The 51,535-nt window shown below is 23.1% G+C and overlaps 18 protein-coding genes across 18 annotated transcripts, besides 87 other annotated features; 9 read left to right on the top strand and 9 right to left on the bottom strand.

The window, feature by feature from the left end:
- Nucleotides 1-136: 136 nt before the first annotated feature.
- EDI_011640 (uncharacterized protein) lies at nucleotides 137-1,249 on the top strand (the record flags this gene model as incomplete). The annotated part of the gene is made up of 1 exon (XM_001735760.1): nucleotides 137-1,249. The coding sequence occupies one exon, from the start codon at nucleotides 137-139 to the stop codon at nucleotides 1,247-1,249; it is 1,113 nt and encodes a 370-aa protein (XP_001735812.1).
- Nucleotides 1,250-1,357: 108 nt separating this feature from the next.
- EDI_011650 (protein ASC1, putative) lies at nucleotides 1,358-2,350 on the bottom strand (the record flags this gene model as incomplete). The annotated part of the gene is made up of 1 exon (XM_001735761.1): nucleotides 1,358-2,350. One exon carries the CDS (start codon nucleotides 2,348-2,350, stop codon nucleotides 1,358-1,360), a length of 993 nt encoding a protein of 330 aa, XP_001735813.1.
- A 480-nt stretch (nucleotides 2,351-2,830) lies between these two features.
- Nucleotides 2,831-2,860: a sequence feature (AT_rich).
- EDI_011660 (uncharacterized protein) lies at nucleotides 2,856-4,466 on the bottom strand (the record flags this gene model as incomplete). Its single annotated transcript, XM_001735762.1, has 1 exon — nucleotides 2,856-4,466. The coding sequence occupies one exon, from the start codon at nucleotides 4,464-4,466 to the stop codon at nucleotides 2,856-2,858; it is 1,611 nt and encodes a 536-aa protein (XP_001735814.1).
- A 1-nt stretch (nucleotide 4,467) lies between these two features.
- Nucleotides 4,468-4,524: a sequence feature (AT_rich).
- A 39-nt stretch (nucleotides 4,525-4,563) lies between these two features.
- On the bottom strand, nucleotides 4,564-5,487 carry EDI_011670 (WD repeat-containing protein pop3, putative; the record flags this gene model as incomplete). Its single annotated transcript, XM_001735763.1, has 1 exon — nucleotides 4,564-5,487. The coding sequence occupies one exon, from the start codon at nucleotides 5,485-5,487 to the stop codon at nucleotides 4,564-4,566; it is 924 nt and encodes a 307-aa protein (XP_001735815.1).
- A 19-nt stretch (nucleotides 5,488-5,506) lies between these two features.
- Nucleotides 5,507-5,552: a sequence feature (AT_rich).
- A 50-nt stretch (nucleotides 5,553-5,602) lies between these two features.
- On the top strand, nucleotides 5,603-6,379 carry EDI_011680 (uncharacterized protein; the record flags this gene model as incomplete). The annotated part of the gene is made up of 1 exon (XM_001735764.1): nucleotides 5,603-6,379. One exon carries the CDS (start codon nucleotides 5,603-5,605, stop codon nucleotides 6,377-6,379), a length of 777 nt encoding a protein of 258 aa, XP_001735816.1.
- A 148-nt stretch (nucleotides 6,380-6,527) lies between these two features.
- Nucleotides 6,528-6,595: a sequence feature (AT_rich).
- A 277-nt stretch (nucleotides 6,596-6,872) lies between these two features.
- Nucleotides 6,873-6,932: a microsatellite.
- Nucleotides 6,933-6,934: 2 nt separating this feature from the next.
- EDI_011690 (uncharacterized protein) lies at nucleotides 6,935-7,669 on the top strand (the record flags this gene model as incomplete). Its single annotated transcript, XM_001735765.1, has 1 exon — nucleotides 6,935-7,669. The coding sequence occupies one exon, from the start codon at nucleotides 6,935-6,937 to the stop codon at nucleotides 7,667-7,669; it is 735 nt and encodes a 244-aa protein (XP_001735817.1).
- Nucleotides 7,664-7,742: a microsatellite.
- Nucleotides 7,743-7,789: a sequence feature (AT_rich).
- Nucleotides 7,790-7,794: 5 nt separating this feature from the next.
- Nucleotides 7,795-8,484, top strand: EDI_011700 (phosphatidylcholine transfer protein, putative; the record flags this gene model as incomplete). Its single annotated transcript, XM_001735766.1, has 1 exon — nucleotides 7,795-8,484. One exon carries the CDS (start codon nucleotides 7,795-7,797, stop codon nucleotides 8,482-8,484), a length of 690 nt encoding a protein of 229 aa, XP_001735818.1.
- Nucleotides 7,820-7,864: a sequence feature (AT_rich).
- Nucleotides 8,165-8,185: a sequence feature (AT_rich).
- Nucleotides 8,449-8,516: a sequence feature (AT_rich).
- A 198-nt stretch (nucleotides 8,517-8,714) lies between these two features.
- Nucleotides 8,715-8,770: a sequence feature (AT_rich).
- A 284-nt stretch (nucleotides 8,771-9,054) lies between these two features.
- On the bottom strand, nucleotides 9,055-9,657 carry EDI_011710 (uncharacterized protein; the record flags this gene model as incomplete). The annotated part of the gene is made up of 1 exon (XM_001735767.1): nucleotides 9,055-9,657. The coding sequence occupies one exon, from the start codon at nucleotides 9,655-9,657 to the stop codon at nucleotides 9,055-9,057; it is 603 nt and encodes a 200-aa protein (XP_001735819.1).
- Nucleotides 9,656-9,693: a sequence feature (AT_rich).
- Nucleotides 9,694-9,739: a microsatellite.
- Nucleotides 9,740-9,831: 92 nt separating this feature from the next.
- Nucleotides 9,832-9,911: a sequence feature (AT_rich).
- Nucleotides 9,842-11,848, bottom strand: EDI_011720 (uncharacterized protein; the record flags this gene model as incomplete). The annotated part of the gene is made up of 1 exon (XM_001735768.1): nucleotides 9,842-11,848. One exon carries the CDS (start codon nucleotides 11,846-11,848, stop codon nucleotides 9,842-9,844), a length of 2,007 nt encoding a protein of 668 aa, XP_001735820.1.
- Nucleotides 10,691-10,718: a sequence feature (AT_rich).
- Nucleotides 10,895-10,952: a sequence feature (AT_rich).
- Nucleotides 11,528-11,571: a sequence feature (AT_rich).
- A 98-nt stretch (nucleotides 11,849-11,946) lies between the features above and the next one.
- Nucleotides 11,947-11,975: a sequence feature (AT_rich).
- A 101-nt stretch (nucleotides 11,976-12,076) lies between these two features.
- Nucleotides 12,077-12,125: a microsatellite.
- A 72-nt stretch (nucleotides 12,126-12,197) lies between these two features.
- EDI_011730 (enolase) lies at nucleotides 12,198-13,508 on the top strand (the record flags this gene model as incomplete). The annotated part of the gene is made up of 1 exon (XM_001735769.1): nucleotides 12,198-13,508. One exon carries the CDS (start codon nucleotides 12,198-12,200, stop codon nucleotides 13,506-13,508), a length of 1,311 nt encoding a protein of 436 aa, XP_001735821.1.
- Nucleotide 13,509: 1 nt separating this feature from the next.
- Nucleotides 13,510-13,557: a sequence feature (AT_rich).
- Nucleotides 13,558-13,721: a microsatellite.
- On the bottom strand, nucleotides 13,709-16,139 carry EDI_011740 (oligo-1,6-glucosidase, putative; the record flags this gene model as incomplete). Its single annotated transcript, XM_001735770.1, has 2 exons — nucleotides 13,709-15,383; nucleotides 15,511-16,139. 2 exons carry the CDS (start codon nucleotides 16,137-16,139, stop codon nucleotides 13,709-13,711), a joined length of 2,304 nt encoding a protein of 767 aa, XP_001735822.1.
- Nucleotides 13,985-14,012: a sequence feature (AT_rich).
- Nucleotides 15,391-15,487: a sequence feature (AT_rich).
- Nucleotides 15,981-16,011: a sequence feature (AT_rich).
- Nucleotides 16,140-16,169: 30 nt separating the features above from the next.
- Nucleotides 16,170-16,327: a microsatellite.
- Nucleotides 16,328-16,342: 15 nt separating this feature from the next.
- Nucleotides 16,343-16,940: a repeat region.
- Nucleotides 16,941-17,414: 474 nt separating this feature from the next.
- On the bottom strand, nucleotides 17,415-18,378 carry EDI_011750 (GTPase activating protein, putative; the record flags this gene model as incomplete). The annotated part of the gene is made up of 2 exons (XM_001735771.1): nucleotides 17,415-18,292; nucleotides 18,351-18,378. The coding sequence occupies 2 exons, from the start codon at nucleotides 18,376-18,378 to the stop codon at nucleotides 17,415-17,417; spliced, it is 906 nt and encodes a 301-aa protein (XP_001735823.1).
- A 343-nt stretch (nucleotides 18,379-18,721) lies between these two features.
- Nucleotides 18,722-18,761: a sequence feature (AT_rich).
- Nucleotides 18,762-18,765: 4 nt separating this feature from the next.
- Nucleotides 18,766-18,801: a microsatellite.
- Nucleotides 18,802-18,852: 51 nt separating this feature from the next.
- Nucleotides 18,853-19,257, top strand: EDI_011760 (uncharacterized protein; the record flags this gene model as incomplete). Its single annotated transcript, XM_001735772.1, has 1 exon — nucleotides 18,853-19,257. The coding sequence occupies one exon, from the start codon at nucleotides 18,853-18,855 to the stop codon at nucleotides 19,255-19,257; it is 405 nt and encodes a 134-aa protein (XP_001735824.1).
- Nucleotides 19,258-19,298: 41 nt separating this feature from the next.
- Nucleotides 19,299-19,357: a sequence feature (AT_rich).
- Nucleotides 19,358-19,664: 307 nt separating this feature from the next.
- Nucleotides 19,665-19,794: a sequence feature (AT_rich).
- Nucleotides 19,795-19,906: 112 nt separating this feature from the next.
- Nucleotides 19,907-19,956: a sequence feature (AT_rich).
- A 329-nt stretch (nucleotides 19,957-20,285) lies between these two features.
- Nucleotides 20,286-20,328: a sequence feature (AT_rich).
- Nucleotides 20,329-20,508: 180 nt separating this feature from the next.
- Nucleotides 20,509-20,597: a sequence feature (AT_rich).
- Nucleotides 20,598-20,644: 47 nt separating this feature from the next.
- Nucleotides 20,645-20,707: a sequence feature (AT_rich).
- Nucleotides 20,708-20,819: 112 nt separating this feature from the next.
- Nucleotides 20,820-20,870: a sequence feature (AT_rich).
- A 603-nt stretch (nucleotides 20,871-21,473) lies between these two features.
- Nucleotides 21,474-21,528: a sequence feature (AT_rich).
- A 17-nt stretch (nucleotides 21,529-21,545) lies between these two features.
- Nucleotides 21,546-23,948, top strand: EDI_011770 (uncharacterized protein; the record flags this gene model as incomplete). Its single annotated transcript, XM_001735773.1, has 1 exon — nucleotides 21,546-23,948. One exon carries the CDS (start codon nucleotides 21,546-21,548, stop codon nucleotides 23,946-23,948), a length of 2,403 nt encoding a protein of 800 aa, XP_001735825.1.
- Nucleotides 21,583-21,614: a sequence feature (AT_rich).
- Nucleotides 21,982-22,016: a sequence feature (AT_rich).
- Nucleotides 22,049-22,082: a sequence feature (AT_rich).
- A 29-nt stretch (nucleotides 23,949-23,977) lies between the features above and the next one.
- Nucleotides 23,978-24,171: a sequence feature (AT_rich).
- Nucleotides 24,172-24,195: 24 nt separating this feature from the next.
- Nucleotides 24,196-24,231: a sequence feature (AT_rich).
- Nucleotides 24,232-24,352: 121 nt separating this feature from the next.
- Nucleotides 24,353-24,460: a sequence feature (AT_rich).
- A 552-nt stretch (nucleotides 24,461-25,012) lies between these two features.
- Nucleotides 25,013-25,317: a repeat region.
- Nucleotides 25,318-25,323: 6 nt separating this feature from the next.
- Nucleotides 25,324-25,374: a sequence feature (AT_rich).
- A 32-nt stretch (nucleotides 25,375-25,406) lies between these two features.
- Nucleotides 25,407-26,255, bottom strand: EDI_011780 (uncharacterized protein; the record flags this gene model as incomplete). The annotated part of the gene is made up of 1 exon (XM_001735774.1): nucleotides 25,407-26,255. The coding sequence occupies one exon, from the start codon at nucleotides 26,253-26,255 to the stop codon at nucleotides 25,407-25,409; it is 849 nt and encodes a 282-aa protein (XP_001735826.1).
- Nucleotides 26,256-26,336: 81 nt separating this feature from the next.
- Nucleotides 26,337-26,364: a sequence feature (AT_rich).
- A 7-nt stretch (nucleotides 26,365-26,371) lies between these two features.
- Nucleotides 26,372-26,768: a repeat region.
- Nucleotides 26,372-26,948: a repeat region.
- A 30-nt stretch (nucleotides 26,949-26,978) lies between these two features.
- Nucleotides 26,979-27,138: a sequence feature (AT_rich).
- A 185-nt stretch (nucleotides 27,139-27,323) lies between these two features.
- Nucleotides 27,324-27,494: a sequence feature (AT_rich).
- Nucleotides 27,495-27,546: 52 nt separating this feature from the next.
- Nucleotides 27,547-27,584: a sequence feature (AT_rich).
- Nucleotides 27,585-27,892: 308 nt separating this feature from the next.
- Nucleotides 27,893-28,069: a microsatellite.
- Nucleotides 28,070-28,079: 10 nt separating this feature from the next.
- Nucleotides 28,080-28,195: a sequence feature (AT_rich).
- A 51-nt stretch (nucleotides 28,196-28,246) lies between these two features.
- Nucleotides 28,247-28,425: a microsatellite.
- Nucleotides 28,316-28,404: a microsatellite.
- Nucleotides 28,426-29,163: 738 nt separating the features above from the next.
- Nucleotides 29,164-29,192: a sequence feature (AT_rich).
- Nucleotides 29,193-29,204: 12 nt separating this feature from the next.
- Nucleotides 29,205-31,660: a repeat region.
- Nucleotides 31,661-31,706: 46 nt separating this feature from the next.
- Nucleotides 31,707-31,760: a sequence feature (AT_rich).
- Nucleotides 31,761-31,785: 25 nt separating this feature from the next.
- Nucleotides 31,786-31,837: a sequence feature (AT_rich).
- A 104-nt stretch (nucleotides 31,838-31,941) lies between these two features.
- Nucleotides 31,942-31,984: a sequence feature (AT_rich).
- A 167-nt stretch (nucleotides 31,985-32,151) lies between these two features.
- Nucleotides 32,152-32,298: a sequence feature (AT_rich).
- Nucleotides 32,299-32,481: 183 nt separating this feature from the next.
- Nucleotides 32,482-32,530: a sequence feature (AT_rich).
- Nucleotides 32,531-32,540: 10 nt separating this feature from the next.
- Nucleotides 32,541-33,686, top strand: EDI_011790 (uncharacterized protein; the record flags this gene model as incomplete). Its single annotated transcript, XM_001735775.1, has 1 exon — nucleotides 32,541-33,686. One exon carries the CDS (start codon nucleotides 32,541-32,543, stop codon nucleotides 33,684-33,686), a length of 1,146 nt encoding a protein of 381 aa, XP_001735827.1.
- Nucleotides 33,687-34,119: 433 nt separating this feature from the next.
- Nucleotides 34,120-34,186: a sequence feature (AT_rich).
- A 132-nt stretch (nucleotides 34,187-34,318) lies between these two features.
- Nucleotides 34,319-34,378: a microsatellite.
- A 17-nt stretch (nucleotides 34,379-34,395) lies between these two features.
- Nucleotides 34,396-34,451: a sequence feature (AT_rich).
- Nucleotides 34,452-34,589: 138 nt separating this feature from the next.
- Nucleotides 34,590-34,699: a microsatellite.
- A 17-nt stretch (nucleotides 34,700-34,716) lies between these two features.
- Nucleotides 34,717-34,776: a sequence feature (AT_rich).
- A 298-nt stretch (nucleotides 34,777-35,074) lies between these two features.
- Nucleotides 35,075-35,758, bottom strand: EDI_011800 (uncharacterized protein; the record flags this gene model as incomplete). The annotated part of the gene is made up of 1 exon (XM_001735776.1): nucleotides 35,075-35,758. One exon carries the CDS (start codon nucleotides 35,756-35,758, stop codon nucleotides 35,075-35,077), a length of 684 nt encoding a protein of 227 aa, XP_001735828.1.
- Nucleotides 35,759-35,804: 46 nt separating this feature from the next.
- Nucleotides 35,805-35,848: a sequence feature (AT_rich).
- A 709-nt stretch (nucleotides 35,849-36,557) lies between these two features.
- Nucleotides 36,558-37,145: a repeat region.
- Nucleotides 37,146-38,467: a repeat region.
- Nucleotides 38,452-39,137: a repeat region.
- A 4-nt stretch (nucleotides 39,138-39,141) lies between these two features.
- Nucleotides 39,142-39,179: a sequence feature (AT_rich).
- A 9-nt stretch (nucleotides 39,180-39,188) lies between these two features.
- Nucleotides 39,189-39,773: a repeat region.
- Nucleotides 39,774-39,776: 3 nt separating this feature from the next.
- Nucleotides 39,777-44,476: a repeat region.
- A 2-nt stretch (nucleotides 44,477-44,478) lies between these two features.
- Nucleotides 44,479-44,638: a microsatellite.
- Nucleotides 44,639-44,999: 361 nt separating this feature from the next.
- Nucleotides 45,000-45,029: a sequence feature (AT_rich).
- A 23-nt stretch (nucleotides 45,030-45,052) lies between these two features.
- Nucleotides 45,053-45,208: a microsatellite.
- Nucleotides 45,209-45,342: 134 nt separating this feature from the next.
- Nucleotides 45,343-45,517: a microsatellite.
- A 1,170-nt stretch (nucleotides 45,518-46,687) lies between these two features.
- Nucleotides 46,688-46,859: a microsatellite.
- Nucleotides 46,859-48,082, top strand: EDI_011810 (sphingomyelin phosphodiesterase, putative; the record flags this gene model as incomplete). The annotated part of the gene is made up of 1 exon (XM_001735777.1): nucleotides 46,859-48,082. One exon carries the CDS (start codon nucleotides 46,859-46,861, stop codon nucleotides 48,080-48,082), a length of 1,224 nt encoding a protein of 407 aa, XP_001735829.1.
- A 4-nt stretch (nucleotides 48,083-48,086) lies between these two features.
- Nucleotides 48,087-48,135: a sequence feature (AT_rich).
- Nucleotides 48,136-48,168: 33 nt separating this feature from the next.
- Nucleotides 48,169-48,258: a microsatellite.
- A 256-nt stretch (nucleotides 48,259-48,514) lies between these two features.
- Nucleotides 48,515-48,576: a sequence feature (AT_rich).
- Nucleotides 48,577-48,953: 377 nt separating this feature from the next.
- Nucleotides 48,954-49,215: a sequence feature (AT_rich).
- A 172-nt stretch (nucleotides 49,216-49,387) lies between these two features.
- Nucleotides 49,388-49,470: a sequence feature (AT_rich).
- Nucleotides 49,471-49,820: 350 nt separating this feature from the next.
- Nucleotides 49,821-49,996: a microsatellite.
- Nucleotides 49,997-50,043: 47 nt separating this feature from the next.
- Nucleotides 50,044-50,961: a repeat region.
- A 26-nt stretch (nucleotides 50,962-50,987) lies between these two features.
- Nucleotides 50,988-51,038: a sequence feature (AT_rich).
- A 364-nt stretch (nucleotides 51,039-51,402) lies between these two features.
- Nucleotides 51,403-51,498: a microsatellite.
- The last annotated feature ends 37 nt before the right edge of the window (nucleotides 51,499-51,535 follow it).

Below are 51,535 nucleotides of genomic sequence, written 5' to 3' on the forward strand. Positions count from 1 at the left end.
TTCCTTATTCTTTTATACAGATGGTATTCAAATAACTGATAATATCCCTAATAAAGGATCAGAACAAGTTGTAACAATTACATATTATCCACAAGCAGTTTTTAGATGTAGACCAATTTCAAGAAGTACTCATACTATGACTGGACATAGTAATTCAATTTTATCATGTAAATTTTCACAAGATTCAAGTAAATTAGGTTCATGTAGTGGAGATCATACAGTTAGAGTATGGGATTTAAATACATGTACTCCAATTTGTACATTAAAAGGACATGGAGATTGGGTATTAAATTTAGATTGGCATTATGGAAATAAATTAATTGCAAGTGGTGATAAACTTGGAAAAGTAATTGTTTGGGAATTAAATGAAAATGGAACAAATGGAAAACAACTATGGTCATATTGTCATAAAAATTTTATCAGTGATATTCAATGGAAACCTGAAGTATTTGGTGATTCTGCTATTTTTGCATCTTCATCACGTGATATGTCAAGTAAAATTTATGATGCTAGAAGAGGTGAAGTTATTCGAACACTTGGAGGACATACTCAAGGAGTAACTAGTATACGATGGAGTGGAAATGAAAATATATTATATACATCATCAAGAGATAGATTGATTAATATCTATGATATGAGACAAGCAAATCCAATTCATGTATTAAAAGGTCATTCTCATTGGATTAATAGTATTAGTACTTCTACTGAATATGTACTTAGACAAGGAGGTTATGATCCATTAGAAAAAGATAAAGGAATTGATGGTGCAAAAAAAAGATTAAATAAAATAATAGGATGTGGTGGTGGTGAACGATTAGTTTCTGCAAGTGATGATGGAACATTATATATGTGGATGCCATTACAATCACAAAAACCAATCCATAGACTTGTTGGACATTCAAGTCAAGTTATGTCTTGCAAATTCTCCCCTGATAGTAGAATTATAGCAAGTACTGGATGTGATAAAAATATGAGAATTTGGGATGGATTTACTGGATCTTGTTTACATACATATAGAGGACATGTCCAAACAATTTATGGCTGTGCATGGTCTCCAGATAGTAGAATGCTTGTAAGTGCAAGTAAAGATAGTACAGTCAAATTATGGAATGTTGTTCCAGGATGTCGTAAATTAATGACAAATCTACCAGGTCATTTGGATGAAGTCTTTTCTATTGATTGGTCACTTGATGGTAGTTCTGTAGCAACAGCATCTTATGATCATACTATTAAAATCTGGAGATATTAATAATTGATTGATTTTTGATTAGATTTTCATTTAAAAAACAAAAATTATCCTTTTTTAAAACCAAAACATAAATTATAAAATTGTACAAACAATTTAATTATACAGTCCTTAATTCTCTTGTCCAACAGCTTTTTTTGTAGCATGTGGATCAACAATACCTTGATTAGTTACTAGTTTCTTAATCATATCAATGATTAAAGCAAACCAATAAATATGAAGACCATACAATGATACTAATAAAACTAAAAACATACACCAAACCAAATAACCACAAGTAGCAGTTTCTGGAATGAAATTTTTAGCATTATAAGCAGCACTAATAACATATCTTGGGAAAACCCAAAGTCTAAAACGAGCATAAGCAATAACTAACATAGAAAAAGCAGGAATTACAACATAATCATTGGAAATATCATTTAAAGATTTTGCAGTATACATTATAGCATCAACAATATCATGAAGAACCATAACAAGAACACCAATTCTAGCACAATTATTTATATAACTTAAAACAACTAAAAAGACTGTAACAAGATGATGTAATAATGTTTCATAAAAATCATTTCTTGGTGGTAAATAAAGATGATACATTAAAGAATGAAGATGATAACCTAATTCAAAACAATAATATAATGCCATGTATTTTACTGGTTGTGAAAGAGGGAAGTCTTCCCATAAAGTGTTTAAATCAGATTTTCCAACACCAAATAAAGCAGAAGGCATCCAGTCTTCATGTCTAAATAAATAAATTCCAAGTGGAGTAATAATGAAATAATACATTGTTTTAAAGAGTGTTAATCCAAATCTTTCAACTCTAAATTTTCTAAATTCATCAGTCCATTCTGGTTTTCTTGGAATATATTTGTCACCTAATTTAATAAAAATATTACAAGCTAATACCTCTCTTAATAACGAAATAATGACTAAGAATGCAAGAGAAGGAATAAGATCAACAATACTTGGAACAGTATCACCAAAATCACTTCTTCGTGAAATAGAAGATGGAAGACAAATTAAAACAAATGGTATAATTAAAGCTATTTGAAGAATAAAAGATTTATCACAAGCTCCATTTAATTTAGGGATTTTAGAACTGAGCATTTAATTTAGTTATTTTGAATTATTATAAACCTTCTCAGATCTTACTTTTATAGTTATCAAAGGAGTTCTTAGAATGTCTGTTTGCCTCCTCGAGGATAAAAAAAAAATCCAATTCTATTCCACTATCAAGCATCTTTTTCACTTTTTTTCAAAAATAACATTTCATAATCGAACTTTTATGAAGAAAAAAATTCTCTAAATTTTTTTAATTTTCGGTTTAGTTAGAAGAGTTAATAATAAACAGAATTTTCATCTTGTAAAAAATAGAATAGTTCCTTTTGATTCAAGTTGTTAGATTTTTGTATTACTTATTTTTAGAAAAAATGTCTGTCAACGCTTTATTTTCTTGTTGACGTCATTGTCTGTGTTTCTCATGACAGACAAGTTTATTTCCGATTAAAACCTCTTCTCTTCTTCTTTCTTTAAAATTGATAAAAATAGCCTTTTAGTATATCAAGTATAAAACAAACAAAACTTTTGTTATTTTAATAGAATTATTTTAAATTTATTCTTGCTTTTCATGGAAATCTGAGGAAGAGTTATCAGCCTTCAAGGTCATTGGTTCATCGTCTTCCCATTGTAAGGAATCCATTCTGTTTTTGTCAACTGGATAAATCCAGCGTTGGTACAAATAAATCAAGAAAATAACATCATCTCTGAAACAAGCGATTCTGTGAAGAGTTGGCATTTTGATGACAAAAGCAAATAAATCGTCAACGATTGTATTCAAAAACTTATAAACAAATACTCTCCAAGGTAAATTTGCAACTGATTTAAGTTTGTAATTGATAAACAGTTGAGGAGTCATTTGTAAAAAGCCAAAAGTGTAAACCAGTCCTACTAATAATGAGAGAATATAAGAATACCAAGATTTAAATTCATTGTTATAAAGTGAATAAATGGCATAACCAATACAAAGAGGGATACAAGCAATTCCAAGATATTTTAATGCGATGTCATCATAAAGTTTTGTTTTAGAATTTTGATAAGAGAGGTCTTTGTATTGAATGAACGAACCTTTTTCTTTAAAGTTAAAAGTAAAAACTCTTGTTAATTTCCATAAAGTAATAAGAAGTCCAACACCATTTGATAATAAAATGAGGAGACTAGTGTCATTATCAATGAGATAAAGCAATACAATAATTTCAATAGCAAGACTAACAAAGATTGATTTAATTGATAATCCTACAAAATGATCTCGTTTTGACCAAAATTGAATATCATTTTTATAAGCAAGAAAATCAAAAATAGTATGAAGTGTTGATACTGTTGTTGTTATAATTAAAAGTATAATATTAGTTTCCATAAAGATTCTTTTAAATTCATCAATTTGGTCTTGTGCCATTGTTCCCATATGTTCATGCATAGAAAAAGAATGACCAAGTGAATGCATCATAATCATTTTAAAGTATGATATAGAAGTAATTTTTAATGATATATTTAAATTTTGAATGGTATCATTAATTGGTGTATAATAATCTTTAATTAACCAAAAAGTATTGTGAAAAATAATAGGAGCAATCCGTTTTTTTATTCCATTATAATGAATAATACCACATTCTGGTGGAATATTATGAGGATCAACAACTTGGTTCATAAATGAAATTTCAAAATAAGGAATACAACCAAGAGTAAAATTTAAATCATTAGTACTTGTTGTTATATTATTTTCATTCATTAAATTATGAGTTTGTGGTATTGGTTTAAATGTTCTAAGAATTGGACTTTTAAATATTAAAGGTTGATTATTATATTTTGTAAGTGGTTTAACTATAACTTTCATAATAATGCTTTGATTTGATTTGATATACGAAAGATAATTTGATGGTATTGAAATAGGTTCTGAAATAGAATCAATATTTTTATATTCAATATCTTTTGAAAGAAGATGATGTTCTTGTGATTGATGTATTAATGAAACATTAAAATAAATATGTTCGTTATCCAAATATGCAGATTGATATCCATTTGTTGGTGGATAAATAATTGAATATATTCCATAACATGAATATGCAATAAAAACAACAATTAAACAAGCTGCTAATGGATGTTTTTGAATAAAACTTAATTGATTTTGATTATTTATTTCATTTGAAGGAGAAGGTTGTTCAACCATCAAAATTTATTTTATAAAAAAGAAGAAAAAGTTCTTTTTAAGTAAAAAAAAAAAAATTCATCAGAAATGATGATAAAAACAAAAAAAAATTATGAAATTAAGCAACAACTTTATCATGTAATGCAAGACAAACAACTCCTTTTTCATGAACTGCATATGTCTGAATTGGTTCTCCACTTTTTAAATCCCAAAGTTTTGCGGTTGTATCAGTTGAAGCTGAAATGAGATATTCACTATTATTACTAAAAGTAATATCCCATACCCATCCATTATGACCATTTAAAGTTTGAACTAATGAATAATTTTGTTTTACTTTCCATATTTTAATTGTTCTATCAGCTGATGCTGTTGCTAAATTTAATGTATTTGGAGAATATTTACAACAAGTTCCAAAAGTAGAATGAGCTTCAAAAGAAGTAATTAAAGATAAAGTACCAATTGTACTTTCTTGAGTTAAATTAGTTGAATAAATGAAACATTTACCATGAGTTAATAATACTGCAATATTTAATCCATCAGCAGTAATATCAACAGATTGAATTGACTGATTTAATTCAGGGATTATTTCTTGACTAATAACATTATTTCTTGTATCCCAAACACATAATCTACCATCTTGTAAACCAACAATTATTTCAGATTGATTAGGATGTAATGCAATACAATTACAAGGAGAACCAAATGATATATCTCTAAATGTTGAACAAGTTCTTGGTTCCCATGTTTTTGCTGTTCCATCTTCAGAACAAGTATAAATATATTGACCTTCTCTTGAAATTCCAATTCCACATACATTTGCTTTATGTCCTTCATAAGATTTTACAGGAGCAACCATTTTAGAATTTAAATCCCAAATTTTAACTTGAGGATTACTTGCAACAGCAAGATATGATCTATCAGGACTAATAACCATTTTATTCATTGTTTGTTCAAATGTAATTCTTTTAGATGGTACACCAGTTGATATATCCCAACAATTAATAGTATCATCATATCCTCCAGTGAATAACAAAGAAGCCATAATTTGTTTTATAAAGTTCTTTTTTATTCTTTATAATCTTTTAATTTTTATGATTAATAATAAATCTGAAACAATCTTTTTGTTTAAGAGAAAAGAAGAGAACTTAAAATGATTAATGAAGAAATTCTTGGCTTATTTAGCCCGATATGGAACTCCAATATGTTTAACAATTTCTGGTATTCTTTCAATACTTGTTATTATTCCATTTGGATTTGGATTACCAAGTCATACATTTGATAAAAAAACAAATACAAATTTAGCAGGAAAGAATACAGGAAAATTATCATGTTCTGATTATTTCATAGATAATTCTCATGCTATTTATTATAAATTACCAAATATTGATTATCATTTTCAATGTGGATATTCTGTATTTAATATCATTCTTACATTTTTATTTGAAATTATTAGTGTAGTTGAAATTGTATTATTCTGGGTATTTGTTTTAATTTGGAGAAAAAAAAAATTAATAACATTTATTGTGTATTGTTGTTTACTTATACCAATAATTATGCAATGTTATTTATTAGTTCATCATTGTTCAGAAATTCATGAAGGAAGTAAATCATGTAAAAAAGTAAAAGTAGATGCTCAAGCTCAATGTTCTATTCTTCCATTTGTTTTTACACCAGTTGTTGATAGTTTTAATGTTGTTTTCTTATTTATAGGAACTGGATTAGGAACAGTTTTATATTTCTGTAGACCACGAGTAAATAAAGCACTTGATGTTGAAAATACTAATGGAGAATATAAAAAAGGTCTTGTTGAAGGAAAAAAAGGTAAATCTAAAAAAGTTGAAGAAGAAGAAGATCCAATTAAAGATATTAAGAATGCAGCAACTGGTATTGCTGTAAGTGGAATGATTGATTTCACTAAATTTGCTTCAAAATAATCCAAATTTTCTTAAATGAAAAGGGTTTTTATTTTTGATTTAAAAAAAACTATCAAGAGAAAAACTGTGATTGATTTAAAGTTAAAAGATAAAAGAATGAGTATAGAGTTTAATTCTAAACTAAAATCAATTTTAATAGGAGGTAGTGTTATTATATTTTTCTTTTATTTCATTATATCATTATTTATTAGAGTTTGTATTTTATAATAAATAAAAGAAGAAAAAAGAAATAATAAAGATAATAGCCATTTGCTATTCCAACACTTCGTTTATTCTTACTTCCACCTCAAGTAGGATTATCAATACCAATTATTATTTTTATGTTCTTGGTTTCAATAACATTATTTTTTGCAGGAAATATATATAACAAATTACTTATTGAAAAACTTAAAGAAGAAGAAAAAAAGAAAGATGAATAAACAAATAATAAAAATGTTAGTTGATTTATCTTTTTAAAGTTTTAAATTTGGTTAAGTTTTTTGGAAGTTTAAGGAAAAATAAGAAATAAAAATCAAAAACATAAAATAAAACTGGAAAAAAAATTAAAATTAAAGAATGCCTTCTAAAACAAAAAAAGAAGATTTAATACAATTAATTACACACTTAACAGATCGAGTAACTGCACTTGAAACAAATCTTTCATTAATTTCTTCTCGTCTTATTAGATTAGAAACAAATCAAAAAGATATACAAAAGACAATTGATAATATTAATAAAAAATTGAACAAAGAAGTTGTATCAGTTGTAGAAACACAACCAGTTATAACAAAATATTTTTATGAACCATATCTTGATGAATTAAAGAAATGGACAAAGAAAGAAATATGTCAAGTTATTTATGATTCAATAAATGATGGATTAACAGCACATACTATTAATCATTCAATTGAAATGAAATCAAATATTATGATTTTAGTTAAAACTGATAAAGGGGAAATTTTTGGTAGTTATAATAGTATTCAAATTCCAAAATCAGAAGATAGTGGATATGGATTTTATATAAACAAAGACATAGATTTTTTTATGTTTGTTTTAAAAGGGAATATTAAAATACCAACTAAAATTACTAAAAAAGATAAAGTTTATTCATTAAAAATTTATTCTAATGATAATGATGAATGGGTTATTGGAACTCATTGTGGGTTTTATGTTGGAGCATCACGTAATTCATTTATTTCTAATAAATTAAAAATGTTTTATGATGGTGATATTACTTCTGATTCATTAACAGGTTCACATTTTCCAGCTACATTTGATGTATCACAAGTTATTGCTATTCAATGGAAATAAAATAAATTTAAAATGAGAAGTAATAATAAAAAAAAAAAATACTAATTGAATATAAAACAAAAAAATATAATATTTAATTTATTAATATTTTTTTTAAATTAAAATCTTAAAAATAAAAAAGAAGAATGTTAAAACCAATATCAGAAGAAGAATTTATTAATTTTAGAAATATTTGTATTAAAAATGATAATTTTACTGAATATAGTAAAGAAGGAAATACAATATGTTATCAAGGAATAAATATTAAACCAGGATATTTTTGTACAAAAGCAATAACAACTGATTTATTTGTAAAATATTCAGTTCAACAAATTTTTGATTTTTTAAATGATGAAAATTTTAGAAATCAATGGGATTCGTTATTAATGAGTAGAGAAATTATTAAACAAATTGATGATTGTAATCAAATTATTCATTATTGTACAAGTCTTCCAATGATTTCTAAACGAGATTATGTATATTATAAAAGTATATGGATGAGTGATGATAAAGAAGAATTTATTATTTTAAATAAATCAGTTAATATTCCTGAATGTCCTGAAATAAATGGTTTTGTTAGAGCATTATGTGAAATGAGTGGATATATGGTTAAAAAAAATGAAAAAGGAGAAAATGTTTTTTATTATTATGCTTATAATGCTTTTGGTGGATGGGTTCCAACTTGGGTTGTTAATTCTTTAATTTCTTCTCAAGGTTATTCATTATTAAAAAAATTATCTGAATGTTGTGAAAGATATCCAGAATGGAAAAAAACACATAATCCTGAAGAAAAACCATGGAATTTATTAAAAGATAAAGTTATAATTCCTAAATAATTAATATTCATAATTAAAATATTCTTTTTTTACTTTTTCTAAGTTCATTCTTTTTAAGATAATATTCTTTTTTTAATTCTTCTTTTTCTTTAAGTTTATTGAACAATAAATTATTTATTCGTTCTTTTTCTGAAAAATATATAGGATCAATTTCTTTATCTAATAATTTCTTTTTTTGTTTAAGATGTTTTACTTCACTTTTAGTAATAAGATAATTTCTTTTTGAATCCTTTATTTTAGTTTTATTATTATTTCAAATTAAAATAATAACAAACAATATAAAAAAGTTCAGCAAGTGTTCTTTTATTTTTTTCATTCATTTCTTCTGGTTTAATGAAACATGTTTGACTAAATGGATGTTGTTTATTTAAAGAAGATGATAAAGAAGATGGTTGATTTTGTTTTATAATTGGTTCACTTTTTGTTTGTAAATGTAATGAAGCTTCATTACTTTTAGGTTGTTCTTTATGAGTCATATCTTTTTTGTTATTTTTGTTGATTAATATTCTTTAATATTTGTGTCTATTCATTTGTTTTGATTTAAAAATAAAAGGAAAAGAAAAGAAACAATTAGTTTATATTTTCACATCGAGTAGGTTGAGTGAAATTAGGGGAACAAAGATCATATCTTACCTTAGCTCCTTTGAAAGTATCGAATTCTTTCATAGAAACTTCATCATTTGTTTTACCAACTAATAAAATTAATTGGTCAACATTCTTTAAGAAAGTAGAAGATTCATCACCATTTTTTTTCCAATTAGGAACATCAATTTCATCATCCAGAATTTCTCGTTTCTTTCTAGTATCAATAACTTCTGGAATAAAATGAATACCAACCATATGTATATTAAATTGTTCTGCAATTGGTCTAACAACATCAAGAATTCCACGTTTTGAAGGAGTTTTTACAATAACATTTGTTTGAAGAACATTTCCACCAATCCTAACAAAAGTATTTAAAGCTTTTTCAATGACAACTTTTGCATTATTTTCATATCCAATTATATCTCCTATAATTCCAATTTTAAATTTTGTATTTCCAATTTGTATTTTATTAGCTAATTTTCGTGCAAGATTTTTGTTAAATCCATTAATAAAGTACATAACAACACAAACAATAATAACTCCTATTATTTTTAATAAGTCATTATATGATATGAAATCTTCTATCATAATTTGTTATTTATTAATTAAAGATATTAATTTTTTAAATAAAAAAAAATGAAATAAAATGAAATAAATATAAATGAAATAATAAATTAATGTGATCAATTATATTTTATTGATTTTTAATAGTTGGTAATGTAAAGTTGAGATTATTTAAGATTATTTGATTGATGATTGATGATTTAATAAATTATTTTTGAATATTTTTTGAGATTTTTGATGAATATAAATTTAATCTTAATTGAGATTTTAATTTTTTTGTTATTTCAGGATATCCAATCGGAGGAAGATCATTTTCAATCTGTTTTTTTGATCTTCTTCTTTTAATTCCATCACCACGGAGTTGAGAGGCAGCTTCAAGCATTAAAGATTTAGATGGTTTTGTAGTAACTTTTAAAAACCTAAGAATAGCATCATAACGACCACGACATTGACAATCAACTCTTCCAGGAATTTGAGAAGCAATTTTTGACCATTTTGGTTTTCCACTTCGTTCAACTTTAATTTTAGAAGGTTTACCTTTTTCCATAGCTTCAGGAGTATTAGGTAGGATAATAGAATAGATATAATTTGGATCATATAATTTTTCAATTAAGATTAAATCTTCTTCTTCAGTCCAAGATTTTCTTTTTTTAATTCCAGAAGCAGCAGAATTACTTACAAAATCTCTAATTTGAGCATCAGTTCTATTAGGAATAAAAGTAGATATTTTTTTCCATTGATTAGGATATAACTTTTGACAAATGATAACTTTAACTTTTTCAATTGGACTCCATTTTCCACATGTTTTCCTAACAAGTACTTTATCATATCTATTCATAACTTGTTGACATGTTCTTCCTTCAATTTCAGTTTCAACAGATTTCCAATCTCCTTTACCATATTTTTTTACAGCTTCTAATATTTTTTTATCTTCTTCTTTACTAAATGGTCCATATTTCATATTTTCTTTCATTCTAATTTCTTGAATTTTTTTAAGAAGAAATATATAACTAATATTATTATCTTCTGCAAATTCCATCATTTCATTTTTCAATGCAATAAATAAATTTTTATTATTAATAATTGTAGGATTATTTAATTTTTTAGCAAATAACTTTATTTGAGAAATAATATCAGGAATTATTTCAAGTGATGAATAAAGTTGTGATTTAATAATATAATCATATTGTAATTTACAATCTAAAGGATTATGATTACCTATTTCTTCACAAATAATTTTCCAGAAATTATCTGAAATATGAATATTATTATTATTAATCCTAAATTCATTTTTAAACATTTCATAATAAATAATAATTGAATCACAAATAGCTCTTAAGTATTTTAGGAATTCTTCTTGAGTAAATAATCTTTTATATTGAAGAGCTAAAAAAATATTTCTTCTACCTTCTAATTCTACTTGTGTTTTCTTTTGTTGTAAATAAAGTTCAGTTTTTTCATTATATTGAACAGGATATATTCTATTAAATTTATCAATTATTTTTTGTAATTCTTCTGATGGTTTTGATCTCATTTCTTCTAAAATTGAAGTAAGATTATTATCAATCATTTCAGGATGATTAGTTTCATTTCTTTTTAATGAAATAGTAAGTATTAAATTTGATTGTTTTGGTATTTCATCAATTAATTCTTTTTTTATTTCTTTTGAAAATGAATCTGTAGTTAATTTAATTGGAGGTGGAATGTTTTGATAATTATGAAATTCTTTAGATGTTTCTATTTGTTCTAAATTTTGTTTTGCTTTTTCTGCTTCTTTAAGTATTTTTATTTTTTGAAGTTGAGCTATTCTTTGTTTTTCTTCAAGAATACGTAGTTCAAATTCTTTTATTAATCCATTGCTTTCTCTTTCTTGAATCATTTGATTCCATTTTTGATTTAAAATCATTACTTTAATTTTATTTACAATATTTAATAATACTAATCGATCTTCTTTTTTCCATTGAAAGGAGAATATTTTATTTGGAGTTGAAGGTGCTTTTTCAAAAAATATTGGACTATTTCCATCAATGTCTGTAAAATATTGTTCTCTAATTTTGTATAATTGTCTTGGTGCATTCATAGCTTCAATAACTCTATCAATTCGTGTTTGACATTCTTTTAATGCAGAATTTACACTACAATTACATTCTTCAAGAATAGTATAATATCCATTGAGAATATTAGTAAATGTAATAAAATCAGCATCAAGTTCCATAATAACTCTATTACTTACAAAAAGTAATTTTAGAGATTATGGAATATATTATCTATTTTTATGTTACTCAAAAAATTAAATTTTTGTTTTTCTAACCCTTTTTTTTTTTATTTTTTATTTTTAATAAGAAGTAAAGCCACGTTGTGTTGAAAGAGTAAGAAATGAGAGTAAACGTGGAGACTAAAAAATAAGAAAATACAGAAAAAAGAAAGAAATAAAGGGATTTGTAAAGAAGATAAAAAACAAAAGAAAGAAAAAGAGAAAAAAAAACAAGAAATAGTGAGTCAGAGAAACGTGGAAAATGATATAAGAAAGAAAAAAGAAAAAAGTTCAAACATTAAATTAAGGAATGTCAATTCAAAAGGTTCATGCTAGAGAAATTCTTGATTCACGTGGTAATCCAACTATTGAAGTAGAAATTACTACAGCAAAAGGTATGTTTAGATCATGTGTTCCATCAGGAGCATCTACTGGAGTTCATGAAGCTGTTGAACTTCGTGATGGAGATAAGAAAAGATATGGAGGAAAAGGAGTTCTTAAAGCTGTTGAAAATGTTAATACTATTATTGGACCAGCTCTTATTGGTAAGAACGTTTTGAATCAAGCTGAACTTGATGAAATGATGATTAAACTTGATGGAACTAATAACAAAGGAAAACTTGGAGCTAATGCTATTCTTGGATGTTCAATGTCAATTTGTAGAGCTGCAGCAGCAGAAAAAGGAATTCCATTATATAAATATCTTGCAGAACTTACTGGACATAAAGAAATGACTATGCCAGTTCCATGTTTCAATGTTATTAATGGAGGAGCACATGCAGGAAATGCACTTGCTATGCAAGAATTTATGATTTGTCCAACTGGAGCTACTAATTTCCATGAAGCACTTAGAATGGCAGCAGAAACATATCAATGCCTTAAAGTTGTTATTAAAGCTAAATATGGACAAGATGCTACTAATGTTGGAGATGAAGGAGGATTTGCACCAAATGTATCAGGAGCACGTGAAGCACTTGATCTTCTTGTTGAAGCTATTGCTAAAGCTGGATATACAGGAAAAATTGAAATTGCTATGGATTGTGCAGCATCAGAATTTTATAATGAAGAAACTAAGAAATATGATCTTGGAAAGAAGATTCCAGCTGATAAGAAAGATCCATCTCTTGTTAAAGATGTTGATGGATTAATTGCTGAATATGTTGATTATGGTAAACATTATCCAATTGCATCAATTGAAGATCCATTTGCTGAAGATGATTGGGATGCATGGAATAAATTTACTGTTGAACATGGTAATTTCCAAATTGTTGGTGATGATCTTTTAGTCACAAACCCAGCTCGTGTCCAAATGGCTATGGATAAGAATGCTTGTAATTCTGTTCTTATTAAAGTTAATCAAATTGGTACTCTTACTGAAACATTCAAGACCATTAAAATGGCACAAGAAAAAGGATGGGGAGTTATGGCATCTCATAGATCTGGTGAAACTGAAGATACTTTCATTGCTGATCTTGTTGTTGGACTTAATTGTAAACAAATTAAGACTGGTGCACCATGCAGATCTGAAAGACTTTGCAAATATAACCAACTTATGAGAATTGAAGAAGAACTTGGAAACATTCCATATGCTGGAAAGAATTGGAGAAATTCAACTGCTTAAGATAAATTTAAAATTTATCTTTTCATTTTTTTATTTTAATTTTTTTTATAATTAAATTTTAATTAAAATATTAAAATAAAAATATATTAAATTAAATAAAATTAATTTATTTATTTTTTAATTGATAATAAACACTAATTAATCAATATTTTAAAATGAATAATTTTAAGATGAAATTAATTTAAAATAATATTAAGAAATCAATTAAATTGATAAACTCTTGCTTCATAAGGTCGTAATAAAAATTGATTAATTGATTCATATTCATTAACTTGATAATTAGAAATTATTAAATGGTTATTTTGAATTTGAATATCACTAGGAAGTATAAATTTTATAGGAGTTTCAAAAAAATTAAGAATAATAATCCATTTTATTTGATCCAATGTTTTAATATATGCAAAAATATGTTCATTATCTTTTAAAATCATTTGAACCTCACCATAAGGCATAATAGGATTTTCTTTTCTGAGTTGTAATAATTTTTTATAATAATTAAAAATACTATTAGGATTTTGTATTGCTTCTTTAGCATTAATTGTTTTATAATTTGGATTTATTTTAATCCAAGGATTTCCTGAAGTAAATCCAGCATTTTCAGAATTATCCCATTGCATTGGAGTTCTAGCATTATCTCTTCCAACTTCAGAAACTCTTTTTAAGAATTGATCTAAAGTCATTTCATGTGTTTGAGTTATTTCTTTCCATTTTCCAAAGATTTCACAATCTTTGTAATCATCTAATTTATCAAAATAAACATTTGTCATTCCTAATTCTTCTCCTTGATAAATATATGGTGTTCCTTCTAATGTATGAAGTAAAGTAGCAAGCATTTTAGCACTTTCAATTCTATATTTTGTATCATTTCCCCATCTACTTACTTGTCTTGGTTGATCATGATTATTAAAATATAATGAATTCCATCCACAATTATGAAGTGTAATTTGCCATTTTTCAATATTTTGTTTTAATTCAGTTAATTTCCATGGAACACTAATCCATTTATCACCGTTTTTATATCCTATATTAACATGTTCAAATTGAAATAACATTTCAAGTTCATGACGTTCTTTTCCTACATATTTTTGAGCTTGTTCTGGTGTAACACCAGGTGTTTCACCAACTGTTAAACAATCATAATGACTTAATACTTCTCTATTCATTTCATTTAAAAATTCATGAACTCTTGGTCCATTAGCAAAATAACGAAATCCACTTGCTAATCCATCTAATCCAATAGGTGAGTCATTAGGAAATCCTTTTACTTTAGATATTAAATTAATTACATCCATTCTAAATCCATCAATTCCTTTATCAAACCACCATCTCATCATTTTATAAATACATTGTCTTACTTCAATATTTTCCCAATTTAAATCTGGTTGTTCTTCAAGAAATAAATGAAGATAATACTCTTTACGTTCTTCATCGTATTTCCATGCACTTCCACTAAAAAAACTTCTCCAATTATTTGGATTTTTTGACCATATATACCATTCTTTTTTTTCATTATTTCCTTTTTTTGATTCAATAAACCATTGATGTTGATTACTTGAATGATTAACAACAAGGTCCATAACAACTTTAATTCCTGCTTCATGCATTTTAAAAAGTAATTCTTCAAAATCTTTCATTGTTCCAAATCTTGAATTAATTTCTTGATAATCTTTAATGTCATATCCATTATCTGCATCACTTGTACTATAAATTGGATTTAACCAAACAATACTTATTCCTAATTCTTTAAGATATGGTATTTTTTCTATAATTCCTTTAATATCACCATATCCATCACCAGTTGTATCTTTAAAACTTTTACAATAAATTTGATAAACAACACCTTCTTTCCACCATCTTTTATCAATACTCATTATTCTAAATGATTTATTTAAGATAATTTAAATAAATTTAAATCTTATTAACAAATTAAAAACTTCTTATTATTAAAACAAATATGATTTTACAATAAATAAATTATACATCTATTTCATTTTGTTATAACTTTTCTTTTTCAACACTAAAATCAATTTGAATTGAATTTGACATATCTACTGAAGTTGAATTTATTTCTGGTAATTCACTTGAACTTCTTTTGTTTAAATGATTTGTTAATAAACTGATTTTAGGTCGTTTAATACAATCAAATAATATATTATGAGTAAATGATAAATATGAAAGACAATATAATGTAAAACATAACGCTTGTAAAAGAATAGATAAAATTAATATTAATAAACTATTTGTGATATGAAATATACTTAACCATATCCCTACAATCCCTATAATACAAAATGCTAATGTACTAAATCTTACTGGTCTACAAATTAATATTAGTTGTTTCCACGGTGATGCAATAAAAACTAATGAAATATATAATAATATTTTAGAAACAATATATACAATCCCTAATATTATTGGTTGTTCAACATATAATCCAGTTAATGGAAGTGTTAATAACAATATCGTTAGTCCTATTAAAAATGTTATAATAAATAAAATAAATCGTACCATTGGATGTAATTTTATACAAAATAATAAATACTTGTTTTCTGATATAAACAATTCATTCATTGTATCTCGATGAAATATAATCGTTCCTTCCTGTTTATTATTCTTTTCTTTTATTTCCATTATATTTATTAGTTCATTCTTAAAAAACTATTCTTTTATTTTCTTCTTTTTTATCTTCCTTTCAACTTTCTTTTTCTTTATTATCTTATTTCTCTTCTAGACAACATTCTCTTTATCATTTTCTTTTTCTTTTGTCTTTTAATTATTACTTTATTCTCTTTATTTTTTATTGATTTTTTTTCTTATTTAATTGATGGTGTTGGGATTTGAACGTAGCACGTCAGAGACACCACACAGATCCCTAAAATATTTCCTTCCTTCGATTCCCACCAGTTATGGACTGGTTATGACGTTGCGTTTGGTTAGAAAAACATCTTACCCAGTACTACAAGAATAGCAGTGTTTATTATTTACAATGATGTGATATCATTGATAATAAATGAATGGGTATTTATAAAGATGTTATTACTACTTGTTAGGATACAAGTATTATTTGATAAGATAAGAAAGATTATCAAAGGAAAAGGCTCAAGTGGTTGATTCTAAAAAGAATATTAACCCAAAGCAATACAGTAGTAATTATATACTCTCCTTAAAATAAGAAAATAAAGAAGAAATTTAAACGCATCAAAATTAAAAAGAAATTAAATAATGAATATCTAAGTAAGGGATATTTAAAATACTCTATTCCACATTAAAAATGAGAGAAGAAAGTTCTCACAGTTCAACAACTAAAATCAAAGAATAAGGCAATAGTTGAAGAACAAATACATTTAAAGCTCAGGGACGGGATTAGTAGTCTCCCCTGAGCAAGGAACAATAGAAGATATTTCTATTAATACTTAATTAACTACTTTTTATTTCTTATTTAATTGATGGTGTTTATTGATTATTAATTGAGTCATGAAGAGTTCAAATTTCTTTTATCCTAAATTTTGATAGTTTTTTTTGTGTTTTTATATTAAAGAAAGGAAACAAAAATAACATTAAAATAAACGAATTGTTTTATGATTATTTTTTGTGAGTGAATTTCCAGAAGATTAGTTCAACCAAACACATTTATTTTGCCTACAGAAAGAATAAGACTTTTTCTTTTAGAAAAAGGAAAGAAAACCAGATTTTCTCAAAAAGCTACTGAAAAGTATTTTTAGGTTACAATAAGTTTTACGTTTAAAGAATTTGTAACGCGGAATTTAGAGAAAGGATTACAAATTAGTTTCAAAAGAAAAGTTCATTACAAGTTATCAACAAGAAAAATTTCAAAAAAATAACTCAACAACCTTTCATAATTACACCAACTGATAGTAAATACTCGACAACAAAAGTAATAACACTTCAGTTATTAGAAGGAGTTTCTGCAAAATGAGTTAAAATATTTTGAACAAATTGTACTGCTTTTTGAGACATCATCAGACCTTCCATTGGATCTGAAGAAGTAGATTCATACAAATTAGGAGCAACAACAATTGCTAAATTTTGTAAAGTCATTTTATTTTGGTCTTTGAAAAGAGAGACGTGAACAAGTAATGAGAATAGCCAATCTAATAAATCTCGAGATTGTTGAGACAAAGTACAATATTGTTTCCAACAATCATCAACACCACTCATTTGGATTTGTGTAGATGTAAGTCCATTAAGGAGTAATGTTGGTAATTCCCTAAACCATAACTTAATTAAATTTGCTACTTCGTTAATTGTAAATTCTTCTTGAACTTCAAGATCTCCTTTATGTGTGTTCATATAGCTTTTCATAGTTTTCATTAATCCAGCTTGACCAGCTAACCGAAAAACACCTTCACTATGAAATCCGTCAAGTCGTTGAAAGTTGTTATTTAATATAGCAAGAGGTTTTGGTAATTTATATTTTCCTGTTTCTATCCATTCTAAGTTAGTAGGATCTACACCAAAAACACCATCTTCACCTCTCAAACGAAGAGAAAAGAAAGTTTCAGCCTTATCAGCAATGTGAATAGTGACTGGTAAATTAACATTTACCTTTTGTTTAAAAGTAACAAGTACTTTAACTTCTTTCCTTGAACGAGGAGATAACACACCTTTTGCAGGAGAATAAACTATAGAGTAATCATTGGTTGTATAGTTGTCTATAACATATTTAATTTTAGCGTCTTCATCATTGATAATTGAAAACACTGTATTTGGAGTAGCAATTGTTAAATCCACAGTATCGGTGGATAATTTAACATTATTATAATCTAAGAAAAATTAGTTTAAGAAACATGTGAGATATTAAAGGAATAAACAGAAACAAACTTATGGGTTTTGATTTAGTTCCTCCCATTTTTAAAGAATTGTTTAGTAGATAAAAGTTTATTATTTTTTTGACTTTTCTCTCTTATAAAAATATTTTTCAATTAACAAGAAGATGTGAAATTTTAAATTTTGAAAATAACTCCAAGACTAAAATCATCTTTTGGTTAATAATCAAAACAATTATTTAAATAATCTAATGGTTGATGATAGTTAAAACTTTTTTATTAGATACCATTTACTCTTCAATTATAGAAGAAATATATAAAACTTATTTAATTTAAACTGTGACAATAATTGATATGACAAATGAATAATTTTTTTAATCAAGTTTAAAGGTTTTATTAAATAGTAATGGTGTTGAGGAACTTAAGTATTAAATAATCTTTAAATGAAATAAAAATTTAATAATAACAAATTTCCCTTTTTTTGTTTTTTTTTTTAATTTTTTTTTGAAAACAAAATTGTTTTCTAAAAGAACTAAATAATTACAAAATAGTGTTTAATGGATCCAACTTTTCCAGTAAATCAACCAAAACTCCCTTTTAAACAACGAGTTTCTTTTGAAGAACGTAAGGCATTTGCTATTCAATTAAGACAAAAGAAACCAAATTATGTCCCACTTGTTGTTGAAAGTGATGGAACTTCAAATGCTATTGATTTAAAGAAGGATAGGTTCTTCATTCCTGAAGACTCAAAAGTTAGTGACTTTGTTAAAGTCTTAGTTGATAAATACATTGAAACTGATGGTGAAACTCCAATTTCAACCGTTTCTGTTAAAATTCAAACACCAAGCAAAGCTATTCAACCATCAAATGAAGATACTATTGGATCACTTTATGCTATGTATCAAGAAGAAGATGGGTATCTTTATTTCATTGTTTACAGAGAATCTGTCTTTGGATATTAACTTTTGTGTTTCTTAACTATTGAATTTTTGTTATTAATGACAATAAAATAGTAATTTTAAATTTATTTATCTTCTTTTATAAATATAAATTTTATTTTTTGTTTCATCATGGTAACATCCTATAATAATCATTTAAATAGTAAAAAATATGGTTTAAAATATTGTGTTTGATGATACAGAAAATAGTGATGTATTTAATAATCTTAACAATGGCGTTTTATTATTTTCTTCTTCTTTTTTTTTAACAAAAAAAGACACACTGGTTTTACATCTTGTAATATCAATTAATTCTATTATTTTCAGAGAAGAAGATCAAAGAATTTTATTTTTTAATACAAATAAAATGAGCATTGCTAAGGATATTAATTATTTTAAAACATTGCAAGATGACAATTAGTTGCTATAAGTTAATAATGATTATTTTCAAATAATACTTCTATAAAATTATTTAACTATAAAAGTTATATTAGATATAAAAAGATAATTCTTTATTATGATAGTTTAAATTTAGTAATTTAAATTTCTATTTTTATTTTACGCTTGCATAAACTATTTATTATGATAATATTCACAAAATTATATAGTAGTTTATGAAATTGACAAAATAGTTTGTTGTTTTATTGGACTACAATTTTTTAAATCACAATGCATATTTTATTTGAAATTATAAGACTATATAATTTATTTATTTCTTTTTTACTCTAAGCTTCGTATGGCAATTATAGATTTATTCAATCTTTTTAATGTAAAAAAATATAATAAAGCAAAGAAATATAGTTTTGACTATTCTTAACAAAACAAAAATATTTGGAAATACAGGAATATAGATTAGCTTCTAAAATAAACTGAATATATAAAGAATTATTAATCATTTTGTTAGATTATTTACAATTTTGTTATTTGAATACTTATATAAGAATGGTTTTAGAATATTTATTTACTTTTTAATTTAACTTTAATTTGATGTACACTCTTTTATATAAAATGTTCAAGGGTTAATACTTTTATCATTTCAATGATAATTGAAGAAATAATATATAATTTTTTTGATTATTTGATTCATTAATTTATGGGTTATACAGAAATGAATAGATTGTATCAATTTATAAAGAAGTAACTGTGTTAGAAATATAGTATTTGATGATGGTTGTACAACAATTTATTTAATATTATCATGTTTAAACTAATACAAATTCCTTTCGTTTTGTATTTGAACTTGTTTTGATGTTTTTTACATACTTTAAATGATTCAAAATTTTGATTAAAATTTTTAATGGTTTATTTAAATTAAAAGGATACTATAACTAATATTATTCATAAGAAAATTATAAAAAAATAATGACAAAAATATAAACTGAGTATAGAAGAAATAGAGAGGAAAAAATCCAAAAAAAAATAATGTAATCAAAATTTAAAAAAAGCAATTGATTACTTTATTTTATATTTTTATCATCTCATTTCAATTAAAGTGTAATATATTTATAAATAATCATATAACCACTGATTGTATAAAAGGATAAAAAATAAAGGAAATATTTAGTAATAAAGTGTTACACTTGTAGATATATTAATATTTTTGTGTTCATATAAAAAATAATAATAACATTATTTTTGTAGTAGAAGAGTACAGAGTATGCCTATGAAATTATCTTTGATAGATTTAACTCTTATATAACATAAAGGTTATATTATTTACTCTTAAGTTTTTAAACAGTTTTTCTAAATTTTCAGGGTCTTTTTAACCCAATATTGTTTCCTCAAAATTTGTTGAGGTAAAAACAAGTTACTATCATTCTTTTTCTTATATTTTTTTTATCTTTCAGAAGTAACTTTTTGTGGATTAAGTTTCCTTTATTTTTGATTGATTAGTCTTTCTTTCAACCTCAGAGATAAATGTAATATGAATGGCGTTATTGGATATTTTCTATGTACACCATTTTAAGAAATAAAAAAAAAAGAAATAAAGTAGTAAAGTAACAGATTGATATCAAAATATTTTAAATAATAGGTTTTTATAAAGAGTCAGTTTAATTTGTGTTATTAAGGAACAGAGAAGAACCAAAGAAATTATTACTATAAGGAGATGTCTTTTGAATGAGTTATTTTTGAATCATTAATTTCAAACAAGAGAAAGAAAGAGTTATTAGTAAAATTATTATGAAATAAAATAAGAAAAGAAATGCACCTTAGTTTCAATTTAAACAGAAAAGAAAATCAAAAAATAAAAATGAATTAAAAATTTTATTTGAATGAAAAAATATAAGAAATTTAGTTGTTCATTGAAAGGAATGAACGCCACCACTCAAAAGATTATTGAAGAGTATCATAATATAAATTTAAAAGAATATAATAAAATTCCAAATATACTTTCACCACCACCCAATTGTCTTCAGTCATATGAATTAGGAAGAAATGGGACATTAAAAGTATTAACTGAAGCACTTTCACCATTTAAATTAAATCAAATTAAAACAGTTTTTGAAAATAGAGAAGTGTTTTATTCATTATTTCCTGAAATAACACAAATATCCTTTGAAGGAAATAAAGTAGAATGTAAATCTTCATGGATTATTTGGAATGTTCTACAAGAATATAAATTTATTGAAAATGTTATTTGTTTTCCAAATGAAATATTTCATATAGAATCTAATTATTGGCCAAAATATGTAGAATATTATCTTTTTTGTTGTGAAAAACATCTTAGTGGAACAAGAATTGTAATTGAAATAAAATTTAATACAACAAAAATTAATAAAAATGAATTTGTTTGGTTCTTAAATAATGAAAGATCATTTATTTATAATTTAAATGAAATTATAAAAAATGATCAAGAGAGTCTTCTTTTATTAAATTTAGAAAGAGAGTTTTATACTAGATTAAATCAAATTTCATTATATCAAATTACACTTTATTCAAGTGAGTCAATATTAATGAAAACAAATAATCAATATGATGAAATTATTATTACTGGTAAGTCTCGTTATGCTAATTCTATTAAAATTCTTCTTGAAAGTTTATACTCTCATTTTCTTCAATCTCCTTTATTCCCTAAATGTAAAATTCTTAAACAAACAGAAAGAATTGTTCAAAAACATGCTGAAACTCCTTTTTTTTCTACAACTCCTTATTCTACTGATATTGTTTATTGTTCTGCACTTGGAGAAGGTTCAATGTTTACAGCTGCACAATCAATGAAATGTTCATGTTTATTACCACATACACCTAATTTTGAAGTAATTATTTGTGCAGAATTATTTAATATTGGACAAGATGGTAAAATAGATTCTATTTATTATTATCATTTTAGAACTCCTCAAAAAAATAATTTTGTTCCTTATATTACTTCAAGAACTTCTCTTAATCTTTTTTGTGCTTTTCTTATGACTCGTTTTGGTGTTGAAAATAATATTCCTTCCATTAGTATCTCTGATGTGTCTGACATTTCTTTAATTTCTAAACAAATGCTTGCTCAAGCAATTCACATTAAAGAAAATTCTTTGAAAAAACAACGTAAAGTATTATTTCCAATAAATGAAAAAGAAACAATAACAAACAGTATTCTTACAGAATTATCTAATGAATTATTACATCAAATATTTAGTTATTTACCATTAGAAGATCTCTCTTCTTGTTTATGGACTTGTAGAAAATTAAGGTCTTTTATTCTTTCTGATGATTTAATTTGGCAAAACTTCTATAATTTGTATTTTAGTATTTCTTCTTTTAATCAAAAAGAATTTCATACTCCAAAACCTCGTTATATTGAAACAAAATCAATTGCACAACAAGTTCTTCATTTACAAAATATTAGAACTCGTTGGAAAAATAAAAGACCAGTTATTAGAAAACGTATTGAAGCATTTGTCAAATGTCCTGTTAATTTTATATTCTCAAGAAAAAAAGATAAATCTTTTTCTGTTGCAACTAGTTATGGAAAAATTAAATCTTTTGAATATAATTCATTTAACCTTGTTAAAGACCTTATTATTAATGATCATTTCATTACAGTAGAACTTAATCATGATATAAAATGTTCATTAATGATTTCTGAAAATGGAAAAATATATCAGTATTTTTGTGAAAGAAATAAATTAAATATTATTCCTTTTCAACAACATCATGGTTGTAGATTTACTGATAATTGTCAAAATATTTTGTGTTGGGAAGAAAATGGAAATATTGAATTTATTGATTTTCAATCACAAAAACCTTGGTATTCAAATAAGTTTAATCAATGTCATATTTCATGTATTGATAAAGTTGACACTTATTTCTATATTTCTTGTTATTCTGATTCTCGTATTATTGGTTTTGATTCAAGAATGAAAGAAAAAGCATTCGAAACAAATTCATATAATAATACTATTAATACTTTTGATTGTTTTGATACTTCACTTGTTTGTGCTTGTAATAATGGCGTCATTTCTCTTTATGATTATAGAATGAATAGAGTAACTCAAAATCGTGCAATGCAATTTACCTCAATTAATACACTTAAAGTTTGGAATAGAAGAATAGTTTTCGGAGGAAATGATCGTCAAATTGGTTTACTAGATTGTACTAAAAATTGGTTTGGAAATTATCAAGTCCTTTATACTCACCAAACTCCAATTGTTTCTATTGATTTTGATGATTCAGTATTAATAAGTGGAGCTGCAGGTGGTTTTATAATATATTCTTCTTTTGTCTAATTGTAGCATTAATAAATGATTTGTTCTTCATTTATAAAAAATATCTTTCAGTTATTTAAATTTTGAGTTTATTAAAACTACTTTATTTTTACAAATAGTTTTTTGTCTTTATTAAATTATATAGAAATGTTTAAGTTAATATTTATACATTCTATTAAATTATGTTTAATTATTTTTATTAAATAAGCAAAATAGTTGTAAATTTTAATATATTTCTATAAAAGACCATTCTGGTATTATTCTTCAGAAATATTATTTATTTCTTAATAATAATAGTAATAATCCCCATTTAATCATTTTCTTTACTACTTGTATATTTTTATTACTATTATTTTTTGATATATTAGTAGATTTATTGTTCTTTTTTATTAGTAGATCCACTTTATTGTTTGGTTTTACATTTGATTATTATTTTATTGTTTTATTAATTATTGGTTATAATGTTTCATGAATATTATTTTTTCTTTAATAGATTCTTTCAATATCTAATTTGTATTATTATTATTTATTTACTAAAAACAAGATACTTCATAGTATTAATAAATTAAACTAATTGACTTTTTGTTTTCTTATTTCTTCATATAACTGATTATATTTTTCTAATATATCAGATATGCATTAGATAATTGATAGTAAATGTATGTTATTACAATACCTAATTTATATATATTTGTTTCTGAGTTAATAACTTTACTTTACTTGAAATATTTGATTTTAAATTTTGAATAATAACTCTACAAAGTATTTAATAACTATATACTATTTAGTATATTTCCATTTAATTCTTAGAAAATAATTTAGACTATTTTTTTATCATATTAGATTTATTAGCATTGTTATGACTTATTTAATATTCTTTTGTCCTTGTTTAGATTATAAGATACATTTTTTTAAATATTACCATCTGTGCAACTTTGATTTAACTATTTTTTCATCTTCTACTATTGTCATACTCAACCATCTATTCTTTTCTATTCTTTTTATAATAAAATACCATTTTTTTTTTCAATATTATTAGTTAAGCAATCCTTTGATCTTTGTTTCTTTATAACAATATTCTATAATATTCTTGATTTTATTATTTCAATCATTTCTCTTATTCGTTTCCCTCTATTTATATTTTCTTTGTGTTTTATTATAGTGTTTATTCTATTGTGATGAATGTATTATGTTTAATTCTATTTGAATTATTGTTAAAATATTATGGTGATGAAATGAGTGAAATGGTTCATATGGTTATTACTGTAGTATTATTATAATAGTTGTTGAGATAATTAATGTATTTCTATCAATACAGATAACACTTATTTTCACCCATTCTTCTATCATTTATATTTTATGATTGAAATTGATTTCTCATCCTTTTGTTTTATCCTTTTTATTTTTTAGGAATATAAAAATTAAAAAATATTTTATTGTAAAAAAAGAAACAAAGGAATAACAAAAAGAAATTGTACGTTATTGAACAAAAACTTTAACCCACTCAACAGGAAAGGTATTTGGTAAGACAGTGCCATTAATATCATCAGGAGTACAAAATTTTTTCTGTTCTTTAGTAAAATAAAATGAGGATATTTTAGGAGAGACTGCGGATTTACCACTTCCAACGATTGCAAATGCATAAGGGACGCAGAAGACATAATTTGATTTATGAAAAATGACAAAAGATTCGATCAGTCTACTAGGTACAAATTGACGATTTGTTTGGTCAGGTTTAGCAATGTTTTTAATAGAAAATATAAAATGAGTTTTATCAACAACAGCCAAATTTTTTTGAGATGGAGCAACTGACACATGAAATCCAAATATATTCCCAGGACCATCTTTAATGACGACGTTAATGTTAACTTTATCTTTAACTGCATTAAAAAAACTATTTTCATTAAACACAGTTTTTAAACTATCAAATTCTTTCTTTAAATGAAAACCTTCTGTACACGTCCACATTTCTAACGTTCTAACGATTGACCTTTCTTCAGAGTCAAACGTATTCATAGAGTCATCACTTCCACGCAGAGTTTCATAATCTTTTAAGTATCGGTCAACTCCAAGTTTTAATTTGGTTGCACACAAAATCATCATTTCTAATGAAATGTTTATCTTTTCTGCTTCTTCAGGGTTCTTTTGAAACTGTTCTATCATTGATAATGAATATTTGATAATTCGTATCAATTCTTCTCTTTCATTTTGACTTTTTTTGAATCTTTGGCTTACACTCTCTTTTGGGATTCTACTTTTGTCTTGGGTTTCTTTTTCCTTTTTCTGTCTGTCCTTGTGTTGAAGTGAACAAGGTGTGTTTAGACTCATTCCCTTTTAAACTTTATTATTTTAGCTTTAGTAGTACCAATAATCAAAAAATGAGATAGCAGTGGAAAATACTAGAACTTCATTTTTTTATTTTTATTATTTTAAATAACATTATGGATTCGAACGCACAGAGACACCACACAGAACCCTAAATTATTACCATGCTTTGAATCTCCCAGTTATGAACTGATTATGATGTTGTATTTAGTTAAAAAACATCTTACCCAATACTGCAAGAATAATAATGTTTATTATTTACAATGATGTGATATCATTGATAATAAAAGAATGTGTATTTATAAAGATATTATTATTACTTGTTATGATACAAGTACATTTGATAATATAAGACCATCAAAGAAAAAGGGTGTGGTAGTTGATGCTAAAAAGAATGTTAGCCCAAAGCAATACAGTAGTAATTATATATTCTTCTTAAAATAAGAAAATAAAGAAGAATTTTAATATCCATCAAAATCAAAAAGAAATTAAATAATGATAAGTAAGAGATGTTTAAATACTCTATTCCACATCAAATAAACAAGAGAAGGAAAATCTCACAGTTCAACAATTAAAATCAAAGAATAAGCTAATAATTGATGAACAAAAACTTTTAAAGCAAAGTGATTAATTAATCACCATTGAGCAAGGAAAAATAGAAATATTTCTATTAATACTTAATTAACTACTTTTTATTTATAGTTAATATTATAGTATTATGTTTCGTATAAAAATTATATTTTAAATGAATAAATAAAAAATAAGATATTATAATAAAATAATTTAAATATTATTAATAAATAGTATTGAAATTAATTTTGAAATGGTTAATTTTAATAGTTTAAAGATTATAATTATTTATTATAAAATATTAATTTATTTTATTGCTATTATTGTTTTATTTCAATTCCCTTAATTAATACATTAAGGGAATTAGGATGAAGTGAGGGAAGTAAAGTATAGTAGCTGTAGTGTTAATACAACAAAGGTAATAAAGATATAATAAAGATATGGATTTATATTTAGTAAATAAAGTAAAATGTAGTTTGTATTCTTTTTCTTTATTACTCGTTATTATTTATTATTTTATTAATCCTTTTTTCAATTAAAAAAATAAATGAAATGATTACATTCATTTATTCTTTCTTTATTTGTTATTTTTATATTACTTTATACGTTAATTTGATGTTGTATATTATAAATTATTTATTAATTAAATAAATTTTATTTAATATATTTTATGAATGTAAAGTAAATCATTGTGGTTTATGTTGTTTTAATTGATTAAGATATGATATATTAATATTTCTTTTAGTTTTATTAATTATTATTGTTGAAGATTTTAATTCAATAATTATTCTCATATTATTCTGATTATATGTTGAGACAATAACAGATTGTTTAAAAATGAATTAATTAATACAGAAATATATATTGAATATATTGTTTTCATGATGTTTTTCATATTATTAGTTATTAATTCTCTTTTTTCTTTTGTTTATTATTCATTGCAATGAGATGTAATATGATTTGATAATTATATCAATTATCATATATAATCATTTCAATGATATCAAATGTATTTGGTCTATTTCATAGTCACAATGATAATTTTGAAATGGTTGATGAGATTATATTCCATTAATTAAATTGTTATTATTCATTATGATTTGTTTTTTAATTGATTAAATAATATTAAATTAAGTTATGGACAAATGTGTGATGCAATAACAAATAATGAAATAATAATTGATATTTTAAAATTAATACATTCATTAATTAAATTCATTAAATCTAAATTAATTTCTTCATTTATTCTTCATTTTCAATATTTATTTATCTTATTCTCTTTTAATAATATATAATATATTTCAATGTGTTATATCAAAAAATATTAATGATAATTGAATCATTATTTAATTAATTCATTATATAAAATATTAGATCATTCATCTTTTTAAGTGAATATATTATTTGAAATTCATTACAAAATTTAAATAACTTATTAATAAATGAATAAATAAAGAGAATTTATAAAATATGAAGTATTTCACTAACACACCAAAATAAAATAACAAAATATTGAATATTAAATAAAAAGATAAATGTAAAAAAAAAGAAATTATAATAAAACAAACATGAATAAAAATAATAGTTAATTATAGAAATTAATTTTTATTTCTACTCCAAATTTCATTAGATTTTATTTATGTAATTTTTTACTTATTTAGTTCTTCATCATTTAGTTCTTCAGAATTTAAACAACAACATTCCTGTATTAGCAAACTCTTTCATATTATTTAGTTACATCAGGAAAACACTAAAACCTAAATTCAATAGTTATTATTTGAATATTAACTGATGTTAATGATGTAAAATCATAAGAACAATAATTTCATAATTTAATACTGATACTTGAATACTAACTAATGTTAATTTATAAGCATTATAAAAATAGTTATTTTAAATTCCTTTAACTTTATTAGTATTATACTATTCTATTTTCTTCTTTGTATGTTTTTTCTATTTTTTGACATTACCAGTATCAATTAATACCATATTTTCTTCTTCTGAAAATTCTTTCTTCAATAATGAATTATGTTTTATTGATGCTAATTGATTTTATTGAAGAACACTATCTAAAACAATCTTCTCCTAATTTATTAATTGACATAGTAAAGTGATTTAATTTAATGAAGAATAGCATTTAAAACATTTACTTTATTTCACTGAATGATGTTGATATATCAAGTTGTTAATATTGACAAACCACGTTTAAAACATTTATTTCATATTTCACTAATTAGTATTTGTATATTAATTGTTTTTATTTCTTCAGATCATTCAAAACAGTTATTTCTAAATGATTTATTTTCAGTTGTAATATATTGTCATAATTCTTTATGTCTTCTTTTTTATATTCTATATTTTTAAAAATATGAGACAAAATAAGAAACATTACGGAGACACCACAAAAATTATAATAAAATCAAAAACAAAAGAAGGAGAAATCCATACCAACCAAGAAATATAAATGATAGAAGAATGAGTGAAAACACGTATTATCTGTATGGACAGAAATACATTAATCATCACATTAATCATTACCATATTAATATCTATCACCATAACAATTATCATAACAGTTATAATAATAATAATGGTAAGAATCGTTTCACTCATCACTTCAATCATTTTCATCATCATAAGTATTTTATCATTAATTCAAATAGAAACAATCAATATTATAATACAAATAAATAATATAATAAAACACAACACAGATATAAACAATACCATAATAAAAGACAACAACAAATAAGAAATAAAAGAAAAGATAAAAATAATAAAATCAAGAATAATTGAAAAGACTATTTGAAGAAGAAATTAAAATACTTACACCAAAGAAATAGAATAAATTAAGAACACTAAGATTAAAGAATACACACCATCAACAATAATGAGAAGATGGTATTTATTTGTAAGAGAAAAAAACAAAAATGAATAGAAATGAGAAATTATCAGTATGACAGCTGAAGAAGATGATAAACAACTAAATCAAAATGAAATAAATGATAAATATTTAAATAAGAAATATACAATGATGAAAATGATGATGAAAATGAATTTACTGAAGAGAAGAAGAGGCTTAATGAAAAAGAAAAGATGAAATTAAAAGAAGAAGAAGAAAAGAAGAATGAAAAAGATAAAAGAATAGAAGAATTAAAGAAACGAATAGAGGAGGCTATTAAAGAGAAAGAAGAAATGAAAAAAGAAATACAAAAGAATGACCAGACCATTAATAAATTATCAAATGATATTATATCATTAAAAAAGAAGCATGAGAAGGAGATAAACACTAAAAACAAGGAATTGATAGAAAATTAATCGAATTCAATGCTGAATCAAAAAAGAAAATGTCTGAGGTAAGCAATTTATCACAACAAGTATACTTCTTGAAAGATAAATTATTTAAATTATAAAATAAAATTACACAAGAAGAAAAGAAGAAAGATGAGATAAATCACATTATATCTGATTCATCTGAAACACAAAATGTGAATGACATCACCCCCTAATGTTGTAGTAACTGATGAAATATCATCAAATGAAGATGATCTTCAAAAAAAGAAAGTTAATGCAGAATTCAATTGAAGAGATGTGAAATCAGCATAAGAAGATCACCACATCTGATCATGACATTCAAAAAATAATTGAAGCAAACAAATAGAGAAGAATAAATTCTAACATTCTATAAATGTTTTGTACTGAAATTATTAGAAATAAAATTAAGAAATCAACTTAAAGAAGAAGAAATAAAAAGATTAATACATGAAATTGATATTAAAATAGAATATATTATTGAATATAAAGAAATAATAAAGAAAACATTTAAAATAAAGAATGAAAATAAAATTGAAATCAATAGAAGAAATGAAGAAGAAATAATAACACACAAATTGAAATATATTGAATTAAAAGAATTAATAAAATAAATAAGAAATAAGAATTACAAGAAGAGGAGGTAATAAGAATAAATAAAGAAGAAGATATGAAAGAACAAGAAGAAGTACAATTTATTAATTATTATTACAATAAAAACAAAGTACATCAAATAATTAATATCATCAATACAAATGAAATATTAATCAATACATTAGATGATTATTATCTTTATATTAAAACTATAACATCAACTATTAACATCATTATTAATAAGAATCAAGAAATGAATGAGAAATATAGAAAGAATACTACAATCAAAAATATGTAGATTAAGAGACTTGCTCCATAATAATCAATATATGAAATTAAAAAGAATCTTACATATTAAAAAATATGATATATATCATAATAAAATAAAAACAAATGAGCAAATAAAATATTATAAATACCTCCAAAGAATGAAAAGAATAGAAATAGATGTAAGAATAAATTGAAAAGAATTAGATGGAATTATAAAATGATATAATAATGAAAGAGATAATATCTAAATAAACATAAAGAAGATGAATATCTTAATATTATTATTATTAATTTATTGAAATGAATCTATGAAAATAACACCAATATAGATTTCCTAAATAATAATTTATATGATATATTAATTGAAAATAGAATTAATAATAGAAGGTGTGTAATCACTCTAGATGAATTAAACCATGCAATAAAATTCATTGATAATTGGAAATCACCTGGAATTGATAAAATACAATCATCTGGATTAAATAATTAGAACAACTAAAGAATTTCTTATTAAAATTATTTAATGAATGGTTGTATAATCCTACTACCATCTATCTTCAATTTATCCAAGGAAGGACAATATTAATATACAAGAAATGAGATAAATTATATAAACAAAATTACAATTAACATTTTTAAATTGTATGTTAAAAGTATAAATAAATAAGAATATAACATCATTATATGACAATAAATATCAATACAATGTTTATTATTTTAGAGAATAATATATTTTATTCAATAATATATTTTTATTATTTAGGGGGTATACATCAACTTCATTTTGAAAATATTTATTTTAACAAAAATAAATAAATAACATGAAAATTTAAAAAAATGTAACCTATTACAGATTATAATAATCTGTACTTATACATCTTTATCAATTTATTAGATAAAAAGATATAATGTCATACTTTAATTATCTAAGAATATACTATTCTTTAAAATATAATAAATGTTATTGAATATAAGATATAATAATACACCATCAATTAAAAAAGTAAAATTTTACTATGTTGATAATTTTTTTGAAGTATATTAAATTTAGAATTAATAACTAAAAAAAGAAACAAAATAACATTAGAAAAAGAATTATGTAATCTTATCTCTTATAAAATTATAGAATGTTAAATTGATTTTAGCTCAAAAGAATAAAAAATAAATAATTATAAATATTTTTAGTTTTATATAGAAAGTTTTTATTATAAAATAAATTAAAATAAATAATTCTTTGATTTTTAAGAATACAACAAAAAATTAAAATAATACAGATAATATTAGACATAATTTTTTTTAACCCTTTATTTTTCATAAGTAAATCATAAATTCTTCATAATCATTCTACTTTGCAAATTTAAAAAACGTATAAATGAAAGAGGAATTGAAAGTTTCAAAGAAAAAATCAACAAAAAAATCATAAACAAACTATTCTTTTATTCCATATAAAAAGATTAATGATGTTTATTGAAATTGGCTTGACAAAAATAGTTATTTAATATAAAAAGAACTTCAATTTTTATTTAATATAAGTTAGAAGGAATGGTTAAAATTACAAAAGCCCAAAAAGAAAACACTCTACATGCTCTAATGAAAATACAGTCGACAAATAAAAGAAGAAAGTATATCTTATCTGGGTGTTATTATCTGATAACTAAAGGATGGTCATTTCTTTTTTCAAAAGAGAAAAGAATAGCAGGAAAGTTAGACCATTTCTTCCCGATTCAAAAAATATGGAATCAAAATGGGGTAATAATGTTTGATGAAAACCTTGAATATGATTTAATTAAAGCAGAAACAGGAGTTGTTCAATTAAATTTTGATAATGAAGGAATTCCTATAAAGAAAACATCAATTGAGACAGATAAAACAAAAAAGAAAAAGAAATTAACTTATAATGAACTTGTTATTATGAATATTCTTAATGAATATTATAATAAATATAAAGATATTGGGTGTAATACTAAACTACTTTATACAAAAAGTTCAAAAGATGGGGTTAGCAGCCAACAATATCAAGAACTCCCTTTAGTGAATAAAGATGGTGAAGTTATTGGTGTTTATAAGAATGAAGAGGTTTTAGAAAAAATTGGAACTCCAGTATATAGTTTTCTTTGTTCATATTTATTAAAAACAAATACACCTCAATCAAAAGGTCTTTTTATTGGGAATAAAGACTATTATAATGAAATATCTAATAATAATATCAATGATCAAAATAACATTAAATTATCAAAAGAAGAGTTCTTAGAATATCCAATTTTTGATGAATATCAATTTAATTGTATTAATGACCATATTAGTTCTCAAGTATTAGAACATTATTCATATATTGGATCTGAACCATTCCAACAATTAAATAAATACGCTGAAGCTTTACAACAAGAATTGGATATTATTAGCCATAGTGGTTCACCGGAAGATATTCTATCATATAACAACATAGACTCTCATTTTGGTGACCACCAGTACACACAGACTGATCATAATGTATCATTAATTAATGTAGATCCAAGGTTGGTGAATTTTGAGAATTCAAATTATAATGAAGCTATGCCACAAAAGAATCTAGATTTTGTTGATATTAGTTGTTTCATAGCAATGGACGATTGTTTTCAAGAAGATTATCCATCAGAGACTTCCTTTATAGAACATGGGTTTATTCAAAATATATGCCATTATGAATAAATTCAATTTTTTAAACAATTTTTTGGTTGTTTTTATGAAGAAATTCAAATAATATTGAATTTGTTTTAATTTTTTTGAAAGTTAATTAATGGAAAACAAAAGATATTAAATAATATGAACTAACTTATTTATAAAATTCTTCGAATAATAAGAAAAATAAAATCATAGTATAAAAATAATAAATGAACAGAATAACTATTGAACTGATTCATTAACAATGAATATTCTTAATCTTTATTAGTGTAAAATAACAAATAGAATATAAAAGTATAAATCTAACAAATAAGAATATAGAAACAATAATGGAATAACAAATTATATTAATGAACATAAACTAGAAATGATGGTCTTTGATAGAATAAATAAAAGTGATAAAAGAAAATAATATTTACATTCGTCTTTAAATAAATACCATTATTTTTACTGAATAAAGTTTTATTGTTATATCTAATTAAAATAAAATCAATTGATTAATTTTAAATAAATTTTGATAAAATAATGAAAATAGTAACCAAATCAATTGTAAATGGCTTATAAAAATAATCATTAATAATACTACAATATGGGTGTCTCATAAACACTATTATTGACTATAATAAACAAATCATTAGTGTTAAAACTAACTCATTCTTTCAAATAAAAATAATGAATTAAATAAAATAAAGTTAATATAAAATGAAATTATATTAAATGATGAGTAATTGAATAGTAAAATAATTTCTAATTTCTTATTCAAATAATAAATTGAATTATAATAAAAATATTGATTCTGGTTCATTTTATTTAATTATGAAATATTTTTGTTCGACTATTATTTATGAAAATTACAATTAGATGAAATGATGATTATTGTTAAACTTCTCTTATTTTTTATCATTTGAAAAGTGTTAATAATAAGTATGTATAATAAAAAGTGAAATAATATCAATTATATTGATAAAAATAATATAAAAAATATATGAATCAATAATAATTTAAAATAAAATAAATTTATATTGAAATATATAAAAATATTATCCATTTATCTTTGTATTTAAAATATATTATTAAAACTAAAATAAAAACAAAGAATAAAAATTTAATTATATTTGCTATACTTAGATTATTTATATATAACATTTACTTCATTACTCTTTTTGTTTTCTTTTAATAGATTTAAAAGAGTATTGTAATAAATGTTATGTTATATAACTACAGTCTAAGTAAAGTAAATCACATCAAATATCTTATTCTTGTTATTTTTCTCTCACATTGACTATGCCTTTTAAGCTTGATTCATCAATATTAGAACATCCTGTTTGTTCAAATAGAATTGGAACTGGTGAATTTAGTAAATTATATCCCTTATAATAATCATTTGGTAATATACCACCAATTAAATTCAAATTCTAATAATAATAAGGTATTTGAACACAATTACTCAAATAACAATCAGGTATTTGTTCTATTTGATTAGGATTTTCTTTATCATAATTACTTTCTGAACAATATACTTTAAAATTAGTGAATAGTGGTGTGATAATAATATTAGAATCAGTCTCTCTAATAATTCGTCTACACCCCTTTCTTGTTTTACCTTCTTCAATTCTAATTTCTTTAATAAGATATTTATTGACTTTTTCCCCTTTTTCATATATTTCTTCTTGCCTTATCCCATTAAATGTTAATATCCTTTCTCTTTTATCCATTTTACTACTTCCTTTTATTTTCTTATAATTAATTTCGTTTCCATAATTACTTAATTCTTCAAGTAAAATCTCATAATTAATATTTTGGTATGACTTATCTTTATCTCTTTGTTCTACTTCTTCATTATTTTCTTGTATAAATTTTTCCCACTCTTTAAATCTTTTATTAATTTCTTCTTGAATCCTTTCATCACAAACAGAAATAATATTAAAATTTTGAAGCCCTTCATCATTCTTTGTTTTTCTTTCTAGTTCTAAACTAATACCACATCTTATTGCACATCCAATAATAAAGCTTTTTTCTTTAATCTCATTAGAAACTGATTTTCTCTTCTTATCAGTTGGTTCACTAATAGATTTAGTTGACTTCTTAATAATAGACATTGTAATGATATTAGTTAAAAACTATGTTGTTTTTATATACCTCTTGAAATTTTATGTTTATTATTATTATTCTTTTTCTATTTTATTATAGTTTACTTTTAAGTAAGTCTTTGAGAATTTAGATTTTCTAGTTCATGTTATTTTTTGGTTATTTATAGAAGAAAACAATATTTCAACATCAATTCTTTGAATAACATTCTTCTTTTTATCAATTATTTCTTTCATGAATTGTTTGAATAACAAATTTCAAATTTTTTGGTTTAAAAATCATTAATTAACAACTTTAAAAATAACTAACAATTTAATGTTTTCATCTTAGAAAATATCAAATTAAGTGTTATGACCAAATACCAGTCTTTGTTTTGATTATTTACTCACTCTAATTTTCTTTAACCAACACTTGCTCTGATAGGAATAATCATTAAAAACTTTATTCATTGAGTAACCAAGTAATGAACAATCTAAACATAACTACAACATTACATTTTTCAATAAGTAACACCTGAATTCTTATTTAACAATAAAATAGGGTAAAAACACAAAGAGTGAATGGCAAATAACAATGCAAGCACACTAACTGTATAAAACAGATAAATTGAAATAACTTATAATATTGAAATAAATACTGCAATAGAACAAGTCTGTTGATAAGTGCAAGGACACAACTAAAAGCTAATACTAAGTGTAAATATTGAAATGAAATAGATAAATAGAAGTGATAAAGAAGAGAATAACAAGAAAATCAAAAAGAACGAAGAAAAGCAAAGAAATAATTTTGTGGAATAAATAACAAATTAAAAAAAAGTAGATAATTAAGTATTAATAGAAATATCTTCTATTGTTCCTTGCTCAGGGGAGACTAATCCCGTCCCTGAGCTTTAAATGTATTTGTTCTTAAACTATTGCCTTATTCTTTGCTTCTAGTTGTTGAATTGTGAGATTTTCCTTTTCTCATTTTTGATGTGGAATCGAGTATTTTAAATATCAATTATTTAAATATTCATCATTTAATTTCTATTTGATTTTGATGAGTATTAAAATTCTTCTTTATTTTCTTATTTTAAGAAGAGTATATAATTACTACTGTGCTGCTTTGGGTTAATATTCTTTTTAGTATCAACCACTAGACCATTTTTTTGATAATCTTATATTATCAAATATATTTGTATCATATTAAGTAATAATATCATCTTTATAAATACCTATTCGTTTATTACCAATGATATCCCATCATTGTACATAATAAACACTGCTATTCTTGCAGTATTGATTATGATGTTTTTCTAACTAAATATAACATTATAACCAATCCATAACTGGTGTATTTGAATGATGATAATATTTTAGGGTTCTGTGTTGTGTATCTCTGACGTGCTACCTTCGAATCATAAAGAAGAATATAATAATAAAATAAGAAATAATCATTCTTATTCTTATTATTTATTATATTTTATTTTATATTTTATTTTATATTGATTTTTATCTTTTCTTAACATCACTCATTTCTTCTTTTTCTCATTTTTTTCTTTTCTAAACATCATTCATTTCTTCTTTTTATTGTTTGTTGTTATTATTTTATATTAGATGATCTTTTTATCATTTTATATTTGTTTATATTGTTTGTTTATATTTTATTATTATTATTATTTATTGTTGTTTATCTTATATCATTTATTTATTATTGTTGTATTGTTATTTAACAATGTTAATATGAAATGAATAATAATGAATAAATATAAAGTAAGAATAAAATGATATAAGAATATAACATAAATAATAAAATAAGAAATATATAATAGATATAAAGATAAAAGAAGAAGAATAAAATAAATAAATATAAAATAAAATAAATAAAATAAAAAAGAAATAAAAAAGAATAAAATAAATATTTTATTATATTTTTATTTATCTTTTATTCTTATTTCTTTTTATTATTTATTAAATTAACACCCCCATTGGGTGTGATTCTTTCAAATGAAATAAAATAAAACCAGAATGAAATATGTCCGTTTTTATATTCACCATTTCGTTCATTGGCAGATGAAAGAAATGGCTGTTCATATTCATTTATTGATTTTATTTTATATTCTTTTTTAGTTTTTAGTTTTCAAATAAATAATAATGAATAAAAATCATTTCATTTCAATTACAATAATTCGTTGTGGTGTGAAACGTTCTGGATATTGTTTTCCACAAAGTGCATTTGATATTCCTTTATATGAAAATGAAGATTGACAACATCTTGATATTGTTTTATAATTTTCTTTATGAACACAAATATCACCATATCCAAATCCAAACAAACAATCACTTGATTGATTACCTAAACAAAATGCAAATTGTGGTTTTTTAATATCAAATTTCATCATTCCTTGTATTCTCCCATTTGATTTTAATAAAAATAAAAATGATTTTGGATCATTTATCCATTTATTAACTTCATCAATTTTCACATTAACATATCCTCCAAATTTATTTCCATTTGTATCTTCAATAATAATTATTATATGTTCTTTATTTATTATTCTTTGATCAAATACTGATGTATTCTTATTCCAATCATCAATTTCTGAATCAAATAGTATATTGGATATTCTTCTTTCTGTCCATTCTTCTATTTGTTGAATTTCTTCCATTGTATTCATTCCTTTCATTATTCTTAATCTTTCTCCTTCTTGTTTCTTTCTTTCTTCTTCTTTTCTTCTTCTCTCTTCTTCCTCTTTTCTCTTCTTTTCTTCTTCTTGTTTCTTCTTTTCTTCTTTTTTCTTCTTCATCTCAAAATAATCACTGTAATATGTTTCCCATTCTTCTTTCTTTTTATTAAATTCTTCCGTGATTTTATCTTTTTCTTCTGGTGTTCTGAATAGTTTATCTTTCATTACCATTTCTTCAATTGAAATGATTTTATTGATTATTTCATTCCGTGTTTTACTTAGTATTTCTTCATCATTATTACATTCTTCTATTATTTTATTCATTTGATTCTTAATTATTTCTATTTGATTAATTGTTTCTTGACTTTTTTCTATTATTAATTTTCTTCTTCTTTCTGTTTCATCAATCCTATCAAATATTCCTTCTCCTCTTTTAATAGCTTCTGAATATGTTTCATCTGGTTTTATTTCAAATATTTCATTTTTAATACTTCCTAAATAATATTGATAATGTTTATTAATATCATCAATTGATTGTTGAATATCTGGAAGTGTTTCTATTTCTTCTTTAAAGAAATGGGTGTTCTTGTTTATTAACTCTTCCATTTTAATTTAATGAATATCAGATCAAAATCAGATGATTAAATAACTAAATACACGTTTATAATACTCATTTTATTTATTATTTTATCATTCTATTATTTTAATAAACGTCATTTCATTTTATTCATTAAATTAAATGTTATTAATTTTATTATTATTATATTCTTCTTTATGATTCGAAGGTAGCACGTCAGAGATACACAACACAGAACCCTAAAATATTATCATCATTCAAATACACCAGTTATGGATTGGTTATAATGTTGTATTTGGTTAGAAAAACATCATAATCAATACTTCAAGAATAGCAGTGTTTATTATGTACAATGATGGGATATCATTGGTAATAAACGAATAGGTATTTATAAAGATGATATTATTACTTAATATGATACAAATATATTTGATAATATAAGATTATCAAAAAAAAATGGTCTAGTGGTTGATACTAAAAAGAATATTAACCCAAAGCAGCACAGTAGTAATTATATACTCTTCTTAAAATAAGAAAATAAAGAAGAATTTTAATACTCATCAAAATCAAATAGAAATTAAATAATGAATATTTAAATAATTGATATTTAAAATACTCGATTCCATATCAAATAAATGAGAAAATGAAATTATCATATTTCAACAACTAAAATCAAAGAACGAACTACTAGATGATGAACAAACACTTTTAAAGCAAATGGATTAATTAATCTCCACTGAACAATATAAAATGAAATTATTAACATTAATTAACTACTTTTTATTGCGATCCTTTTATCAATTCAGAGTATATAACAAATTTTGTTGCCATGGCTATTGAGTAATGTCACAGAATCTTGTAAAGAAAATCAAACAACAAACAGGTATTCAAGTTCAAAGAAAAGAAAGAACTTCAATAACAATAAAATGAATAATAATTATGATAAAAGAAATAACAAGAAAATAGTGAATAGAAAAAGAAGAATACAAATAAAAACAAATAAGAAAGAAAGTAAATATAATGATAATAAACATTATACAAATAAGAAATCTAAATTATTAACAACAAAAGAAATTCAAAAGAAAATTAAAAGAATAACAAGAAAATGGGAAAAAGGAGAATACGAAGAATTACTTAAAAAGTATGAAGGTAAAGAAAAGAAATGGTATAATATTCTCTAAGAAGTATATTCAATAAGAAAGAAGAAAACACTAGAGAAAAACAAAGAAGAAATCAAAGATAAAACAAAAGATTGGAAAAGTGAAGATATTAAAACAATCGAAGAATGAATCAAAAACAAAAATCGAAACAAAGAAATGAATGATAGATGTAAATATGCAAGAATAATAAATGAAAAAGAAAATAAAAGGAAAACACAAGATAAAGAAGAGAAAAAGGAAGAAGAAGGCAACAAAGAAGAAATCAACACACTTCAAAATAAAATTAAAGAAATAGAAGAAACTATTAAAGAACTTCAAACAAAAAAGATGGAAGAAGAACGAACCATTTCAAATGAAATGATTCAAAAAGCACGAGAAACAGTCAGGAAAGAGTTTGAAGAAGAAATAGAAAAGATTAAAACACAAATAAACAATATTCAGAATACATGTAATGAAATAAGAAAAGAAAACTCTAAATTAAAAGAGGAAAATATTTCATTACAATGAAAAATAAATGAAGCAAATGGTATAAGGATCATAGAACTAGGAGGTAACGCATGAAACGATCCGAAATCATTAGCTATGAGAGGCTGAAGAAAAAGAAGGACGAAGTCCTTAATTATGAGCTGGAGAAGAAGAGGGCTGATGAGCTGGAGAAGATGTGAGCTGCTAGAGAAGAACATAAGAGATAAATAAAATCAAATCTCTGTATATCAAAAAAGTGCGATTCAAAACTTTGAGATTGCAGAAATAACAAGAAAAGAACTAGACCATACACAAAGAGAAAATGAAGAACAAAATCAAATAATATCAAATCATCATCAATTTATTATTTATTTTTTATTTCATAAATAAAGAAGAAGAAAACAATGATATTAATGATAAATACACAACCAATACTGAGAACATCATCATCTGGGACAATACAAATGAATAAAACTACAATTATGAAAAAGACAATTCTGGAAATAGAAGAAGAAGGGAGCAAAACACTGAGTGTCAAAAAACAAGAAATGATAATCAGTCAAGAAGAGAAGAAAACACAACAAATCAAACAAATAGAATTTTAATTGATGTGTTGTATTGTTTTGCAATTAATTTGTTAAATAAGAAATTAAATAAGAAAATAAGAAATGAACAAATAGAGAGCATAATAAAAATAATAAACATTAATGTAAATAATGATAAAGAATACATTAATAATATTAAAACATCACATAAAATAAAAGAAATAACTAAAAGATATATTAAATGAAAGTGAACTCCATCATAGAAGGGAAAGTAGAGTGTAACCCAATAATAAAAAACATTATCATAAAAAATAACTCTACTGATATTGATGATGAATATCTTAACTCTATCATCACTCAAGTTAAAGGAATGAAAATAGATAAATGTGTAAATATTAATTACTACTGGAAAATGAAAGAATCAGATAAATTAATTAGAGAAATAAATAATAAATGGGTATGGTCAGGAGAATAGAAAATCTACAAGAAGATATGAAAATGATTTCAATGTGTATGTATTATTATCTCTAAAATAAATTTAAATGAGATAAATTTGATGAAATAAAAGAAATCCTAAGGAAAATAAATAGACTAGAAGATCTAATCAAGGGAAGGGAATGGTACAGAATAAAATGCATCATGAGATTAAATGAACAAGATGCAGATGAAATTAAAATTAAAGCACAAGAAAGAATAAAGTACATAAAATATATGATGACGATGATTAAAGAAAGAATTAAATTTAATAAAAATGAAAATGTCAGAATCAATACAAATAAAATCATGTTTGATTCTAATAACAAAATCAAAAGAAAGAAGAAACACAAAATGAAATATACCCAAATAACGATATTACTTTAGAATATTTGAAATCGTTATATGAAACACAGGTGATATTAAATAAAGAACATTGGAAAATAAATCAAATCACCTCGTGGAATGAAAGATACAGGAATTATGATAATGTCATCATCACATTGGATGATCTAAATCTAAGCCTGATGAAAATAAGTAATTGGAAATCACCAGGCATTGACATTATATATTTGTATTATTGGAAGAGAATGTCATCATCAAGAGATTCCATTCTTAATATATTCAATGATTGGTTAAACTTCAATGAAAACATCCCCCTAGACATGGTAAGTGGAAGAACTATATTAATCAATAAATGAGGTGATATGAACGATGTCACTAATTATCGTCCTATCAGTTGTACAAATGTAATAATGAAAGTATTTACCTCCATATTGAAAGAGAAGATTCACAATAGAATTAACATGAATAATGAATCATTAAAAATTAGTAAAAATCAATTATGATGTAAACTGCAATCTCTTGCTGCTAAAGAAGGATTAATTAATAGTTATATGTTAAAGCAGCAAAAAGAAGAGAAATACACAAAATATGTAGAGTCATATTATGACATTAAGAAAGCATATGACTCAGTAAATCATGAATGGGTAATAGAAGCACTTAAATATTTTAATGTAGAGGGTGTCATCATAGACATTGTAGAAAGTATGATGAACAGATGGAAGATATTCATATGATATAAATATAACGAATATCTAGGATATATTAAATTGATGAATTTTACAATGTGATTCATTATCATTTCTACTCTTCATCATCAAAATGAATATAATTTCTCAAATCATAGAAGAGAAGTTCACAAAAGCAAACAATACATTGTATATGGATGATTTGAGAATAATGACACAAAGTAGCGAAGAAATGGGAACAATCAACAATGAAATTAAAGAAATAATAAGTGGAATAGGGATGGAAATGAAAAGAAATCATGAATTGGTATTAAAGAACATTAATAAAATACCAGATGGAATGTAAAACATCCCAATAATTGAATGAGAGGAATTGTATAAATATTTAGGTGTATGGCAGTCAGATGAAATTAATGATATATTCAATTGTAAAATCATCAAAGAAAAGATGATGAAGAAAATGAAAGAAATAAATACTGATGAAAGTAGTAATAGAAGATATATTATAAGAATTAATACTGAAGTAATACCCATCTTCAGATATTCAGCATTAGTAGTAAATTGGAAGGTAACTGACCTAGATAGAATGGATTTGGAGATAAGAAAATATTTAAGAAAGGCAAAATACATTGTGCCGGTAACTCCAAAGACCGTCTATATGTCAATATAAATGAAATAGGTGAAGGATTAATAAGCCTAAGGGACGAATATGTTAATGAATTAATTAGAATAGTAATGTACTAATATACAAGAGAAAGTGAAATAAGAAATAACATAATAGATAGATGGTATCCAAGAAAGGAATATGGAATAGAATTAAAAAAGTACTAAGTCATAAAATCACAGAAACGAAAATAGAAGAAATAATAAATGAAGTGAAAATAAAAAATAAAAAAGAAGTAATATTAAAAATAAAGAAATTAATGACCGACCAATACATCAAAAAATGGAAATCAAACAAGTGGACATTTTAGAAGATGGTTTGAGTCAAAATTTGTAGATAAAACTACTACAATCAATGCATGGAAGTCCATCAATATAAAGAAAAATGCATTTCTCCAATTAACTAAAATACAAGATGGAGTAATATTTAGTGGGTACAGGAAAGCAAAAATATTAAAAAATGAAAGATTGAAGTACTGCCCACTTTGTAAAGACAAGATAGCCACAGTAGAACACATTCTACTATCTTGCATTGGTCATAAGAAATCACAAATGGAGAAACATGACCATATTGGCATCATCATATGGGAGGGGTTAATAAGAAAATACACAGGAAATATTCAATACAAAAATCAAAATATGAAACAGTGTTCCAATACAATGACATCACTATGATATGGAACAAACAAATAATATCAAAAATAAACCAATATCATAAAATACCAGACATATATGTAATAAATAAAAAGAATAAAACTGGTCTAATAATTGATATGACTATTGTAGCATATCACAATATTAATGGAGCCTATTTGAAGAAAAGAAATATGTACAAGGAGTTGAAAAATAGGCTAATTAAAATAGAGAAATTAAAAGATGTCAAAATAAGTGCAATAGTAATTTCAATAAATTAAATAATAAATCTAGAAAGTATTAAATTAATTAAAGAATTAAAGAATGAAGTTAACATCATAAAAGAAATTAAAAACATTGTAATTAAAAATATGATGGATGTTATTGAACACTGTTTCTACCACAACCAAACATATGTTGTTGAATTACATGATGAAGATTCATTGATAAGATTAATCTCCACTGAATAACAAATAATAAATACAAATTCTATTAACACTTAATTAATTGTTTTTTTTTTTCATCTTTTATTATTTCTTTCTTTATTATTGTATTCTTATTTCATAGTTATTATCTTTTGGATATTCTTTTATTTTATCTTATTCAATCATATGTGGATTATTTGACATTTTACATATTCTTTTATTTCTATTAAATTTCTTAGATATTTAATTTATTATGATATTAAATTGCTTTGTTAAAAATGATATTGAAATCGTTGAATATCTTCAAAAAATTATTCTTTTGTTAATACAAGGATTGTTTTATCTTTATCATAATCTTCATGAATACATTTTTTATTCCCAATAATAAGATATTTGTATTTTGGTTGTTTCTTATTATATTTTGTTAAATATGAACAAAGTAATAAATATATTGGATTTCCATGATTTTTAATTAATTCATCATTATCTACTATTTTAATTATTTCTCCTTTTTCATTTCTTAATTGAACTAATCTATATTGTTGACTATTAAGTTTATTTCTTTTTGTCTTTTTTGTAATTATTGGTTTAATCCCTTTCCCTTCTATATCTTCTTATTTATTATAATATTCATTAATAATATTCATCACAACATTTTCATTAGAATTCCTTCTTCTTTTATTTTCTTCTTTATCTTCTCTTTTATCTTCTATTGGAATCCCTTCTTCGTTAAATACTAATTTCTTTTCTTCATTTTCTTCTTTTACAATATATTTTTCTCTTCTTCAAATATAACCTTTCCTTCTTCATCTATCATTTTCTTAATTGGTAAAAATGTTTTAGTTTCTTAGCTGCTTATTTCTGATGAAAATGTAATTGTCCATCATTTACTTATTAAATAATAACATCCAGATAAATTCCACATCCTCCTTTTATTCTTTGATTCTTCTTTATGTGTTTTCTTTATTATTGGACTTTTTACTTCATCCTTTTCATTCTTCTTCTTTTCTTAGTTCTTCTCTTTTAAACATCATTCATATTTTCTTTTTATTATTTCTTTTATTTCTTCTCTTCTGTACTTCTTTGTTTTATCTTTTATCTCTCTTGTTTATTACTTCTTTTATATTTCTTTGTTATTTTATCATGTATATCTTATCATTCAGTGTTATTTCTTGTATCTTATTATGACGAACAACAACTTAAGTGTTTAAAATTGTTGAGATGGTCAAACAAAAGAAGCTCTTATGAAAATGAAAGAATAAAGTGTAGAATAAATGAATAATCAGCCAAATTGTGAAATATTACTCTAAAACACTTTGAATCAAAAAATATTAATATCATTTTGTGAATCTTATTCATTGTATTTCATTTGAAAAGATTATTCAATTGTTAATTAATTACATTTGTATTGATTCATTATGAATTCATGTTTTATTACAATCATATTGATATTCATTAATAAGTGAAAAATATACTCTATGAATATTCAATGAAATGATAATAACTCAATTCATTTATCTTCATTTCTATTTGTTGTTTTTATGTATTGATTTTCATTATAACAAAATGTGATGTAATAATGTTGACAATCTATGTTAATATACTCATTTTATTTAATTAATCTAACATTACTTTAATTAATGTTTGTGTTCATAAAGAGAATGTTCATCCATAATATAAATGAAGATTCAAATAGAATAGAATAATAAGTCCATTTATTTGAAAAGAATACTTAATCATTTCAAATCAATTTGAATAATAGAATTACAATTGAAAATGTTTGTGTTATTTATGTTTTACTTATAATGAAAAAGAATAATTTAACTTGGTGATGTTTTCTAATTCTTAGCTTATTTGTTTGTTAATGATTCATTGGATTATTTTGATATCCATCTTCTTCAATTCATTGATACTCATTTGTGGCTTCAATATTATTTTTCTTTAAAACACACAACAATCGTCTGTGGTATTTTCATTAAATTTTCAATTACTTTGTGGTTGAAGGTCAGAATGTGTTTGTGTAGGTTTAATCGTCTTAACTCATTTAGTAATACAGATGTGATAGAAAAGAAATGATAATCAGCAAGTAGAGTATTGAATGAAAATAAGAAAGTGATTGATGTATTGTCAAGATAGGTTGTTAAGGATAAAAGCAACAATAAAAAAGTAAGAGAATATAAGAGATGACTTAAAAGGAAACAATAGAATTGGATGATGAAGACAGGAATGGAAGAGAGTATGAATGAAGAAGTACTTTATCAAATACTTTTCAGAACACTTCTCTTTTTCATAACAATTAATTAGAAAGAAGTAAACACGAAAGCAGAGAAGAAGAATAATTAAAGTGAAAAAATAATTTAATGGTAAAAAAGAAAGAAAATAAAAAAAGAAGAAGAATCTACATCAAAAAGAAAGTTCTAAAATAAAAGAGAACTAATATAAAGAGAAATAAAGAAATAAATAAAAGAGAAAGATGATTATTATTACACTACTTATTAGTATTGTTTCATCATATCAAATTTGGCAAGTAACTGATGTTCATTTTGATGGGAATTATAAAGAAGGAAGTGATCCAAATACAGTTTGTAGAAGTGGAGAAGGAACAGCAAGGAAAATAGGAGATTATTCATGTGATACAACAGATTATGTACTTAAATCAGTTCCAAAATTTATCAATTATCAATCAAGTGATAAAAAACATAATAAAATACTAATTTATAATGGAGATATTCTTCCAAGAAAATTAGGAGAATATGATGAAATGTATCTTAAAGAAGGACTTGATAATGCAACTAAATTTCTTAAAGAATTTAATAGATTTGAAATTATTCCAATGTTAGGAAATCATGATGCACTTCCAGAAAATTATCAAGATGAAAGTAAAAGTTCATTATTTAGATATGCAGCAAAGAAATATTCTAGATGGCTTCCACAAAGTGCATTAGAAACATTTAAAAGAGGAGGATATTATACAAAAGAAATACTTGGAACAGGAGAAGAAGAAAAAACATATGTAGTAGTATTAAATACAGTTTTATATTATACATTTAATAAATTAACAGAAAATGATACAGATCCAATAGAACAATTTAAATGGTTTAAAGAAACAATGGATAAATATACAGAAGAAAATAAAAAAGTAATAGTTGCAGCACATATTTGTCCAGGAGTTTCAGAAAGATACAATTGGTCAGAACAAATGTATAATCAATATGATGATAAATTAATTGATTTAATAACACAATATTCAAATATTACAATTGGAATGATTTGTGGTCATTTACATTTAGATACATATCGAATTATGCAAAGTAAAGATAAAAAGAAAACAGTTATTGGTTATCTTTCACCTAGTTTAGATACTTATCTTGGGATTAATCCAAGTATTAGATTATATGATATTAAAGGAAATATTATTCAAAGTTATATTAATTATTATGTTGATTTAAATAAAACTGATGTTCAATGGAAATTTAATTACAATGCAACTCAAGAATATAACCTTAATGATTTAAGTCCAAATAGTATGATTTCATTAGCACAAAGAATGCACTCTAATAGAACTCTCCATGATATATGGTATGAACATATGAGAGCTGATTCTCATATGTATCAATGTGATGATAAATGTTGGAATAATAATTTATGTGCTTTAGAACATCCAAGAAATAGTGAAAAAGATTGTTATAAATGGTAAATTCTTTTTATTTTTATTTTTTGATTTTTAAATATTTAAAAATAAGAAATAAAGAGAAGTACAATAACTTTGAAAATATCTAATAATTATTTTATTATGTTATTCTTTTATTTTGTTATTTATTATTTTGAACGATATTTCTATTTCACGTTGTTTAATCATTATTTTATTTCATTCATTCTCACTCTCATCTTCATTCATTAAACATAAAATAGTTTCTTATTTTTTAAGAAATAACATAGAAACTCATATTTGATTTATCTTTTATTTGTATTCTAATTAAATTTAATGAACTCTCTTTAAAGCACCAACCAACAAACTATTATCAAATATTTACTTAATGAACAAATGACATAATAAAGAATCTATTGTTAATAAAATAAAGTGTCAAATAATAGATATGTGTTTTATAAAATTGTTCTTGCAAAAAAGATTTTTATAAAATTTATGATTAAAAAATAGTTAAATTGTTATTGAATAACTTTTATATTTATGAGTTATGTTGAGTATTATTTATTTATATTCAATACAAACAAATCATTATTTATTTTTATTGTGGAGATGATTCTTGCTGTTATCATTTTTATTTAATTATTGAAATGAAAAATAAAACATCATAATCTATATCATCATGTTAGATTTAATAAATCAATTTAATTACTTTTGTCAGAATGCTATTTTTTGATTTTCTTATTTATTTTGATTTGATTTACATATTGGTATTTTTCATTAATATTTATGTTTTGTTTATGAAAAAGTGTTGAATGTTATTTCAAAAAGAATATATTATAACATTCAAAAGTTTAATAATAAATTAGTTTAATGTGTAAATTATGTAATAAGAAAGTATTTGTATCATTTAAATTAACACAATAATAAAAAATGTAAATATTTAAATAATCAATAAATGATTTAAAATTAAACAAAATACAATAATATGCTTGTTATTTGTAATATTCTATTTAAATAAATACAAATGAATAGAACTAAGAGATAATATGATATTATAAATATTAAAAAAAAATTATTTATGAAAAATAACTGACAAAATTATTATTCATTGATATAATAGATTATTTATTATCATATTCATATTACAATAATAACATAAATATTATAAATAAGATAATAATGACAAATTAATACAATTTCATTTATTCTTCATTATCTATATTTAAATATTCATCAAAATTGAATAGAAGTGAATATTTCATCATAAGGAATATATAATGATAATTTATACAATCATTATACAATAAAATAAGAATAAGAATTTAAAATACATGAAATACATGATAATTTACCATTATTAAAATAAATAAAGATATATCATTTTCAAAATATGAAAATTGATGATTAAAATTTATTCTAAATAATAAAATAATAAACAAACGTTAAATGAATTTATTCATTATCAACAAAATAAAAATAAAGAATGATTTGTTCTAATTGATTATAAATAGATAACAACAATACACTGTATTAATATCAATAATTTGTAATCAAGTAAATTGTACAGTATTTCTTTACCAGAACAATTGTAAAAATCAAATTTACTTACTGTTTTATTTCATTTATTTAGTTATTAAACATTCAATGATAAAAGAAAGTAAAAACAAGAATGAAATGATTTAAAATGATAATCATCAATTATCTGATTGTATTTAAATGAATAGAAGGAAATGAATAGAAAGTATAAAAAAGAATAACAAAAAGAAGAACTAAATGATATTTTCATAATAACATAAAAATAAAATGTTATTAAAAACATAAAAAGAATCATCTGGAATGATAAAAAGAACTTAATAATAAATATGAGATTAAATAAAATAACAATTTTATTAAATGTGATATATAACGTTAAATTAAATATTATTATTAAAAATAAAAAAGAAATTAAAAATAAATAATATATGGGATACACATCATCACAAATACTTATCATTGTAAACAATCAAATTATGAAACAATAGAAGAATGACTGAAAGAAGAATACTGGGTGTTATATTTGATTCAGACATTGATGATTGGAATGAAGATACATCAGTATTTGAACAAAGAATAATAAATAAAGAACATATAATAATTATTATTGAAGATTCAGATGGAAATAAATTTGGAGGATATGTTAATGTGAAAATTGATAAAGTTGGTTATATAAATGATCCAAATTCATTTTTATTTTCATTAAAATCAAATGGGAGAATAGAAGGAATGATGAAATTTGATATTAAATATCCACAAGTGCATTTTATTTAGAGAATCAATCAGATAATTGTTTGTTTGAATTTGGATATGGAGGTGATATTTGTGTTTATAAAGAAAATAATAAAATAAAATCAAATTGTCAAGAATTTTCATTTTCATATAAAGGAATATCAAATGCACTTTGTGGAAAACAACTTCCAGAATATTTCACACCACAACGAATCATTGTAATTGAAATGAAATGATTTTTATTCATTATTATTTATTTGAAAACTAAAAAATAAAAAAGAATATAAAATCAAATCAATAAATAAACATTTCATTTATCAATGAATGAAGTGACGAATATAAAAATGATCATATTTCATTCTTGTTTTATTTGAAATAATCATATTCATTGTGTTAATTTAATAAATAATAAAAAGAAATAAGAATAAAAGATAAATAAAAATATAATAAAATATTTATTTTATTCTTTTTTATTTATTTTTTATTTTATTTATATTATGTTTATAATTGATTGATATGTTATTATATCAAAAATAAGAATAAATAACAATAAGATAAATAAGATAAATCAATTTATTATTTTATATTTCTTTATTCTTATTTCTTTTTTATTCTTTTTTATATTTACTCATGATTATTATATGTTTATGTCATTAATAATATTGATTTTATATACTGTTCATACTTCTTTTATTAATCTTTAATTTATTTATCACTTCATATTATTATATATTAAAAACACTCCATTATCTCATTTATTATATCAAATGTTTGTTGTTTATTATTATATTATCATTCAATAAAATGAATGATCCTTTCTTTTTTCATCATTCAATTGGTGTCATTTATTATTTAACACAATACTTTACTGTTTTTCAGTTATTATTTCTTTTTCCATATTTCATATTATATCAATATATTCATCTTATTAATGTCCTGTTTATTTATGTTTTAAATAAAAGGAAGGAAACAGATCAATTCAAAAAGATAAGGATTGAAGAAATTAAAAGATACTAAAATGAAAGTTTATAGAAATAATGGATAATAAGATTACAAACAATTAAACCAAATCAATTTGATATAGAATAATTGGATGACACAACAAATAAAATGTAAGAGTAAATGAAAAGGTGTTAATAACAAATATAGAATGGAAAGAAAAATAAAAGATAAGAAATGAATATAGAAATACCAATGAATGAAACCAAATGATATTCATATTAAATAATCAAAAAG

This window comes from Entamoeba dispar, genomic scaffold (assembly GCF_000209125.1).
Source record: "Entamoeba dispar SAW760 scf_1105229459391 genomic scaffold, whole genome shotgun sequence".
NCBI lineage: Eukaryota > Evosea > Mastigamoebida > Endamoebidae > Entamoeba > Entamoeba dispar.